Below are 72,089 nucleotides of genomic sequence, written 5' to 3' on the forward strand. Positions count from 1 at the left end.
CTCGTCACCAAAACTGAAAATATCAGCAAAATATACTTTGAAAGGTAAAGTAGAATGTTTACTACAGCACTAAGGAGTTACAATCGTCACATGAATAAGACTAAGATAGATATTAATGATTTACTGAAAACATGCGATATTTTCTGTTTACGTAAATGGGTCTAAATATGGAATACTTGTAATAATCTATTTACAAAACTTACAAATATAACAACATCCCCGGTCATATCCAAAACATTGTACGTGGCACCATAATTCACACATAAAACACATTACTCATTGCTCTCCATGATTATCTTGTGAGAATTTTCCACCGCAAGAGACATTCGGCATCAGGACTATTGGGATAACTTCATCGTCTGGCTGAGAAAAGTCTAAAGACGAGTCTTCGAAATTGACTTTTCTCCTGCTGCTAAAGAGTATTCTTATATGGTGAAGATGTCAGAACTGCAACTAGTTCTGGTTTTCTTCCGATGCTGCCCAACTGCTTTCTAGGATTTCGAAGTGGTATTACTTCCTCAGGACTAGTCAGGCATTTCATTTTAGACCTCTTCTGCCATATTCTTAGCGTTAGTCTTCGTGAAGAACTAATATTTTTTTCCATTAGCAATAAATATTCCACTAATTTAAATTAGCGGATTTTCCAACTCTATAGGTAATACAGTTATGCGTCCAAGTATTGTTTTGGCAACTTCCTAAAGTATAAAGTGCGGATTTTAATTTACAAACCTAAATAGAGTAGATCTGGGAACATAATAATATTTGGCCTGTTTCAGGTGTACCATTTACTTACTTTTGACCTAGAAGATGGCTGCTTGCCCATTGTTTCTGATGACACTCTTTCTTTTTGGATGAAGGAATGTATGTATGATACAAAATAAAAAGGAAAAATAAAATAAAATAGTGAGAGATACAATTATGGAATACTATTCCATATTTATCACCCCATTGGTATTCCATATTTGTATCCTTGCCTCCTTGGAATGTCACATGATGTAGCAATGTGCAAAACACTTCAACTGTTTTCTACTTTGTACGAAAATGATCGTTGACATTTGTCGAAATTCAAAATACAAAGTGACAACAATTGAAATTCATTAAGAATAAAATTTACTCCACTGAAAACTTACCTACAGAAAACTCAGTAACAAGAAAAAAGTATCAACAGCTGTATCACACTGGTTCTTTCGTCTAACACCTTCTACTCAGCTGTGGCGTAATATCCGTAACTCTATAACAGTCTGCACCTATCACCCCTACGCGGTAGCACCATATATCCGCTATAGGTCGGTATTCCATATTAGTAGTACTATTCCATATTTGTATACTTTACTCTATTGTGAGGTGGAGGGGTGGGAGTGTCATGGTGAAAAATAACGATGCTCTGCTACCACTATGAACCACCAGTAGAAGGAAAAGGCAAGGACGAAAATAGCTGTAGAAACGCTTGATTGTACTGACTTTGCCCCCTTTTTCGGGCCCCAGATGAGGCACCCCTATCCCACCTCTGGGGCATATAACTGGTATTTTGAGACTTGAATGTCAGTTTTGATAGCATCTGGCAGATATAAATCCAAAAATATGTTTACTTTAACATAACTAAAATTCATGAACAATTTTGGTATTTTTTGTAATTTTCAGTGAAATTTTGAAACTTTGAGGCAATAGTTCTCACAGAAGATATTATCTGATTTGAAAAAAAATCTATACCTGTTATGTCCATGTGGGTGGGTCACTTTTGCCAGGTATTACATTTCGTTCCGAAAAAAAAGTGGCAAAACGACCCACCCTATTGTACACCCACACACACGCGCGCAAAAGTGCATTTTCCAATTTTCATATCCTCTAACGTTAGACAAACAAGAATATTGTTAAGGTTGGCTGGTTGGAAACTACATAAGGCATCTTACAAGCAAACTAGTTTGTTCGAAAGATGTCAGTGTAGCAAACAGCAAAAAATAAAAAAAAATATCCATGGCTCTGAACGAGAAAAAATTCGGAGATGACACCGTTTGTAACAACAGAGGGATTGACATCATGAGAAAGTAACAAAGAAATCTTATTTATCCTTAGACATACCAAAGAAAAATCAATGTTGGACAAACATTTATTTTATTCACAGGTTACAGTATTTAATAAAATCTCCGAATGTTGAACATATTCGTTTCGATGTTACCTTCATTTTTCTTAGTTACCAGTTTTAATATTTCTACTAAAACGTTACGAAAAATATCACGTCTTGCTAGATTATTTGACTTTCATTTTTATTTTGACGGAACATTGTTATCAACAATCATAATATTTTTTTATATTTTTAAAGGTATTATTATTATTATGTATTATTTACACATTAAAGCTAACTAGAAAACTTTCCTATGTAATGTTATTGGATTCCAGGATGTATTATAATTACTGAAGATTTGTTAGTTTAAGTATTGCTACATCCGGGTTTCGAATATATGAAGATAACAAAACATGTGTCATCGACGTTAAACCACAACCGATAATTCTAAATTTAAAAAATTACTTGTCCTCCTAGGATAAAACCCAACGTCCTTCAGATTACGGGTCGAACGTCTTCATCGCTGAACCGCAATTCCCACGCTGTAACAGTTTCGTCGTTGGGGCATTTACATTAGGTTTCTTTGTTTCCGCTCACAAATCCCTACATTATGATTCTTCGTTTCGAAAAGTCTTTCGTGTATATTTAATGATGATATAAGTCAATAATGTTTAGTACAGTTTATATTAATTACTCGTGCTATTCCTAAACTTCTGATTAACAGTTTTGTTTTAATTCCGTTCCAATCTACAGATATGACAGATTACATTATAATTTTCTGCATTTGGTTTCAAAGCATTACCTATTACTTGGTCGGATACTTATGTCCAACACGACTCAGAACGTCGACTTCTGGCACTGGTGCCAATCTAGGTGGAGATGAAGGGGGCATGTTTCCTCCAATCTTGGAACCAGGGGGACTATCCCGCCAATAGTCAGATTTGAAATGTGTTTTGGGGAGAAATATGATTATTTTTGTCCGATTGTCACAAAGGAACATGAGATGAAATTGACGTCCCACATAATAAGCCACAAACCTGCCTGCCTTCCAACGTTAAAGACAGCCCTGATACTCTACAACATTGTTTTTCAACTCGATAAAAGAAATGAACATCGCTTAAAAACGTTATCGGAAAGATCTTAAACGTCTTCTCAATGTTGAAGACAGATTTTCACCGCTCAAGGTATATCCGCAAAACAAATCTTTGTGACAGATAGTAATTTATTACATTAACACACAAGACGCTTCTCTTAAATTACTTTCTTCTTAATTCAAACTTATTTTTCTGTTCCTTCTCTCTCCGTCTATAATCTGATGAACATGACGCTGAAGTTAGGAGAGTTCAGCAGTAGTCCAAAAATTGTCCACGATCTATAAGCAGTGCTCTAGAAACCTGAAGGTCATGAGTTTAAATCAATTCTACATCAATACAACAATTTTAATTTGTTCTTGCAAGTTGTATGAAATTTTCTTCTGATTTTCAGTAAAATAAATTGTAAATAACGATTTTATTCATACATGTTACTTGAATATTTTGTTAAACATAATGCAATTAGGAAGTGGATACATTTTGTATGGACTGGTTGTTCCTAACATCGATTCCAAGAAGGGTTAAACAATGTAGAACCGCGACAAAAATTTTTGTGACATATAGTAGTGTATTATATTACCACACAAGGTGTTTCATTTAGATTTCAGCGTAATTAATTGAATACCTATCAAGACGCACATGGGTAATAAACTATTAAAATATTATCAGAAACATCCATCGGTATTCATATTTGGTGCTGTTTTAGTTAAGTTTTTTGTTTATTCATCTTTACGAAATTAAAGTTCTCATTTACTTAGAATATAGCAAGAGATAATGAAAGATATATACGACTTATTACAGGAGAGAGATTAGTTTTATTTTGATATCGTATATACCTCCAATAAAAGCTGTTTTATTATTATTTCGGGATTAAATTACATAATCTCGTGTTATGTGTGCACGAAATATGATTATTTCTCAGATTTGAAACATATGAATGCTTTTTATTGTTGCAGTGGTGTTTCAAATTGAACTGACCTTTGCTGTACATCAAGTTTTTAATTTCATAAATTGTCTTTCTTTCTTTTTCTTTTCCTTTTTCTATTTCATTTTGCGAACACTCTAGACAGCAACAATATTACGTCAGATAATATTATTGTTAGCTTTGTTGTGTAAATTACACATAAGAATGGCACTTTTTTATATAAAAAAGTTGTAGAAACGACGATGGTTTTGCTGATAATAAGACATTTTTGCAAAACAAATATAAGAGTCATATCCCGTCGATCTGATATCTTTCTTTTCATAAAATTTTAGTAGAAAAATTAAAACTGAGAATTAAGAAAAGTGAAGTTAACGTTGAAACGAATAATGCAAAACATTCAAGGATTTTACTAAATACTGTAACTTGTGAAATAAAATGTTTGTTTGACCAATATTGTTTTTTTTTCTTGGTATGTCTGAAGTTATATAAGATTTATTGTAACTCTCTCATACTATCATTCGCTCTGTAGATATTAAACGGTGCATTCTAGCCGATGTTTTATTCGTTCAGAGGCATGGGCATTTTTGTATTAATTAATTAATTAATTAATTAATTTTTTCTGTTTACTACACTGACATTTTCCAAGCAAACTAGCGACTTGTAGAACGCGTTATGTAGTTCTCAACCAGCCAACGTTACTACTATACAGGACGTCTAATGTTGCAGGATATGAAATTTTGAAGTGGAAATGTACATTTGCTGGTGTACGTACATAAAATGTATGAATCAATTTGTACAAATCTTGAAGAAGCGCATACGAGTGGCAATGTACCTCAAGAAACACTCCTACGTGAATGGTACACTGTTGCATCAAATATATAACGTGTTTAAAGCAGAACCAATCTTGTAAAAGCATTTCACGAAACTAGTCAAAATGAAGCGACAAAAATAAAATATTTTGATATCGTTATCTTGTATCCTTAAACCAAAAAGTCTGGTAATATCCTACATATCGTCCAAGAGTTTATATTCAAGGCGATGAGGATATGATACCTATAAATAGTCTGACAAAAAACTGAAGAACATCCCATCACCAACATTCGTCTTCCCATAGAGTTGGGATATCATACCGTAGAAATATTTGAAATTTCTGACTATGGACAATATAATCCAATACTTAAAGGAATGTATGTTCACCGAATATATTAATACTTTTCCCAAACTAAAAACGGAATTTTCTGCAGTGCAAAGTACACGTGTCATTAAGAAAGATAAAACCAAATTTATATAAACCATTTTTGACTGTGGAGGAATTGCTTTAAATCCTAGGAAAATTGAAACGAATCTGCTCGACAAAATTTGTGAAAGTTTTCTTTAATTTTTTTGTTGTGTAAGGTAGCGTAGCGTCCCAACTTTACCTACCAGCATTATTCGCAAATCATGTATATATATATATATATATATATATATATATATATATATATATATATATATATATATATATATATATGCGCGTGTGTGTGTGAGAGAGAGAGAGAGACAGAGAAATTAACTTTTAGCAGATTTTGAAGTTCATCATATCATTCCAATCAATATTACAAAATTGCATGCCTTCTGGGACTAAAATGAACATGTACCTGTACAGAATGGGAGTGCCAATCTTGTCCTCCAGGCGATTACAATATGTCAAGAACGACTTAGATTTGTACTAGTGCTATGAAATGTTGGAAGAACGTGGTTGTACCTACGCACTGATTCTATGATATTTACACAACAGCCAGGACAAGAAACTATTGAATCAACAACCTATTTAATGTCAATGACAGATAAAATGAAGTAACGCGGTGAACGGAAAGACATTAAAACTTATGTTAGTGTTTCACACATAAATTGTTATTTTCAAGTAATTAATCTTGGCACGAACTTCACTAGCTATGTACGCAAGATAAGAGGATTCACGTTAAGCAATCAGGCATGACAACAACTTAATTTCAGTAGTTTAAGAGAAATCGCTTTAAATCAATGCCGTAGACAAGTGAGAACCACTATTCCACACAAAACATGTCGATAAGAAGAAAAATATAAGCATTATATACTCTAAACGGTATTTCAAGGATATTGGCCTCTTTAATACGGTTCCTTTATGGTTACGTAAAAAAAAAAGTAGAGCACAAAGAAGATGAAAAGAAAAAGTACTTAGTTAGATCATTTCCAGTGAAGAATAATCATACATATTTCGTCTTCATCATCACACTAAGTTCGTTCAAACCAATGACGAGGAAGTACCAATACAATACAAACTGTTTACAGAGCGAAGATAAATATTCCACCACATCTCTCTTCTACGGATAAGTTTCCATAATTTTATTTTACTCTTTCGTGCGATAAAAAATAATATATGTTAGTCAATGACAATTTGCTTTTTTCAGGAAAATATCATAATCAACATTTAGGATAATATTTTGCTTCATTTTGTCTTATTGAGTACGTCTGCAAGACTGAAAAATCATACATTCAGCTTTCTCATTTGCAAGATCTCACGTTGACAATTTTCCAAATCTTCATATTGTATGAGAAAATAAATACTTCGTAATTGATTCCCAATGATTGGAAAACAAATTTTCTATCTCTTCGTCATTTTATGTCCTACTGTTGCATTATACTTTTTTTCGGAAAATAACAACACTAATTGTTTTCTTTTTTCTAAAAAAAGACACTATTAATTTCAAAACCTTCGTTTACAAATTTTGCTTTGAACGTTTCCAGTTTGAAACGTTTAAGTTTGAATATTTAAATACTGAAAACTATTAGTTTTGAAATGTTGTTTTATACATGTTTGATTTGAAAATTGTGCTCCAAAGTTTAATTTTAAAATATTGAGTTCGACAATTGGTGTTTGAATTTATTGGTTTTTGTTTTACAATCAGGTTTAAAAATTTCTCGTTTTGAAAATTTTAAATGCAAATCATCTTTTAGTTCAATTTTTTAGTTTGTAAATTCTTGCACTCACTGAAAAAGTTAAAAGTGTAAACATTTCCTAAAGAATCGGGGCAGTTTAAATAAAAATCTGAAACAACTATAGATTACGTTTTCCATCAACTGAGCGCTTACTGAGTGAGCTGAAGTACTAAACGCTGATTCTTAAATAAATCCTTCAAACTATTAACACTGTTTCGTAATAAATCTCATGGCTATCTGGTTTGATCAGTATGATATTGCTTGTTACAATGAAACAATAAGATTTGAACAAAAGTAGTCAGAATTTAGCGACAAAAAATGTGCCTTCATAATTACATAATAATGTCACATGAAAGGGAATTGGTGCATCTATACAAATTCGTTCAAAAATTCAGAGACTAATTTTGACAAATTTATATCTATGAAAATTAACGAGATTGATGACTGGATCCTATACCTTCATATGATAGCAATTTCCAAAATTTAATGGCGAGTCTGTGTTAATTACTCCTTTCTTGGACACAACGCTGACTCACAATTTAATAAAATTTTATCAAAGAGGTAGGAAACCTCGAAAATGTTGTAGTAGTAAAAGGGAACGAGATCAGGAAACTTCATGCTCATGTTATATAACACTAGCATCTGCTCCTTAGGGTGGAACAGAACCACATAGGATTCTGTTGGAATCAAACATGTGTCTCCCCCGCGGGGCTAAACGTTACAGAGAAGAGGAGAAGACGTTGTGATTTATAAGAATAAGATTTGTAGGAAATTAACATTGTAAAGGGAATTCATTACTTTCTCCATGAAACGAAGAGCGCACGTTTACTGTTTTGCTCCTTTCTTTTCTGTTATTCTTCGGTGAACGTTGTATTTTCCACAGTCTTTTATCTTATCATCTAATGCACAAATCTTTAAAGTTTATCGTCCTTTTGGTCAAATTTTAAAGTCGTATTGTACATACCACTTTAATGTTTACTTAAAACTAATATTTAGATGGTTTATGTTAAGTTTTGTTCTCCCATTGTAACACAATAACGAATAATTACATTTCCACTATTGGGAGATCCTAGGGAAGAAAGAATTTAAATTCAAGACTTTGGGCTTAAATTCTGAACGGCACTCTAGAGTTTTATGGCCAGAAATGTACTAGGAACAGTGAGCCTCAAGTCTGTTAGAAGATAGTCGATTAACTCTGAAATAATACGTTTCTTACACAGAACATTGAATAAGAGTACTACTTAATACCTTATGTGTACATTAAACAATTGTTTATTTCTCAAAGTAAATTTTTTGAATAAATACTTTCCTATCATTAAATATAAATATATATAATTAAGGTGTATTTAAATAAATTTTACAATATATATATATATATATATATATATATATATATATATATATGCTCTTAAAGTATTGAATCTTTTGTAATAAACTATTATTAAATCCTAAAAACATTAATTTACTTGAATCAGTTAGGAATAGTATTATAATCTAAGTTGAATATAAAACAGAGCTTCATGAATAAAGGGTCTCCCCTAGTAAGATATTGAAATTGGCCCTTGATAAAAAAAATGCCGTTGTTCATTGTTGACCCAAAAGGTTACTCTTGACTTAAAACTACCTCAAAACATTTTTACCCCCACCCCCTCCCCTTACCGAATTATCGTATCATACATGCTCATTTTTTTAAGTTCGGTGAAGTGGTCGAAATATTTTGAAAGTATCACAGATTGTAGATACTACCTAGGTGTATATGTTCATTTTTCCAAAACCATTGATGCTCATTTTCTTTGTTCTTTTGTGTGTTGAAAATTTCAAAAAATTGTAAGTAAAATTTGGAGGACGGGGAAATGTAGCAGATTTTTTTGGTTAATATTTTTCTATACCCTTAGGTAAAAATTATATTTTTCAAGGCCTGAAAATGATGGCAACATTGTCAATAGCAACGAAAACTGAAAACAAACATGTTTTCCCCAGTTTTTCCACCATCTTTGGGTCCTGAAGATGAGGGCACCTTCAAACAATTCTTAGCCAGAGTTCACAATTTTCCATTCTTTTGCGTCCCTTCCCCTTCTGTCGTTCTTCGGCTGCTTCGATTGTTTCCATTTTGGAACAGAAACATCAAATAGGTCTCGTAACACTGCTTCCATTTCAACCTACTCTTGCACGACAAAGTTAGACACACATCACGTCATCTCCTCGAATCTGCCAGCGCTGGCTTCACTGGCCTCACACGGTGGCGCTCTCCGTTTCCTGCATCGGGAAACGGCGACTCGCTTCCCACAACTGACGTTTCGAATACGCACTAGAGGCAGTGAAGAAACAAGTACACCTTTTATTTCTATATTTCACCTTGAATCGAAATAACTCCACGTACATCGTTATTGTAGAGGTACTACCAATTACTTGGATGACAATCGGATATCAACCTGTAAATTTTTCAAAACATTTCGACCAACTCCACCGAAATTAAAAGATATTCAATTTTGAGCATATATAATATGATTTGGTATAATGTAATTCGGTAAGAGGGAGGGGCCTATGGGGTCAAAAAATTTTGATTTAGTTTTAAGTCAAGGGTAACCCGTTGGGTTGATAACGACGCAATTTGGATCAAGGGCCGATTTCACTATCTTACTAGGAAAGACCATTTTGTTCCTACTTTGCTTCAGAGCGAAAGACAAATTTTCAAAATAGGGTAGATAATCAAATTTGCTGGAATAACTCATTTTATATCTGGGAATCATATTCAACTTGCCTGAAATCCGAAATTTTCCCTGATACGCAGCTAAATTCTCCGTATGTAGAGTTTCTTAAAAACGAACAGCAATCACCTTCCAGCCCGTTCAATGAGCAGTTTTGAAACAGCGTATCGCATCGGCTGAAAGACAAATACACATATAAAGAGTACAATATTAGAACAAAATCTTAGTTCTATTTCTCAGTTTACAAATAGATCTGTATGGAGAATTTTTTTACTGTAAGTTCAAAAGTGTTCATTTACAGATAATTTCACTTTCATTCTTAATATAAGTTACCTGTAAGAGGTATACCACAAAAATTTGATACACACGTAAGATCTGGTACTTGCCGCATTATGTCCTAGTCATTACCTTCGAAGCACTTCTCTTTGACATTGACATACTCTTTTATGCAATCGGTTATATGGCTGTTAATAATACTGCAAGCTATTTGCTGTAAGTTGACGTAGATCTATCATTTTTGACAATTTATTCAACCGAACTAAAATATGTTTTCTACGGAAGAGTTTAGCTTTGGGAAGAATAGAATGTCGCATAGTAGCAGATCCAGCGATTAGTGGAATTTTAAATAAAACCAGACTTAGAATTGAAGTATTTATTGACAAACACAGTCATATTCGTCGGTGTGTTGTCAATCATTTTTCCAGTTTGTTTATTTTTTTCTCTCCTTTTGTGAAGTTTGTCGGGACCCACAATGTGAAAGCACTTATTTACAAGTAAGAATCCACTCATATATTATTAGGTCAACTGAAATGTACTAAGCCTTTGAAGTCAAACTAATAATGCGTCTACTGCTATTTGGAAATAAAGTATTGCACTCAAACACATACGTACAATTATGTTCGAAGATCTTCGGGCATTTTTCTTCAACAGTATAGTTTCAATGCTACAGAAATTCTTTGCTTTCTGGTCAAAAAGAATTGTGATTCGTGAAGTTTCACTGATCTCTTTTGAAAGTAACTTAAAACTATTCATGCAGAGCTACAAAGACCAAAACAAATGAAAATGCTATGACCGTTCATTATAATTTCCCAGCCAAGGCCTACCATTTTCTGAGCCATACCCTTTACAAAACCAGACGAAAATGTAATAGGTGTACCAACATACGTATCAAAGTTATTTGTACGAATTTGGTTGCTGCAGATAACACGAGTCTGTCCTTCAGACGCAACCAAGTATATCTTTACTGACCGCATTCTGCTTGCCACAATTGTTCACCACTGATCATTCCTCGTATCAACTCTTTTTGAAATGGCATCTCTAACTTCAATAGTGCGAACGTTTCATGCCTTTTTCTCAATTTCAAAGACGAAATACTAGTTACAGGTATAGGTTCCGAACAATGAATTCTGAGTTATAAAATCAAAGTCCACATACTTGAGGTTCCTTTCAGACGATGTACCTTGCAACTTTTCAGCAAAATGAACATTAATACTATCTCTTGCGCGTATTCCTTCTTACATGAGGAATGGACAATAAATGACACATCTTGCTCTTCCAATAAGAGATGTGATGAATTATTCCTTTTCAAACTGCCTTCAATAAGAGACCTCTTACCTCCGTCACGCAGATTAATTATTTCACCTTCTTTCAAACTTTGTTCACAAAGCAAGAACTTCTTCATTTCCACCTGCTCATTGCAAAGTTCACATAACACACATGTAACGAAAACTAGGACTATTATTTTAAAGTCCAATTTCATTTCCATCTGAGAATAAGCGAGCCGCAGAAGATAACGCCTTTGCTTCAACTATACGTATTCATTTTTGGTTGTTTCAACAATAGACTTATGTATGGATGGATTTGAATGGGTAGAATTTAAAATCATAAAATATTAATACAGAACAATACAAAATTAAAAACAAGAAAATGCATATTATAATAAACAATGAAGTGCTAAAGTGCTGAGGAGATTTCTTCACTTCATAGTAATGGTTGAGAGAAGAAATCAGGTGCAGTTTGAATTTGCTGAGCATATCTGGAGTGGCTTTCATCTTTGGCAAGGAAAATATGTGGCGTGTATACTATGTTGGTCAGGTTTAAATCCTTCAGAAGTTGAAGAAGTTCATTAATTGTTTGGATGATGTCTTCAGAGTATGAATTATTATCTCTTAGTTGTGAAGCTGCAATAATCCATGACATTATATACTCATGCCTTGACGTGGATGCAGCAATGGTGTCTTAGAGAGGTGCTGAAGGTGAGATTGTGCTTGCTGGTGTTGTTTTCCATTGTGCCTGTAGAATTTGTTGTATTCGCGAACATCTACAATAATTAGAAAAATAAGAGTCTTTACTGTTGGTACATTTCGCTGGTATATCTCTGGTCATCTTGTTGCAAGATATGTTCAATATGAGCGAGTGCAATTAACACACCGAAGCAGAACTTAGAACTGGCTTGGCGTAAGCCCAAATCTTTTGCATTTGAAGCATGGAAAAATTGCTTCGAGGCTGTCTCTATGAAACAAGATAGATAAATCCTTGTGTCAGGTATGGTATAACAGCGCTTTTTCCTTTCTCCATCCTCCTGGCAATCGTAATATTACATTTTCCATAAAATAATTTTTCTTACAGTTCCTACAATTTACATGTCGATTGTTTTTCTATTAAAACAAGATTCATGTTGTTACTTCTGTTATAAGTTTATAGTGGTGCATTGATATTCATATTTGTCTTAATTGAACATAAAATTTTCAGCTGTACCACAATTGCAATTGTAAGGTAGTTATAATTTGTATAAAGTGGGAAACATGTAGATTATTTCGGTGCCAGAATGTTTTTTTTTTCATATTTTTAAAAATGAAAACACTGTTTTTCAACTTTGAAAGGAGGTGGGAGAAGTAAACACATAGGAAATGGGAGGGAACCTTTTATCTATTATCTGCCTTCCTAAGGTAGTTAATAATCAGTTTTACATTTTCATTTTGTTACTGACCAGGTACAGTTTAGATTTTAAACGATACATCGGAGAAGTGCAAATGCGAAAATTTTTATACATGTCCCAAAATGTACTGTAAATATTGCATTGAAATAGTATGTAATCAAAGTTGCCTGTTTGAATCACCTATGCACTTCTTTAGATTTAATTTCGGCAGTATGATTCAGCATTCAAATCATTGCTACAGCGAATCTTTTATTCTTCTTGACATATATATATATATATATATATATATATATATATATATATATATATATATATATATATATATATATATATATATATATATATGTATATGTGTGTGTGTGTGTGAGTGAGTGCGTGTGTGTTTCTTCTTGTTATACCTACATAGAAAATTCAATTCTATGCAGCTTGAGTTGCTAACATTGAAAACGAGGGCATTTGGGATATTTAAATTTACAGATATAACAGTACTCACATATTGAATATTGATACTTTAACAAACATTCTAATATGAACGTTAATCTTTAGAGCCTGTTCAGATTGTTCATCTCACACCAAACGAAGATGTGTTACTCATCTTGATTGTGAAATGAAAAGTTAAAATTTGAACAACCATTAACTTACTTCATTACTGATCTCCTATTATTGAATCAGTAGAAGATTTGCTGAAAAGTTATATCATCAAGAAATTCATTTCATTGTGTTTTATCCACGGAAATTGATTTCATTGGGTTATCTTTGTTCTGATGTATTAATTAATCACAACAGGCGCGATTGTGCAATTATAGAGATAAAGAATATTCTCAGGCTTGTGCGTTGATAATGAAATTCATAAAGTATTTGACAAATGATAGAAACACAAATATTGATTAACTTTACATTTTATGGAATGCAATATGGCCCCAAATTAAACATGATTACTTCCAGTGTATAAGCACATTCTTAAAATATGGAACAAAACCTAACGAATTACCATGTTGATGAGAAATGCTAGAGGAAAAGGGAATATTACTGAGAATTCTATATGACCAGATCTGAAGCAAGTACAGTAATAGCATTTCATTTCACAAAAACTAGATAACTATTCATAATGCATAATTTGCGAACTAAAAACTAAATTTATTTTTTTAAAAAAATGAGCAACATAAATCTCTCGCACAAATAATAACTATCAAAATTAAGAAAAAGTAAATAAAAAATATTTGTAGACGTTGTTAATCAGATGGTTTCTACAAATCTTTCAGTCTTGTGTTTATATTGATAATACCAGATGAGCTTCCAGTTACGCTCTTGATAGTAAACATCATTATAACGGTGTACAGAAAAACTTACATAAGGTCAGAGTAGTACAACAGAAATAACAAATTAAAACAAATTTCTTATTTTAAAACAAAAGAACAAAGGTATGTAGAATATCCTCCAGAGGTAACTTTGTACATTTCCATAAGTTGGAAACCTTTCTAAAAGAACATTGTTTTTTTTTTACTTGAAGATGACCGAAATATTATGTATTTCAATTGAAAAAAGCAGCAAAGTAGTCATATGTGAAATCATATGTGAAATCATATGTGAAATTATACATCCATATGATTTCATACATACATGCAGTATGCCATATGTGAAATCATACAACGGAAATAATCAGGGAAAGAAATTTGAAAGTCTTCTGAAATATTTTTCGAAATTGTTAATACCAATTGTAAGGAAATTGTCGAATGAAATATTTCAGCATTACAAGTAAACAAGAAAAAGAATGCACAAAAGTAAAGCGACATAAATTCATAAGAACTGTCGTAATGGATACATATTCACTGAAAAGAAGATTCATAATTTTTTTGGGTAAAAGAGGAAACAAATTTCCTTCCATTGTACCAAGACACGGAGTAGTTATTATAAAAAATACCTTCAAATTTAACTGTAACGATCACTGAGACAATTCTTAGTGTAGCTCAGAACCATGTACAGTGATAAAGGCAATACACAGACGCAAACTAGGGTTAACTTTCGTCGCTCCAAGGAGAAATTTTAAATTACAGTTCGGATGTCTTATCATTATGGATCATAACTGTTAAACAAATCAAAAAATGAAATGAAATCTTTGAGTTTTACGTCCCACGCCTATTACGGTGATGATGAGTAATGAATGAAGTGGTGGAATGAAGAAAGTGGGAGGAAACGGCAGTACCCCGAGGAAACAACGCACATGGTGTTTGTCCGTCACAAAGTTCACTTGGCGGAGGCTGGGATCGAACCCCGGACTCCATCTGTTATTCAAAGAGTGCTGATGTACATACATTCACTAAAGCATATAAACTGAAGCAAAAATATTCCCGTTACTTTCGTTATTAAAAATGAATTTCGACTAGAAATAAGAAGATAAGGTATGGCAAAAATTTATCTTGTTTCTTTAAGAGTTATAAAGCTAAATTTCAAAATAAAACATAAGTTATTTGATTATTTCTAACAATAAATTATTCCTTGAAGAAAATGAAATATATAAGTTATTCCGCAAAATGAATTATATAAGTTTTTCATCCGCCAGAAAAAAGTTCGCATATACCATAACTTTCACATTTTCATTCACAAGTCAGTTTTCTTAACTAATAATCGCTTCTTTCTGCTTCCTTAACATAGCAGTGTAGTAATGGATAAGTATTTATAATTTTTGAGAAAAATACAGCAAAATAAGAAACTTAGAAGCAAAATACTTTATTCTCATGAAACCTTAGTCTGTGAAACAATTACGCGAAGAATATCCCGTTGCAACATTAGGAACATTCACTGACATGCGAAGTTATTGAACATAAATATGAACTGAACACAACTATGTATTTCTGTGTTGAATATGCAATTCACACTTCACTCACAGTTCCAATATGCAAAATCATTCAATATATTCACTTGAAATTACTGAATAGGGAGAAAATGACTATTTAATACTTCAAGTGTGACCCTGCGCTTTGAGCGATATATTAGTAATATTACAAAGTAATACTTCATAAGTTTACTAGTGCTTTTGCAATTATAGCATCGAAGGACGGTAGTTCAAATCTGCTTTAGGGAAGTTTTTTTTTCAATTATGGAAACATCTTTTTAAATATAAAGTCCTGTTTTAAAGTGCTTAAAAAAAGCAGATGAACTCTCACGTTTCAAAGCTCAATCACATTTATTCACTGTGTCATCATGTATATACGCCAACGGAAAAATGAGGAAATTTAACATTGTTATAATGGGAACAGATTTCTGATTTGAATACCAATCTTAAACCACACGTCCAAAATGACAATTGTTCATGATCCTGATACATATTGCAATACACTGTGCATATGCAGAAAGAGAGAGAGAGAGAGAGAGAGTATGTGAAGGAGATAAAAAAATATATGGGTGTATTTTTAATGACAGCCTAAAAAGTTATTGTTATTTACAATCTGGACTTTCATAAAGCTATTTGAACGTTTGAAGCTTCTTAATGTTCTCAAAGCTTCTTTTTATTGAAGCGTTTGTAATTTATGTCGCAAATATTCCGATACTTTGAACTATATGCCAAAAAAATAAGTGCATGTTTTTTACGAGGATAGTATCGTCTATTTCTTGCTTCTATTGATGGTATAAAAATAATGTTGAGTTGATTTTGAGTTTAACGTCCCTCTGAGCAGAGAGGCTATTTGAGATGATTACGTACTGACTAGCGTGAAATCCGAACCACATCAGCTCACATCGGGAACCTGGTCTCTTACTTCAAAGGTGCGTGCGCTAACCACTTAGCTACGAATGAAATCGGCATAAAAATAGAAAACCACATATTACCCCATATTACTTTTCCAACAGATTTCCGTTTTATGATCAATTAAATAGTATTTCTAGACACCGTAGCGAAAAATGTATTTGCTTTTTCATGTAATGTGCGAAAAATACAAAGAATAAAAACGATAAAAAGGAAAAACATTCAATGTAAAGTACTTTGCCTCTCTCGAATAAATCATTCAATGTATTACAAGTGCATATCTCGAGGATTTATAGTAGAATTATTAAAATTCGCCGGCTTTATAACTTGCCTTTTATTGCTCTAGTGGCTAACACGTGCGTTTGTGGGGTGCAGGCTCCCGGGCTCGATTCTTGGTGAGAAAACTTTTGGAATTTTTAAATTTTCTCAGTGTGTGTGTGTTCGTGTCCCTATCGTTCAAGGTTGCTGGAAGTAATTGTAAAACGTGTATAACCGAAAAGGAAACATACAGAAATTACTCACAAGGAAAAAGCAGATTTTGGTAAATGAAATTCGGAGACATCTTTCCGCAGGTAGTAGTGCACATTTAACGTGTCAATATTACAAACTGCTAGACCGTAATAGCAAGAAAACCAGTTTTAAAGTTCCTGACTCCCTGCATGTATCATAGGACACATTAAGTTATCAAATGGCAGAGTAAGTAGTTCTACACCTTATGCGCAAAAGGTCTCGTGGTTCGATTAATGCTAAACTCATTTTTGCTTATACCAATAAAGGAGCCGTTTGTAACTACAAGTAAATTATTAATTCACCATACGTTTATAATGCATAAAACAATACAAGTATTTAAATATAATGCATAAAACTGATGTATCAGTGTATATATTGATATCAATAGATATATTATGGTTACAACAGTAGTTGTGTAAAAAAATTTCTTGATGTTTCGCGCCCATATCTACGAACTGCGAAGTACGAGGGATATGAGAGGGAAATCTCTTTTGGTAACAATGGATATATGCTACAACCAGCGTCATCATTTCAGACTTTGCTTGAGAGGACAAGGGCATCACTGACATACGACTTTCACGTTTTGTACTAGTATATTAGTAAAAAATCGATTAAACCATATAAATTCCTCAAACTCTTGGGGGCTAATTGTCCCCTCTTGCTCCCATAAATGGTGCCTCTGGCTACAACTGTTATAGTTTTCCGTACTATTGTCTGAAATGACGCCCCTGGTTATAACATATATCCAGTATTACCAAAATGAATTTCTCTTCATCCTCCAAGTAATTCGCACACTGTCCACAAATATAGACACTAACCTCCAAGAACATATTTTACGCAACTATGATAACCATAATATACCTCAGAATATCAATATATTTGCCAAATAGATTACATTTTTTTAGTTAACAAGAAATAATACGTTTTATAACTTGTTTGAATATTTCTATTGTTTTATGCATTATAAACATATGGTAAATTAATATTTTACTTGTAGTTACTGATGACTATTTTATTGGTTAAGCAAAAATGTCTAAAATGGAAATACAACCCAGAACCTTTTGCACGTGAATTGTAGATGCTCCTAAATCTGCTATGCCGTCATTAGATAACATAATCCATCCTCTCATATATTAAACTTTCATATATGAGTCGCAAATTTTAACACTTCTTTACTTCGTTGTTTCTGACTGTTTTGCTCTCCCAGTTTGTATTATTAATACTTTGAACGTGCACTATTATTTCGCACAACATGGCCCCAAGATTCTTTCCATTATCTATTTTGCCCTTATGAGATGTGTTCGGTGAATCAATTAACTTAAGAGAAAAATGTGGGATTGGCTAGGCGTTTGTAATTTTAGTAATGATGCTTAATGGTTTGGATCGCTAGTTATATTTCGTGTATTTGGAGTGGTATTAAATACAAAATCAGATAAACTGTTAGCTTTCAAATTTTTGTCCCTTTTATTCACCATCCGTTTGTATACGAGAATGACGCTATGGAAATGCTACTACTACTAAGGTTGATATAAATTTCTAACTTAATATCAAATTAAAACCACATATCCTAAATAGGAATTCATGTTTCTGTTGTATATGTATATACTTGGTTTTCGATTAAAAATAGTTATTGTAAATTATATTTTTTTAAAATATAAAACAATACAATTAACCATACAGAAGACTACTGCTCGAAATGCAGTTAGATCGCAATTCTAAAATTTGTGATAACCATTTTGCAGTTTCGTTTTTAGTCTATATATATATATATATATATATATATATATATATATATATATATATATATATATATATATATATATCATGTATATTATCTGATACGTAAAATACAACTATTTATAAATTCAATTTAATTAGGAAGTAACACTACTTAGCTTGCGACCAGAAGAAGTGTATGAGAATATTTGTTTTAATTGAAATAGGTTTTGCATAGTTGTAGAAATATTTATCCTGCCCCCAAGGGGATAAGCATAAATGGATCATGGCAAGAGAAACCCTAGTACGTTTAGAGAGAATATATTTCTGATATGAATATCAACCTGAAACCAACCGTCTATATTATAGATAAACATACATGGGTGGATCCACGAAATTATAGGGGTTTTAGCCACTACCAAAAGGTCTCCACTCACATAAGAGCCGCGTCTCTCTTTCCCCCTATCTGTATATAGAGACCCGAAAAGTCCCGGATTGGTCAAATATCTCGTGAAATATATAGATCAGCAAAAAGGAAACAACATGTGTTAAATAGTTTTGTAAAATCTGTTCAAGGATACCAAACGCAAGCCTTTATGCCACCCCCTTCGGGAGTACTGCCCCATTTCTTATTGCATATTTGGATTCTCCATAAAAGAGAATGATTTCTTTCAGAATTGAAGACAGTTCCTTCACGGATGGCACATTAATAGACAAAGGAAGAGGAGGGAACCAAAACGTTACGAAAATGTGGATTGGCAGGCCCCAGCTGTGTGTTCATACGGTTAGCGTATTGGCCGATGGAATCAGGGGCCATGATATCTACTTCCGCACAAAGTAACAGTTTTATGTGTATTTTTACTCAAATAATAAATTCATACATTTTAACTTCGTTAAAAATAATGCACTTATACGTAATTTATTAAATTGCAAAAACATACAAATTGACACAAAAATGGTTTGTATTTGTTGCAAATAGCAATATGACCTCTAATCTTAATAACCCTATTGCTAAGTACCACTTCACAAAGCTACTTCGCTAAACAATAATCGAAATTTGTATTGTGTAACTTGAATTACTAATTGAAGCCAAAATGTATAAAATTATTATTTCAGAAAACAAAAGGCTGATCTTGCGTGCGGATATAACTAAAGACCTCTGATTCCGCAGTTCAGCACGCTAACCATATGAGCACTGACTATGGGATTGATAACAAATATTTTCATAACGTTTTCTTGCCCCTTTTTTCTGTGTTTAATCAAGCGCCATCCGTGAAGACGTCTTTAATTCTTGGTCAAATCATTGATCATTTTGTCTGGAGAACCTAAATGTGGATTCCAATTAAAAATTTTAAAGTTAGCACGGTACCCACGAAGGAGGTAGGAATAATTGTTGAGTTTGGTATAATTGCACAGCTTTTTCAAAATTATTTGACACATGTTGTTTTTGTTTTCCTAATCTGTATATTTGACGATTCCGCGCAGATAAAGACACACACACATATATATATAAAATTCTTGTTTTTTTTTCATAAAATGTAGCAAGTGTATTTCGTGATTTTGTTAATTTACAAAATGTTCCCAAATACAAAATTTCTACCTCCCCATAGGGATTTAAATTGCAATACTAAGGACCAGTGATAGTCAGGGTTTCAATATTTTTTCACATTCTATGTATAGACTCACTGCTGAAAAGGACGATAAACTCAAAAGTAACTCAACTCATATTCTGATTTAACAGTAACGATAGAAAATTTCGGATAAAAATACACGCTCTGACTGTCGTTGGTTTGAATCGAGCTTCAGGTGCTGATATTTAAAATTATGTTTTTACAATGTGTTGTAAGAAAAGGGTATACAGGTGTAGAAGTTTCAAGGCAAATATAAGACCAAGGACGTCGAATGACTTTTTTTTAAACAAAAACAAATATTAACATCTTCTTTGGTACGAGACATCTGAATTTGAATATGAAAGTAAATTCGGTTGCTGAATGTGAAAGCGGATGTGGTTTGTTCTAGAGGAAGATGTTTTACTGGGAATTTTCGAGAGGAGGAAGACCAACAGATTTAGACTTGTAGAGTTTAAACGAAGACGTCGTGGCTCAGTGGTAGAGTATCTGGTCCTTAGTTTGATGCGAGTTTGCGCCAAGTGAACTTTGTGGTGGACAAACACCGTGAGCGTGGGTTTTTGGCGAGGTTCTCCGAGTTTCTTCATTCCACCCTTTCAATCATTTCTGATAATCACCGTCTCCTTTGGCCTAGCCGGCATAACAGTGGAATGTAAATCTAAAAGATTTCATTTCAATGTAAAGTTGAACATATCTTTTAGCAGCGAGGCTATATGAAACTTGACCTACTAATAGCCAGAAATCTTGAGCCAAAAGTCACAGTACAGTATGTTATGTTAAAAACATTTCCATTGATTATGTCTTATACCTAGAGGAAGTTACAAGTTCAGTAAAATCTTGTTTTTTAACGTGTAAAAATTGCATGAAGGAAAGTAGAACAGAATAGTACATTAGATCTATCACTTACTAAATAGCTGTGTAGTGTTCATTTTAAGTCAAGCAACACATATCAAAATAAGGAGTGGCTTCTAGCTTTTAGCAAATAAAAAGTACTATTTTATGAGCGGTTGGAGCAATAAACTGCACATACTGAAAGAAACAGAATATATTGTTAGAAATAGAAGATATTCACATTCTTCAGCAAAAGTGAAAATATGCTTTGTAGCAATTGAATACCGACTACTTTGGAAAATTATAATAAATGTCTGCAGCGAGATTTCAACACGGACTCCCATGTTAGTAGTTCATGGCTTTACATCCTGAACAACGAAAATATGTGCTTGCTTTCGGCTCATATATTAATGCATTTTGGGCAGCACTTTGAAACATGAGCATGAACATTGAAGTGACATACTTAGAATGAGATTTTGAGTTTGAACTGTCACTATTGTAAGGTTGTTGGGGCAATTCTTACACCATTACTCAAATCCTATTTCATATACAACCATTACTATACATTTCATTTTCATAAACTTGCAATTCTAATAATACCGACCGTTTCTAATAATAATATATATATACATACTAGCCCTTGGCTAACTGCGGGCTCCGCGACCAGATCCTCGGCTATGCTCGGGCTACGGCCTCACATTTCTTCTCTACCGCCCTTTGCATCTACAGTGAATTTCTTCAACTTTACCTTCATATTTCCTCAATCTGCCCATCCGGGGACTTTGCCCACACACACTGATTTAATCGGTCTAGCACCTCTTGAATCCGTAAATCTTTCGTTCCTTTTCCTATTTCAACTATCTAAAAGACAAGATCTTGTAGCCCAAGAAAACGCAAATTTAAATATCACGGGAATTTCATCATCTCCCCTTTAAACCCCTAAATAATTAAATATATTTACTTTCGGCAATTTTCCTTTCGCTTATTCCTGGAAAGCTACAATCATTGTAAGTGTCATCATTCTAACGTTGCCAGATGCGCCTAAACATTTTGGGGTGTAGAAAACGTCCCATATAAATAACATAGGTAAGATTTTTCAATTCCCCATATAACCATTCTACTGTTCGAAATTTTGATTTCTGATTATTCACTTAGGTAACGCTTACAAAAACGTACACGCATATAGAATTTCAAATTTTTATTCAAATTCTAAGTACTTAAAACATGAGATTATAAGTCCAAAAAAAGCCCATTTAAATAACATGGGGAAATTCTTCATCCCCTCTGTAGACACCCTAAAAATTAAAACTATTAACTTTAGGCAATTTTCTTGTGAGTTTATCCCGAAAATTACAATAACGAAAAAATATAATAATTGTAGCCATAAAAAAGTGCTCAATAATTTGGAGGTATAAAAGGTGTTCCATATAAATAACATTGGAAAGACTTTTCAGTTCCTTGTAAAATCAATCAAATTTGCATTTTTTTATTTCTACTGATTTACTTAGGTAGTGCTAACAAAAATGTACAGGCATACCGAATTTCAAGTTTTTACTCCAATTGTAAGTATCTAAAATATGAGATTATATGTAAGAAAAGGCCTATTTAAGTAACATAGAGGATTTCTTGATTTCGTGTTTAGTCCCATAAAAGTTAAAAATATTCACTTTTGGCAATTTTCCAGTTGGTTAGTTCCGGAAAGTTTCCATTATTCCAAATTTAATCAATATATATATATATATATATATATATATATATATATATATATATGTGTGTGTGTGTGTGTGTGTGTGCGTGGGTGGGTGGGTGGGTGTGTTTTACGTAGCATTTGACACTCTTGTTATAAAGTATAAAAGAAGTAAAAAATTCGATGTAAATAAATGAGAAGCCTAAGACGTTACACAATATTGGAATTGTGATTTAATTCAATTTTAAGCAGTATACATCTATGTGATTATTCACGTTACTTTATAAAGATGTAGATTATGAATTATACTAATTTTCTCAATGAAATGAAATTAAATCTTTAAGTTCTACGTTCCACGCTTATGTCAGGTAGGTATAGGAAACGGTGTGCTGAGAAATGAATTTAAATGGGAAAGTAGAAAATGGGAAACGGGAATACACCGAGAAAATCAATGCACACAGTGTTTCTCCACCACAAATCTCACTTTGCGCAAGCTGGGATCTAACCAAGGACCCCTTACACCAGAGGTGAACATTCTACCACTAAGCCACCGCGGTCCTATAAAAAATGTAAGAATGTTTATTGACTCGACTCGAAGCAGCCATCTTTCAGCTCGGCTTAGAATATTCGATTCGAAAGTCGACTTGAATTGGGGTCGAATTTCAAGTCAAATCCAGCCAAAACGAGCCAAATCCTGTGTGTAGTTTCAAATACTTCCTTCAAATACACTGCATAGGCAATATAATACTATAAATGACACTACTACTAGTACAACGTATTGCTATTATTATTATTATTATTATTATGAATGTTATTAATATTATTCACAATTCACTATGCTTAAATTCAATGTCCATCCTCCATAGAACTAAGGCCATCTTCAAGAGCAAGGTGGCAGTTATAAAACAGAATTGAATTAAATGCAATTGCAGCAAACTGGCATCTCGGCTGATGGCATTGGAAAGAGATGGAGAAAGTTAGCTGCCAGCTCAGGCTTTTTAGAAATAGGTACCATCGCGACATCGACTCTTAGATGAAACAGCGTACCATCTTTTTCCCTATGTACAATGAATAGTATCATGAGAAAGTACTGCAACACTGAGAGAGAAAAAGTAGCTAATGTTTTACTCGCCCGACCCCTCTCTCATATTTCTCACAATTCGCTTATAAGAAAAAAAATATAGAGTGTGACTAAAACGATCAGTTATGACAAGAAAATACATTAATGTTGATAGTGTAATTTCCCCCCCAAAAATATAATAGACCTTTATGTTTCAAACAAGCAAATAAAATGCCGTATAATAGACCACGTATTGTGTCTTTTGTCGGTTTACCTAGTGAATCAAATCTAAGCGTGCGATAGCATCGCAAGTAGAACTATTGAACGTTAAACCAATCTGTATTTGAATGACAATAAGGATGTTACTTAAAGTGAAGGAAATCAATAGGTCCCAGTCCTCCCAGGGAAAGCCGCGCCAGGTCAAGAGAATTTGAAATCTGTACTTGTTGAACATTAGCCTATTACATCAAGTAGCCCCATGTTTACCATGCCGTCAGGTCCAGCAGACATAGATCCTGGAGTTATGCTTGCGAAAACGTTGTTTGGCAGCCAAGATTAAGCTCAAGTCGTTTTCCCTCACAAGCAAGTAGATGAGGGATGGGGTATATTTACAGCAGGCCAAACGGTTGTTTCTTATTCTGTCCGTGCATTCTATTTAGCATAAAGAATGTAATCTTTCTAGACTTGAGATAGTATAGTTAGGGTATAGAGTCTAGCGTAAGGAGTGGAATCTCTCTAGACTTCAGATAGTATAGTTAGAGTATAGAGTCTATCACGCAAGTAATTAGAAACAGGCAAATAATTGATAAAAGGAAAAGTGGCATTTGGTACAAATATTTCAGAAATCATTGTAAATAAAGCATAAATTCAATCATATGTGTACTAGTTATTATAATAAAGATGAAACTGACGCCATTTTAAAATAATAGGAAATAAATTCGTCTCCTCACCTCTCGTATGTAAATCAATTTCATATTCATATACAAATTATTAGGTTTCAAGAATCAACACTCGATACACCCAACACAAGTATAAAATTGTATAATACACTCACAATTTATGGTTTAAAATATCGAAAATTCCCAATTTAAAAATGCTGAATTTTTTATACATAAGAATAATGGAATATATCAAGAATACTAACATATATAAAGTGAAGTTACTATCAACATTTTCTATTTTCTTACGAAACTATGAACTCAGAATTCTTAAAGTAGAAAATCAATAAATATAAAGTTTCTAGCTTTACATATCATGATTATACTCTTTAAACTAAATGAAGCGACTGAATGAAGAAAGTGTTGATTATAAAGAGTTAATGGGATGCGAATGTATGAAGGGTCAAAATAATTGTTTTGGACAAGGTCAATAGTCTGTGGTGATAAGGTTTACTGGTCCCAACGCCCGCTCCTTCTATTATAGCGGGGATCTCCGGCGGGCAGTGTGCAAGTCTTACAAAGGATTAGGAAGAGGGAATAGTGAAAACTGATATCTGCTCAGGAAACGAAAGCAAAAATAAAGAAACTCAATTTCAAAATTCTGTTGGGGTATGCTGATATCTGCAAAATACCTTAAATAAAAAATACGCATCAAACGTAAAATGCCTTACGCTTATCCAGGATTTCCCAACCATGTCATTATTATCGATGATACATATAATAATAATATTAGAACAACACGTATAAACATATCTGAATACTAAAAATTATATTATTCGTTTACTAGTTGGCTGTCTACCTTGATCCTTCGATAAGTCAAGGAGGTAAGGACATCGTTCAAGAGTTCCGGAGGAGCAAGTATTCGCGCTAAACCCTGAAATTGTTAGAAGTTATAGGATGCTGGGCAAACATTTTTAAGACTGATCGGCCCGAATTTAGGGTTTGCAACGACTGGGCTTACAGCTCATTTACTGTCGAACCTAACCGAGAATTGAGCAAACAGCTTACCCAACGGATTCGCTCCTAGCCCTCGAAACTTTGCTCTGAATAGCTTTTAATTTACTTTTTATATTAATATAAGAGACCATGTTTCGCACTTATATAGCACTATAGGCACGATAAGTGTTTTATATTTTTAGTTTTTAAATACTTAGATACTGCCTTGATTTGCCAACATTTCCATTGTAGAAAAGATACTCCAAAGACAATTAAACCACATTTCTTTTCTGTTATTGGACTGCTGCTCTGTTCGACATATCAGTAAAAATGTTTAATCAGTATGAATTTGGGCAACAACGATACACTGAGGTTCTCTCAGGCTTCAGAGCGTAGGCGTGAAGGTTCATAAATTATCAGAAGTGAATAAAAGGTAGACCTGTCATTTGATTAGAAATATTGTAATTTTGAATAATATGGGCACATTAAAATCAAGATGATAAAATATTTCTTTGGTATCAAACCATTATTTGGCAAATTATGAAATATCTTGTCTAGAGTTTAATGATTGTTAAGATAAATTTAAAACGTAACGCATTACTTTGGTATCTACGTTTTCATATATACAGTTTATAACGCAAATCAAACAAGTTGATAGGTGTTACAAATATAATTCACACTCAAGTAATGCTATTTCTTAGCTGCCAAATAACTGATATACAGTAGGTGCCTTCTACGTGTGAGGTTAAAAGTCTATTCTTTACGAGTTTGATTGCCTCAATTTCAACGAGCAGTAGAAGCAAATTTATTGTTTCTACTGATTACTTCTCAAAGTTAAGGACATGATTTAGAGATCTTGGGTCATATTCAAAGGTGGGCCAAGTAACCTCGCTCACCTGAACAAATGAAAACTACTAAATATTGCATCAATCAATTTATTGTTCAAAATAGCTATACAAGAAATTTATACCTTACTGTACAAGAACGTAGTTTCTTCACTGCCTAACGAAGGATTTTAGCACAGATACAAGAAACCCATCAAGCCTGATATACAGTAATTTCCATAAAACGGATGCCTAACCTTTAACGAACAAACTCGATCCGTTTGATCGCGTTGAATAGCCTGTGTCGACTCTGATGGGGCGATTGGTTTAAATGTATAGATTCACGGCTTGTTGATCACAGAGACGAGCTCAAAATGACGGATCGCACGTCACGTCTACCCAGCCAAGGAGACCTCCCAACTAAATTAGCTCTTCGTGAATGTTTTCATGAGCCAAACCGAACCGAGCTGATTGTTCACCTAAGCCGAGCCGGATCGAGCTGTTCATTCAGTTCAACCGACTCTAGCCATTTGACATCACTATCCGGGTTGGGCTTGTGCTTCGGCTGAAAAGTTCGACCGTGCAGGAGTTATAGGCACACCGTTATATCCAGCCGACTCAGCAAAGATTTTCTCAATTCTGATTGGTTGAGAGAGGTCACGTGATTTTGGCCCCGCCCACGTGGGAAATTCAAATTTCCAGGTTACGTGGTATGGCGTCATCGGTCACCTTACGGGGTAAATCCCTCACTCCGGATATTTGAAATGTGTTCCTTTTACGGGTAAGATGAATAATTTGGTGCCACGATCTTGATTGGTTGATAGAGATCACGTGATCTTAGCTCCTACGATTTTTGAAATTCGGGTATCCTTTTTGATGTGTGATTTGGTACTACGATACTGATTGACTGATAAAGGTCACATGATTGTAGACCCACCATACGGTGAACAGGTTACATGGTAAAACGTCACGAGTCATCTTTGTGGGGAAATCCCTCAATCTAAATTTTTGAAATTCACTTCATTTTATGGGTAAGATGAGTGTTTTGGTACTTCGATTCAAATTTTTTAGGTTACGTGATATGACGTCATGAGATCAGGGGGTCCACCCTTAACCGGGATTTTAGAATTACGTTCCCTTTTATTGTTACTGTACTGAATTTCACCTTAAATATTATCGTTTCCTTTTATATGTAAGATTGTTCTTACCCTATATGTTTATGTATGGAGATCTTGTCCTCAAATTAGTGTGTATCTGAAAGGATACATTTATTTTTAACAATGGTGAAAGAGGGGTTCATTCTTGTCGCTTGTAGATTAACTCTAAAAATTTCGAACTAAACTTTTAAAATTTTCGAGCTAAAAATTTAAAACCAGAATTTGCAAAACTGAAAAGAAAAATCCTAAGAAATGTTTCTCCAGGAATTTTACTCAGGTCTTTCAAACCAAAGACGCGTATGATAACCATTTAGCTATGAACGAGTTCGGCTTTATTTTGGCTTGGTGGGCTTCGAACCATGGTTCCTGAAATACTTTACGATGTGTATAAGAAAATAACATTTTCGTCTTTTATTAAATTAAATGCTGATAGACTTCTTTGTGTTTTGACATAGAAGACATATGATTAAATGCAAGCGTCAGCGGATGTGTATCATATTACATTTGTTTTACTACGAACGTTTCAGCATGATTCATAAAAAAACAAAAATTGACATTCTCTTATGGAATATAAGGGAAATGAAATGTCGTCACAGTTACGAAATGTCCAAGGAGATCCAAGGAGAAGCCATTTGGTATGATGTCGTGATCAGAATTGCGATACTAGATGTTGTAATATGAATTTCATAACTACTGAGAAACGTGAATGACGTCACGATCGATTTATATACATCGTTTTGGTTCGTGATTCATGACGAAAGCAGTGTTTTGATTGGTTCGTTGTGATTTCATTTTATGAATTTTCTTGTTTCTGATTTGTTGATGATGACGTCGTTTTCATAGCGACCTTAATAAAAATCAAAATTTCCTTTTTCAAATCCTACATCGCTTTGAACTGTCACGTGAAGGTGTTCTTTTTAGAAGGGTCCTTGTTTTAAACTTTACTTCGGCGATTTTTCGTTTATTGAACTTGAGGTAAGTTCAGTGAGATTATATTTGCACACAAGATTTAATATTTGCGGGAATTATAAACTACATATGATTATCACTAATACATTGTTTTACAAATATCACGAAATATTTAAGCTATGAGAGCATTTGAAGGATTATGAAGGAATTAGTGGAATGGGAAAGTCGGAGTACCCCGAATAAACTCACGAGATCGAATCAGGAACCCCACACATTAAAAGTATCGTGTTCTCTAAAACTAAGCACGAGGAATGATACCGTTCATTATTTTGGTTTGGCGTCCATTCAGTAGTGATGGCTAGGAATATAGCTCAATGTTGAATCTGAGCGTTCACCGGGAATTGAACCATGGTTAGAGATGGGTACACTAACTACTTAGCATAGTACAGGAACTGTATGCATTACAAAATTTCTGAAACTATGCATGAGAATATTGTTCGATTCCCCTTTGAAACCATTGTCTTAGATAGCGTACCTTCAGCTTAACGTGGTATTCGAGCAACCACCGAGGATTGAACTAGGGCCTTGCACGTTAGAAGCATGTACCCTAACCGCTTAGCCAAGATGAAAAAAAAGAATGCATGAATATTTGGTTAAAAGTTTTACGCTATACAGATTTTCTTTTGACAATTACATGTGCGTAAAGTTAATATTTGATGAATCTCTTAAACTTGCAAACGCATCATTTTAAAGTCGAGGAAAGCAATGCTTACGGATAATTTGTCGTATCTGAACACTGTTGAAACATCCATTCATTTCATGCATTCTTTTTATCATTACAGAATCGTAGGTCAGTTACATACTGCTGTAATTGCCTCTAGTTCAGTTTCCAGCATGGCAACAATAAAACACACATTTCAGTAACATAATTATTTAAAACACGGTGTTAGAAAAAAACAGATTTTGCCTTTGATTTCTAATACATATGCTTTAATAATGGGATTCTGAGCGCCCCGCCGGGAATAAAACTCAGGACCTTAGCATGACTTGCTTAGATAAGAATTAGTCATGAATGTTATGATTTCCTGTTTATCAGGTGATTAAGATTTTTCTTTCTCTTTTTTTGTAGTAAATTAACGCTGCTCAATTGCTTTATTCCCATAACATATTTCTTTTACCGTAATTGTACCTGTTTGTTTTTTTCTTTTAACTTTGGCCGAATTGGCTTTTATCTTTCGTAAAGAAATCACTCTTCATTATAGACGATTTAACATTGAGAGTAGAATGATGGAAGTACAATTTAACGCACCACCCGCAGAAACCGATATCATCCAATACATGCATAATGGTTTTCAAGGGATTTTGGACCATTTATTAGCCAATGCCGATGATGAGGCGATGATTGGTTTATCGGTAATATCGCCACGAAATACCAATAAACAATTTTGGGTGAGTTTTCGTCAAGCACTAAACCTGACACTGGAAACAATGTGGGCCTCGTTCGAAAGAGTTTTACAAAGTAACAATTAATTTCTTCTTCACGAATCATTCATCGTTTATTTTCATCGTGTGGATATTCCAAGACGATACGGATAAAGATATCGTTTAGCCCTGGGAATACTACAAAATGAAGAATTGCTACGTTGGCAGCGGGGGATTGTACGCTTAAAAAATTAGGATTCAAGGTGTCTGGTGTACGCCCTTGTTCTTGCTATTGGTGTGAAGACATACAAGAATGTAGATGTGAAACGACATAAGCAATATCAACATCAATTGAATTGTGTTGTTGATCAAGAAGTGGATGCGTTATGTGCAAATACAGGAGTCAATTTGGATCATATTGCCAGTGTAAATGAAATTCGACAATTCCAGTCATACCTCAAAGAATATAAAATTACTGTGTACACCAGTTTCTTAGGCCATGACATCATGTATGAGGGGCCCAACGATGAAAATCGCACTCCCATAAAATTGATTTATTTGACTGGTCATTTTGATATTATTCAATCTTTAACTGCTTGCAACCAAGTTCTATTGTGAAGCGTGTCATAAAATACCGTAAACGTAACGAGCATGTGAAAAATTGTCCCGTAACGTGCTCAAAATACTTATAGAGACCTGCATGTGACAAGAATCAAACGCTGATATTGTACAACCACTGCAATCGTCAATGTTATGGCGAAGAATGTTTTAGTAATCATCGGAATGCAGTATATCATCAAGGGGAACCTGTATTGAAAATGGTGAAGCGATGTACTAAATGTTACAGAGTACATTATTTTGTACGAAGTGGACAGTACATTCATGACTGCAATGAGACCTTTTGTAATATTTGTAAGAAGATTGTTCCAGAATCACATCAATGTTTCATGCTTAGCGATCGACAATGTTTGAAACCTGGTGTTCCTTCACTCATGCATGCAAAGAAAGCCTTATTGGTTTTCTACGATATAGAATCCATGCAGGACGTGAATATTGGAGATACCATATTTCTACACGTTCCGAATTAATTGGTTGCACAAGTATGTTATGCATGTGTTGAAAACGATAATATCCAGCAGCCTTGCAGTACTTGTGGTCAGGGGGGCGCAGTGGCTCAGTGGTAGAGCGTTCACCTCTGGTGCTTGGGGTCCCGGGTTCGATCCCAGCCCCCGCCAAGTGAACTTTGTGGTGGACAAATACCGTGCTTGTGGGTTTTCTCGGGGCACTCCCGTTTCCTCCCACTTTCTTCATTCCACCATTTCACTCATCTCTCATTATCACCGTCTCCTTTAGCCTAACCGGCATAACCGTGGGACGTAAAACTCAAAGATTTCATTTCATTTTACTTGTGGTCAGCGCCAGCATATTTTGCAAGTAGAAGATCTAGTTTATAATTTTCTCCAATACTTGCGGAAACGTCGACCCAACATAAATAGGATTTTCTGTCTCGCTCACAACTCGAAGGGTTGCGATGGACATTCTAAAGACTATGGTAGAACAATGTGAATTGAGACCTGACGTCATATTAAATGGGACCAAAGTACTGAGTTTAACCTTGAATATTCTGACATTCATTGACTCATTTGACTTCCTGCCTATGGCATTAAGCAAATTGTCTAAAGCGTTCAACTTTCCTGCAACCAAAGGCTACTTCCCGTATTTCTTCAACACCAAAGAAAATCAATCGTATATTGGACCACTTCCAGAAACGAAGTAATTTGGTGCAAATGAAATGTCAGTCGTAGACAGGAACACGTTCATGCAGTGGTCAAATGACCATTGTAATGACATGTTTGATTTCCACAAGGAAATTATCAACTATTGTATTCAAGGTGTCAGTGTACTGCGACAAGCATGTGTTTAGTTTATGATGTCATTTGAAGCAGAATTCCCTCAAGCCCAATACCATTGGAATTCTACCGACACATGGTTATCGATGGAGAAGTTCCCAATCGATGGCTGCAATGCAATGGCTGGCCTACATTGAAAAATCGAAGGAAATCAAATATTATATGCGGATCGACAAAAAGAAGTGTTTATTGAGGGATTCCATGTTGATGGCAGGATCCCGAAACGTTAGACCAGCATGTCTATGAGAATGCAGGTTCTTTTTATCGTGGCTGTAAAGTGTGTGTTACTACCGGCCGTGAGTTGGAGTACATTGTACATAAAATGTGGGAATGCGAATTTAAACAGTTCTTGAAACAAAACCCAGCAATGACGACGTATCTCAAGAATCACCTATACATGAACCACACAACCTTAAATCCAAGAGATAGCCTTTCTCGAGGCAGGACCAATTGTGTCAAATTGTACCATCAAATCTACGAAAAAGCAGGAGAAAAAATAAAATATTTCGATATTTCTTGCTTTATCCGTTCATAAATAAAGCGCTAAATACCCCGTAGGTCACCTTAGAATTTACCTACAGGGTGTTGAAAAAATACCACCAATAAATAAAGTCAATGGCCTGATGAAAATGATGATATTGCTAATCTTTATCATGGTCTCCTTCCTTATCTATACAACAAGAAACTACTGTTTCCACTGTGTGTTGCTTGTGCCGAAGAAATGAAACCACACTCTACAGCAACATGTACGCACAACGATCAGGAACGATGCCTCGCTGGAACATGGGTATCATACGAAATACAAAAGGCAATAGAATTAGGATATCAATCGGTGAAAATCTTTGAAATTTGGGATTATGACATTGAACAATATGACCCCATCACGAAAACAGGTGGCTTGTTCACGGAATATATCAACAGGTTTTTGAAATCGAAAATGGAAACTTCTGGATGACCGAGTTCACGTGTAACCGAAGAAGACAAAATTTACGCAAAACCGTCCTGGAGCGTGAAGGTATTGATTTGGAACCAACCAAAATTGAAAATAATCCTGCAAGAAGTTTATCTAAACTCTGAGTTAACCCTTTATGGGGAAAGCTCTCACAGCTTACAAATTTTGCCAGACCGCAATTATTGATCGACCAGAATAATTTTATGAAAAACTCACTTCCTCCTACATTAAACTCCATCAAATTGTACCCATCAATGATACCATGTTGTATGCCTTCTGGGACTACAATGAACATGTGCTTGTTCAAAATCAAAACTCCAATGTCGTTTCAGGAGCGTTTACAACATATCAGGCACGCCTCGAACTGTACAAGTACCTGGAAATGTTGCAGGAACGTGTTTTATATTTTGACACGGATTCTGTGATATTTACAGAAAATCCGGGCAGCCAACCATTGGGCTGCCACGTACTTGGGATGCTTATCGGATGAGATGGATTCTCATGGACAACGAGCGTACATGAAGAGATTTGTTAGTGGAGGGAATAGAAATACAGTTTAGAAATATATAATCCAGACACCAACGTTACCAGCTACATATGCAAAATTAGAGGATTTACCTTAAACTAAGATGCTGGGCTGCAATTAAATTTCAACACGCTGAAAGAAATGATTACTAATCAATACCGTGAACAAGTCACCATTACCATCCCACATAAAATATGCAGGAACCAAGACCATACCATTTTCACTCGCAAAGAAGAAAAAAGTGCAGGATCCAGTACACAAAACATTGATTCAGAGCACTCAATTCCTACGATACGGGTCCGTACGGGTATGTTAAAAAACGGAAGCTGGAACATGAAAAAGAAGATGAAGATAAAACTTTAAATACCCAATGAGGCCGCCATTGTAGCATAGTCGTTTTTCCTTTTCCTTTTTTCCTCTTTGAACATAAAGCAGCAACACGAAAAAAAATGCAGTACCAGAAGAGTTCATAAACCAGCAACAGCATCAGTGAAAGAAATGCAGTCATCTCGTACGCAAGGAGGAAGATGGAACTAAACAGAGAGTGTTATACATTCATCTTTTACGAGTAAGTTTTATTTCTTTGTTATCAATATTTACTCGTTCTTATTGTTTCAGGAAAAAAGAAATAATAAAGTAATCAATTGCCTCTTTTATTTCTTTATAGGATACGTCTGCAAGATTCGAAGATGATGACACGTCCAAAATATTCATTAATCTAAATTCTACATTTATAGTGTTAAGAAAATCTTATGAGAAAAGCACATACTATTCGTTAAATAAGTTTAAAAAAATATGTTTTATTATTTCTTCACTCGTTTTCAAATAATGGGAAACTTGAACATTTGGTTTGAGGTTTAAGGTGGAAAATATATCCAAGATTTGATTTAAATGATTAGTTTGAAAATATTTTGTTGGAAAAATTAATTAAAGATTTTTTGTGTCCAAAATTTGGTTTTTAATTTTTAGTTCGAAAATTTTTAGTTGTTCCAGAAAAAGTTTGTTTGAAAATTTTTAATGATTTACGTCTTTAGTTCTAAACTTGCTTTTAAAAATTGGTGTAGTTCGATTTTTTGAATTTTTTTAGTTTCAATTTTTTGGTTTCGAAAAATTTTCTTTTGAACTTTTTCTTTAATTTTTTTAGTTCGAAATAATTTTGATTTGAAAATTTAGTTCGATTTTTCCATTTTTCGGCTCGAAAATGTTTGGATTGAAACCTTTTGGTTTGAAAATTTGGTTTGAATTTTTTTTTAGTTTCAAATATTGTTTAGTTCAAAAAATGTTTAGTTTTAAAATTCTCACACTCGGCGGAACCATTTCAAAAGAATCGGAGCAGTTTATTTAAGAAAAATCTGGCAACACTGTTTCCATTAATGATGCGCTTACTGACCAACAAAACGCCCAGCGTTTAAAAATCCCTTAAACTCATAACAATGTGTTATAAGAGGTCTATCAATGAATTCTACAAGCGAAAAGGATGGAGCCCTCCTTCACCACTCTTAAAATATCTTTTCAGAGACATAAGCTACTAATTCAAGGGCAGAATATCTATACGCAAACATATAATGTGGGCTGTCTCTCCATCAAGGTAAGAAAACTGGTCAGAATGCTGGATATCATCTTATCTGTCAAGAGAACGATAATGTTTAATGTAAACTTCAGTACAATGTCATGATACCAAAAATGTTTATTTAACGATGGGGTTGAACCCTCCCAGGAACTTTAAGGTACCAAAAGGAATAACCATAAAAGGAACAAAATTCTAAAATCCCGGTCAAGGGTGAATCGCCTGATGTCATGACGTCATATCACATAACACAAAAAAATTGAATTTCTTGCATGGGCTGGGGCTAAGATCATGTAATTTCTATCCTCCAATCAAAATCCAGGTACCAAAACAGTAATCTTACCCATAAAATTAAACGTATTTCAAAAATTCAGTGTGAGGGATTTACACACAAAAATGACTCATGACGTTCAACCATGTAACCTTCTCACCGTGTGGTGTGTCTAAAATCATATGATCTCTATCAACCAATCAGTATCGTAGTACCAAAGCACACATCAAAAAGGATACTCGAACTTCAAAATCCAAGGTCTAAGATCACGTGAACTCTATCAGTCAATCAGCATCTTGGTACCAAACACTCATCTTACCCGTAAAAGGGAACGAATTTCAAAAAAACTCCCAGTGCCTAAGATCACGTGACATCTGTCAGCCAATCAGAATCAGGTATCAAAGCACCCATCTTCCCCGTAAAAGGAAACGAATTTGAAAATCCCGGTCATAAAAGAGAATGAGGGATTTTCCCGCAGGGTGAATTATTACAACATACCACGTGACCTGGAAATTTGAATTTCCCGCGTCGGTAGGGCCTAAAGTCACGTGACCTCTATCAGCCAATCAGAATTCAGAATTTTTTGCTGACTCGGCTGGATGTAACGGCAGCCTACTACTGCAGGTCTCAGTTTCGATGGTAAGAACTGCAGTATATACTTACAACTATTCTATCAGGCCTAGTTTGCATGTTGTGTTACAACACATTAACACACTGAGCAAGGATATTTGATTTGTAAAAAACACAACAGTGGAAGCCTGATAAAGACACTATTATTGTCTTGAAATTTTCACGTCATTGTGTTTTTATATATTATCACATAGCCTTGCTCAGTGTGCTATTGTGTTTTAGTATATACTTATATTGGAATTCACAAAATTTGAAGCTTTCACGTTATAAAATATATTTCAGTATCGTTATCGAGACAAAGCGAGATGCGAGCAGTGTCCCCTCTCGTGAGCAAAAGTATTCCACATTACTTCTTACATTTATCATGACTTTCACCTTCCAGTCTAATCAGGCTATAATTTCAAAACGAGTTCAGAGTTCAAAAAGAGTACCCATCCCTAATTAAAACACTACCGCAGTGTGATGTGACATTGAACAATTTGTTCAAAGAAAAGTGAATAACGTCTTAGAAGAGATGAATTTTCACATGAAAATATTTCAGATTATATGTTGTTCATTTGACTTAAAAACCCATCTACATTTATCCGTTCACATTCTCAGCTTATTAAAAACTAGCAGCGTTCACCCCGCTTCGCTGGGGTCACCCCGGAACGCAATAAACTTTGTTACTTAGATAATTTTTACTTTTTCGCTTTCAAGTGATATGATAAAAACCATAGAAGATTGCAGTAAATGTTAACATTATATCGCCTGTCATTTATGTTAACCCGCCGAGTGACACGGTCATGTGGGTTGCATATAAATACGGTTAGATTTAGCTATGATGAGCTAACAAAGGATTTCTACGTTATGGACACTTGAATGGTCAATTATCTCAAGACACTGGTAATTGAAAATTAAAGTGATATGATAAAAACCATCTAGGGTCCAAATCTTAATAACCCCCCAAAAATGAAAGAAATTGGTTCAGCCGTATTAGCGTGATGAGCTAACAAAGGATTTGTACGTTCTCTTTTATATATATAGATGGTGTGTTCAAAGTTCCCCCAAGATGGGGTGATTTTGAATACTGAAGTTTACATGATGGTAACTGGTTCTGTGTATGATTTCTGTTCAAAAGATCCCACCACGTGGAAGAGATTGAACAGCCCTGCATTTAGATATTGATTTTGTTGTTCCAGAATACAAAATGACGGAATTACATAAAAAAAGTATATTTTTTACATTTGACTCTGTATTTTGTCAGGAGTAAAATGAAAGTTTAACTGATTATTTACACCTGTCTCATAAGAAAGAACCTTCAGCTCATACTCTTTCATCTGGTGTTAAAACATTTCGATTAAACCAGAAGATAAACCAGCAGACTAAGGATTTCGATGAAAAGCTAAGGAGATTAGAACAATGTAATGAAATCAAATGGGACCTTATCCAGCGTGAACTGAATCAGATGAATCAACATATAGTGGTTAAATTTGAACAGTACACGAAAAAATGGAAACGGTAGCACAAAGATTCACGGAAGTTCAAAATTCTGTAGATGTCATAGAAACAACGATAAATGCTCATGCTAATCACATCAAGTCATTGCAGGATGAAGTGAATTGTATTAAAGAGAAATGTATTCCTTAAAGTGCATTTCAAGAGGATGGATTCATGAATGTGGTGCATCCTACACCTACCGGTTGTGAACCTACTCGCCATCCCAGATCAATTCTGGAAGTTAATGAATTTTCGAGCTGTGGAGAAAGTACTGACAGAGAAAGAAGAGTGAGGCGATCATCTTGGCGGAAACATAACTCCAACAGATGTATGAAGACTAATACAGGTAAACCTTTACGATTCAGCGAAGGTAAGTCGCTTACTAAATTTAGTGGTGTACCAGAAGATATACCCGCTAGGGGATTCCTTGAAAAATTTGAAGATGAATGTGAACTCATGGGTGTAGATGAGTCTCAATTTTTAAAATTATTACCACATGTATTATTACCACCCTGTTTAACATGGTTCAAAACTATGAGGGGTAGTCTTCGTAAATATTCTGATTTCAAGAATGCTCTACTATCGAATTATGAAAATGATTTTATGATATCGAATAAATATGCCGTCTTGCGAACAAAACCTTTCAATCCAAAATTATACAGGAGCATTACGGAATTTGTAGTATACACATATAACGAGTTAAGATATCTATATCCAAATCATTCGGAATCCCGAATTATAGCTTCCATTAGAATCTTATTGCTATTCCGATTACAACAATTTTTGTTAATGTCGGCGCAGTGCATCAACTTTAACCACCTAATTATCCTTGCCCAGAATTAGCAGTACAGAACAACAATACAATACAGGATAGAGGTCAGGGTAATTCTGGACGTAATCAGACACAATATGCTTCTGTTCGTAATATAAATGTACAACCTGGAAATAATTCGAATGTACATAGTTTTAATGATAGAATGAATAGCTATAATGGTACCGGAAATCGAACGGAACCTAATCACAGAAATGAAACTAGGAATTTTAGAAACAGCAACAGAAATTTCAGTAGGAACATTAATCACCACCGATTTTCACAAAATCAATTTGCAGATGGCAGTAATTACAATCGTAGGAATCCGAATACGGAAACAGTGATTAGTCTCCAAGGATAAATTGTGGGATACAATGTAACTTAAATGAAGCTATAAGTCAACGTAATTTAAAGTAGAGTGTGCTGAAGTGGGAGGGGTTAAAGCAATGTCATCATTAAATACTTCTAATCAATTTTCTGATAGTGAAAATAATTTAAAACTTTTAGATACAAATGTCGTTTATCAATATATACCAGTTGCCAACTGTTTTTGGAGATTTGACAATGATATGGAAGTAAATCTAGGTAACACTGACAAAGATTTTGTCTTTTTAAAGACCTTCTGTACGGCGAGAATTAATATAACAGTTAATGCAATTCCTATTCATGCTTTAATTGATACAGGAGCTACCATGTCGCTTTTATCATATGGTTTTTGGTGTGAGATTACTATAGACTACTCGAACCCAAGACTACAGAGGTTGATTATACAGGTAAACACAAGAAAAGAGTGTTAGGTTGAACTCAAATAGAAATAGGCATACCAAATTTTAAAATCATGATTCCTATATTAGTTATTAACGATTTGAATGAAAAAATATTAATTGGTTTAGATTTTTAACGCAGCTGCGTACAGTACTGGATTTTGAAAATATAACCTTTACTATAAGAACATTAGATGATGCGATAATTCAAAAATTAATTCCTGCTCAGAATAGTATTGCTTCCCAGTGTCAGCCTTTTGGAAATAATGTTTTGAATATTAAATTTAATGAGCAGGAAAAATAATGTCATTAATATGATAAATGAACCATCAATGATGGAAGATGATGATTTCTTTTATAAGTGTGCAGACGAAATTTTAAATTCATTAAGGCTTGTTGATGAGGAAGTTGCTTCATCATTGAGAGACATAATCTATAAACATAAAAGAGTATTTTCACGTAAACCAGGCTGTTGTAAAGATTTTGTATATACTATCGAAGTGGATACCAAAGATCCTATTGTAACTAAACCGTATGTTATTCCATACCGTTTTAGAGGTAATGTGCGTAAGCAAATAACTGAAATGTTAGCTCAAGGAATAATACGACCTTCCCACAGTATGCATCTCAATACATTATATGTAGTGCCTAAAAAGGATGGAAAAAATCTGAGAATTATAATGGACCTCAGAAAGCTAAATTCACACATTAAGTTACAAGTGAGATATCCCCCCGTAGATGAGATCCTTGGCACATTACAAGGTAACACTGTATTTGGAAATCTGAACTTAGTCATGGCGTATAATCAAGTTTTATTAGATGAAGATTCAAAACCATATACTGCCTTTTTGTTTGAAGGTCAGCTGTACGAGTACGATCGTGTAGTATTTGGACTGATTAATGGCAGTGCGGCATTAGCATCTTGTCTGAATAAAGTACTAAAACAAGACCTACGCAATAATGTAGTATATTACACAGATGATATTTTGATTATGGGTAAAACCCCGAAAGATTATTTGAAAAATCTGGATTTAGTTCTCGAACGATGAGGAAATTTTGGTTTAACAGTAAACATTGAAAAGTCTAAATTCTTTCAGAAGTCTATAGAATTTTTGGGTTAGTTAATTGGTGCCAATGGAGTGTGCTATAGCGACTCCAAGGTACAAGCAATTCGAGATCTACCAAACCCCACGAATTTAAAAGAAACTCGGCAGGTATTAGGTCTTTTTAATTGGTTTAGGAGATCCATTCCTAAGTTTGCTGAAATTGCCAAACCTTTGTTTTCTATTACAAAGAAAGGAGTACCATGACGATGGGGAGATGCACAAGAACAAACCTTTCAACGTTTAGAAACCTGTATAATGAAAAACATCCGTTTAAACCATCCTGATTATAGTCGTCCTTTTTCTGTTCAGTGCGATCGGGCACTTACAGGCATTTCCGGTATTATCTGGCAACCTGGGATTAATACTAATGAACCATCAGTGATACATTGTGTGAGTCGAACTCTGAAAAATGCAGAAAAGGGGTATACCATCACTGAAATCGAATTATTGGCAGTGCGGTTTTCATTACAAAAATTTGCTCTTTACTTAAGTTGATGCCATTTTGCTGTTATTACTGACCATAGCTCATTATGCCATTTGAATAAAATACAGGGGTACAATAGTCGTTTGTTAAGATTGTCATTAGAAATAGTCATTAGAAAAAGTTAAACATATAAAGGGAATAGATAACGTGCCCGTGGATACATTATCCCGATTATTCCCTAGTGAAAACCATCATGTGTTATCAATAAATGTCTTCAAAATTTTACAGGAAGAAATTTCCAATATTTCCTTCGATGAATTGCAAAAATCTCAATGAGAATATGAACCATATTCTAAGATCATTCAACATCTAACTTCATGTCCGGACAAATGTGATTGCCCTCGTTCGTTCTTGGAACATTATGTATCAAATGTCGAGCAATGTTTTGGTAATGAATGATTTTAAATTTGAACATCGGATCAAAATTTGTGTTCCACCTAAATTGGTACCACACATATTGAAAGCTTATCACGATGACTTTGGACATTTCGTTTATCTGAAAGTATATTCTCTTATAAATAAATCTTCCTATCGGAAATCGTTCAGATCTCAGATTAAAAATTATGTTAATGATTGTGAAGAGTGTATGACGATCAAGCACAACTATCTTTCTATATATAAACTTATGTTGTCCATAATACCTGAACGACCACATTCATTCATTTTCATAGATTTGTACGGAATACTTCCAAGAGCTTCCACTGACGAAACTTTCCTGCTTACTGTAAGGGATATTTTCACTAGATACATAGTAGCATATCCTTTGCGAAGAGCAACTTCATCCGCGATAGCAAATCGTATTTTAAATGTATACATTCCGCATTGCGGCGCTGTTGAACATGTATTATGTGATAATGACGGGCAATTTAGGAGTCATGTGTTCTTACGTAGTATGAATAATGCAGGTATCAAAGTGCATTTTGTGAGAATATTCATCGACATCTCAGAATGTTATTTCGAGATTGTTGTCGTAATAATCATAAGGACTGGATCAAATATGTGAATGACATCACGTATTTTCTGAATTATTCGGTGTCTGATACCCTTGGAGTGGCGCCTGCCAATATTCACAATGGAACAGATCATGTGGCACCAATTGAACAACATTTTGGAATTCGACTCGACAATAACAGTGAAATAGATTGTTCCCACATGGTAAGCATGATCAATTTACGGAATATACGGAATTTTAAATCTCGAAATTTAAAAATCGAAAAGCAGCAATTGGGAAAAGTTAAAATTCAACCTAAAATTTTGGTATTTGTACGATTACAAACTCAGAGTGACGCTACATTAAAAAGGATATACAAATTTTGTGATTTGTATGCAGGACCTCATTTATGCACTAAACAACTCACTCCTAAGGTTATTTGAACTTGTGGATATAAAAACGGGAAAAACTTTAGGATTACGGAATATTGATGAAATTAAGTTATGGAATCCTACTAAAAGTACTAGAAAACGGTGGTTGGACTTAATCAGAACTTTAGTTCCTTATGAGGTAATGACTCAAGATAATATAAAGACCAATAAAGGCCAATGAACAGAGAAAATTCCTTCTTTAAAAGGAGAAAAATGAAATTCTTTTATTGGATATGTAACTCAGTTCATTGTATTTGATTTTATGTCATTTTATCGTTGAGTTTCCAATTTACATTTCTTAGAATTATATATTTTATTTGATGTTTGTTTTTCATGTCTTTTGTAAGTTCTCTGATAATTGCAAAATATAATATTAATCGCATTTATATTCCATCATATGTAACTACTTAAAAGCTTTATTGTAATACGAGGATATACTGAATTTGACAATTTACCTTTTCTCTAGGAAACATGTATTTAAGCTATTCTTGTTTTCGTGTTTTTGTGTTCTATTTGAATTTCATTCAAATAATCTAAAAATTTAAGAATAAAAATATCATAATTTTAATGTAAACGTATGAAGGTTATGACAGATATATAAAATAAATGCGACTTATTATATAGAAAGCATAATAATAAGCATGGAGTTTCTTAACTTTTCAGAGCTTACTAATTATCAAGGTGTTTATATGTTATAATTTTGTTGCCTTCTAATCCTACCAATATTTAGTATTATAAAGATCTTTGTTTGTAAATAATGTTGTTTGTACATGAAGGAATAGTTAATTAGTACCCTTAAAGAAGGTTTAATTCTTGAATAGTCTCATCGACAATAATTGTAAATCGACGTTTTTAGTATATTGATATATTGATAAATAAAAATGTATTGTTATAATATGTTATATATAAATGGAAGAGTAAGATATTTGTGTTAAAATGATATTACGTTTATACGAGGGCTATTCAAAAAGAAGGTGTTTTATAATCTTCAACCCAGCGTTCTTTCCTTCATAGCAAATCTATTACGAAAGCCCCGTCCGGACGGCATATACAACGATAACGTTGTATATAGTATTAGCAATCTGTACCAGCTTATAAAAAAGATCAGATGCTGATTATTTGAACAGTAAAAAATATAAAGAAAGGATACACAGAGATATCGACGAGGATAGTTGCTAAGGAAACAGAATAAATGTATGTTTAAGTGTGCGGACATCTTGTTAAGTATGTAAAAAGTGGATTATTTACGCTTCTCATGATTGAATATTAAAATCAGTTAAGAAAATGGTAAACTGTGTGAACTATTTCAGATTAGTTGGGTAAGAACCAGGGTACAATCTGAATGAACGTAGTAGCGTGTAATGGATTTTTTGGAAGTAGAATACTTAGTTTAACTAATCCTTCTACTTCTTCAAAGGTAAGAATATTTGAATCTCCAGGCAGATAGATAGTAGGATGGCTAATTGGAAATTTCTTAGTCTTACAGATATGCGGATACAACCATATAACATCTTTGATTTGAATTGTTTCTCCTTCAGATTCTTGTGCTTTATGATACACGCATATGGCATTCACACGTCTTCCATAAAAAGCGTCACGAGGATTTAATGGTGTTTTGTTTGTATAGGATGATTACTAACATACTTCTTTATCTCTTCATTTCCTGCCAATTGCTTTTTAAATTCACAGCCGCATATTTCATGCACTTCACAGCCAAAATCTTTTAATTTTTGACTTTTCTTCTTTGTTGCTTCATATCGAAATTCCATGGTATCTGTAGCATTGTTATAGATGAGTTTATCTCTGTCGTTAGGGTAAGAGTAGATACATCCATATGTGAAATCGCCCTCATATTCCCACAGGTGTATTCTTCCTGTATTGGGATCTGTCCATACACCATCTACTTTCATTGATGCAATTCATTTTTCCTTACTACGTGCAGCATTGGTAATTTGTATGTTTCTTGTTTTTCTTTGTATGTTTTTCCCAAGCTATCCATTGTACTGCTTCAATTGATTGGACATCTCTCCATCGATACCCGTTCTTTGGTATGATACCAATCGTATTTTCCTTTGAGAAATTTCTACGATTCACCAAATTACATGCACTGGCGATTGTAATGCATTCAAGTAAGGAATTTACATTTGTTTCAGATTCAAATGTATTCATAAAGGAAATACATCCTTGACGTAATACTTCAACATCCTGTAGACAATATTTGATGAGTTCTTTCATTCTAAAGGTATCGTTTCGATGTTCTGTACACCATTGGAGAAATTTGCGTCTTTCGTCTACTTTCATGGTATCTGCTGCATAATATCTAATGTTTGGAAGTGTACGTTCATATCTTTGGTTCTCACGTCGATTGAAAAAGTGTGGGAAATTTCCTTTGCACGATTGAAGACCAAATTCACCACTTAATTTACTTAAGGGCATAGGAAGAAAGCTTAGTGAATCAATGAATGTTACGTTCCCTATTTTAAGAGAGAGAATTTTTGCTCCATTCATGATTACTTCTGGAGTCCTATTCATCTTCTCAACCATGGTCTTAATGATTAAATGTGCATCATAGCCCATAGAATTATGGCCCACACATGTTACTGATTTAATGTTTGGACGTCACTGTTGAAGATGTTTTAGAAAGTCTTCTATTACATTTTCTCCATCAAATATATTTTCTTGTTTTCCACAAACGATACAATTATTTTTGATGTCGTTGTCTTCATAACAACGGTAACATGTATGCTGACTAACTAAGACATTTGGTATATGCTCATATATGTTTGCGTCCTCCTCTTCTATTTTCGTGTCTTGTGTACATTCAATATCATAAAACAGTAATAGCTTTCTTTTCCAAATTTTTTCATTCGCTTTTTTGATTTTCTTCTTTCATTCACTTTCATGTAACATTCATGATTGGGTGGTACTATAGCGTAGCAAATGTTGCAATAAGTTTCTGCACATACGTGAGAACCTTTTTCTTTTACTATATAAATTTTCAAACACTGGGCACCACATTTTACAGTTGAACACAAAGGCTTTCAATTTTGATACGGCGCTGACTTGTGATAATCATAGCATGACTGACCATAAAATTCTCGATTACAATCATTGGAAGTAATATGGATTTCTTTAAAGTCACATGGTGACTTCTGATGACAACGATAACATACAGCTGTATAAAGTTTCAAATGTTCATGCTTTTTTTTTCATATTTCTTATGACAACTTTCGCAATAAAACTTACAGCTAAAACATGCTGTGAAGCATTCAATGACGTTGTAATGATTATCTACTAAGAGTAAGTTTAAGGGTGTTCTTTCATTATCACTTGGTGGTGTTTTAAACATAACATCACTTCCTGAGAAGCCTCTATAGACTGTAATTTTATAATCCTTTAAGTATTCCTGAAATCTACGAATTTCAGGAATTCCACCACCATGACTGAGATGTACATCAGCAGATTGACATAGGTCTTCTGCTTCTTTTTCAATTATATATTTATATTGTTTTACATATCTTCTGTATTCGGCTTGATTTCTTCCCTTGTATTTTTGAACCCAATGGCAACGACGATTGCATGTGCTAAACACCTTCTACCTTTCTCCTTAATTGTAACAATACCACGTTTTGCCTTTACATATTTCTCGGTATTCGTAATATGTTGTTCCAATCCACCTTGTCCTCTCGGCATGCATACATGATGAAAATTCACGGTGCAATCCTCATTTTTAAGAAAAGCCGCATTACTTTGCAGTACTTTATCATACTTGTCCATAGAACTCCTACTGAGAGATTTCTTGCTTCTGTGAACTATAACAACTATAACCAAAATGGATGATGTCCTTCTCTCTCATTTGTGATTTTTAATTCCCACGTAATCATGCCGGTCCACATTACGTAGCAAATAATCTATTAAGGCTTATAAACTTGTTTCAATTGCAGTAAAAGGATTTTCACCTGCACGCACGGGGGCTACGCGGAATCTTAACATTGTACCCTCCATATTGTACCTTCTGTATTGTCTTCTACGTTCTTCTTTTATAGGAAATCTAATGTTTCCATCATTACGTCTGTTATTTCCAAATTCTTATTGCACATTTGAGTTTCGTTCTCCTTGAAATACGGATAGCATCTCGTCCATTCTTTTTCTATTTCCTCTAAATCGATTTCTATTTCTGTATGTTCTGTATTAACCTCTGCTAACATTTCCATAATTGATGGATATATTACTTCTTGTTGTTGTTCTTCTTTTTCAGGATTAGGAAATAAATTGGTAATCCATTTTTCTAGCTCAGTTTCGTAAAACTCATCTTCTCTCCGTCATTGTAAGCCTCTCCTATTATTTGGGAGAACGTTAGATTTAGAAATTCTTCTTCTTCTTCTTTTCTTTCTTCAACGTCTTCTTCTTCTTCTTTTGTTTCTTCTTGTATCCATTTTTTAATTTTCGCAATAAGGTCGGATGCTATCCCTTCTTCTTCTTCTGTTATCATTCTATTACCTGCACTTTCCAATATTTCTAATAATTCTTCTTCTTCATATTCTTCTTCTTTTTCTTCTGCAATTTGAATTTCACTAGCTCATCTCTTTCTTCTTCTTCTCCGGTATTGCTGATCATCTCTTCTTTTTTTTTCTATGAGTTCTTCTTTTTGTGTACCTATCCTCATTTCGTCTTCTTCTTCCTTCCTTTCATGATGATCTTCTTCTATTCCGATTACGGCATCTATTTCCTTTAGAAGAACTTGCATCTCTTTATTTTTTGCGATTTCCTCTTCTTCTTCTATGTCATTAATAAATGCAGTAATCTCTTTTAATAACTCTTGCGTACACTTGTTTTCCATTTTTACTCCCCAGATGTATATACGTAATGCAAAAAATTCCAATATGTATATGTAAATACTGTATAGAGAACATTAGTATTATTTAAAATGGAATGTAAATAAATAAAAGTGCTTTAAAACAGCATATGAATAAATAGAAAAGGCTATATAAGTAATTAATAAAGGAATAACAATATCAGGAAGGATAAGGAAAGTCTAATACACGTATCTTTATTTCTATTCAACCTAAAATAAAAAAAAAGAATGCATCTGATTAGTTATAACCATATTCCAAATAAATATAAACAGTATATATACATAGATTTCAATTCGTTATATGGAAAAAGCAGAAGTTTCAAGGAAATATAGCATACCTTTTAAGTAGTTAAAATGAATTGTAACTTTTTTTCGTACTCCCTGGTAGTGAAACAAATGCATGTTCACAGTTTGCTTCAAGTGTGTTGTCTAATGTATAAACGTTCTGTACGTGAATTTTATACTTATTCTTTCTGAGTTTCATGAGTAATATGAATTTGACACTAATATCTTCCGTTTTACAACGTAAGGAGCATATTTGTAGGATGTTAAACTGAAATATTTCTCTCTCTCTCTCTCTCTCTCTCTCTCTTTCTCTTTCTCTTTCTCTCTCTCTTACGAGGGTATGATTTGAATGGTTACGAATGCTATCACTTAACCCAGTATGATATTTTTATTCCGTAGCAAATACGGAAACTCAATTCAAAGGGCCGTCCAACCCCCTTATATGATGTTTTATTGAGTTCAGAGTGTCATCATTGAACACAGAGGCCCCGAAAACTATGTATTTGACACTAATATCAATGATTTTAAATTATTTTTACGTGTCTTGATAGCAACCCTGGAAACCCCCAAAACAACCCCCTTAGATGGTGTACTAATGAGTTCAGAGCATCATTATTGAACACATCTCCTTTCCAATATTTCATTCATTTCTCATCATCACCTTCTCCATTAGCCTAGCCGACATAACTGTGGGACGTAAAACTTAAAAGATTTCCCATTAGCCTAATCGTCATAAGCGTGGGACGTAAAACTCAGATTTTATTTCATTGTTGTGGGGGTGGGGGTTGTGGTGTTTCTGATCTCATTTTGATAGCTTTTCATCAGGGGGTGTCGGTGGTTTAGTGGTAGAGCGTTCACCTATGATGCATGGGACCCGGGTTGAACTTCCCAAAACGCCACTTCTTTGTTTAATACCATGACCAAATTTTGATAACATTTGTCTCCTTTGTCTGACCCCCTCACCACAGATCACAGACAGACAGATATAGAATTTATTTAAAACTATCATATATTATCAATGACTAATACACACATATCTTCGTTTCGTCTTGTTCTAAGACCATAGCCAAATTTAGATACCTTTCCAGCAGGGGTCCTCGCTGGCTCAGTTGTAAAGCGTTCACTTATGGTGCATGGGGGTCCCAGGTTCAAAATCCTGTTTCCGACAAGTGAGCTTTGTTGTGGACAAACGCCATGTACGTGGAAGGTCATACGTTCAAAATCCTGTTCCAATCAAGTGAACTTTTTGGTGGACAAACACCGTGTACGTGAATTTCCTCCCACTGTCTCCTTTCCAACATTTCATTCATTTCTTATCATCACCGTCTCTATTAGCATAGCCCACATAACTGTGGAACGTAAAATTTAAAGATTTCCCATTAGCCTAATCGTCATAAGAGTGGGACGTAAAACTCAGATTTCATTTCATTGTTTCTCTCGTTCGATCTTAGCTCGGGGGTTGGGGTGTCGGTGGTTCAGTGGTAGACCGTTCCCCTCTGGTGTATGGAGGGTACAGGTTCAAAATCCTGTTCCCATCAAGTGAAGTTTGTGGTGGACAAACACCGTATACATGGAAGGTCGCAGGTTCAAAATCCTGTTCCAATCAAATGAACTTTGTGGCGGAGAAACACCGTGTACGTGAATTTCCTCCCAGTTTCTTCGGTCCAACATTTCATTCATTTCTCATAATCACCGTGTCCAATAGCATAGCCGACATAACTGCGGGACGTAAAACTCAAAGATTTCCAACCGTGGAACGTAAAAATCAAAGATTTTGAACCGTGGAACGTAAAACTCAAAGACATCCCATTAGCCTTGTTGGCATAGACGTGGGACGTAAAAGGTCATTGTTCAAAGATTTCATTTACAGACAGAAAGGCAGACAGGTATGCATGATATTATCAAAATTAAAACACATAATATACCTCTTCTTTTTATAATATTTTAACGTTAAATTATAAGTAATACGGCTTTACCAGTACATTTACTATCTGTGTTATATAAGTATCCAGACATTTCTTACCTCAGCTGATATCTAATTGCAATGCGAGTCAGAAAACATTCAAGAATTCCATGTTATCATTTTCTCAGAATTCAACGTGGAAGGAACAGAAGCATCATACATCATACAGACTCGCATCAGTGTGTTTCTTACGTTAGAATTTCATCTCATTATCAAACACAGAAACGCAAAGTAAATACACTGTCTGGAGTACATTTATAGTTAAATGAAGACCTAACATATTGTTTTATTCTTTCAGGAATAATCATAGACCGTAATATTTTTAATAATATATTTTTTACTTACCTATTTTAATAAAATCGTCTGATGATAACACTTATTCACAGCTCTAGACATACAGCAGATCAACCACGCACAATGACACACACTCAATATTACAAATATGAAGTGAAAAAACAATGGACTAACATGGACATCAATGTTACAGCATTGAACATCAATGTTTTTACGCGGAAGAGGATTCACACACACACGTTTACTCTTCTAACTCTGAATCAGAAATGTTCTCTGTGTACAAATACAAACACACGCACACGCGTGTTTCCCTTACAGAAACATGTCACAACAAGTTTGATCATGCCTTCCATAATGGAAAACACATCTCGTTACGACTTCAATACATAAGATAATATCTTTTACATCAAGACTTGGGAAAGTCATGTTTCATTTTGTTTATGCAGATATCTCTATGGGATTGTATTTCAATTCTAAATTTCGATGACGTAGTTTTCTGTGCTATGGGAATACGGTATATTGCAATATCTCATCACGGCTTTAACATAAGCAGAAAATTAATTTTGCATAATATGATCTTTAATTTCTCTACATAAGTGATTTTAATTACTTGCCATAACAGACTTCATCATGTGAATATCCATATAACACTCTTCTCATGCAATACAACTTTCTACGTTTTTAAAACATTATGATATGCTATGAGAAGCTTCCGCTATTAGAATATGATCAATCACTGGAATCCATTCGCAGGAGGTTTGGGGGACGAGTGTATGGGTATGTGTTTCGTTATGAGACTCATATATCGTTTCTTGTCCCACGTTTTTAAAAAAAATCGTGAAATATAATATTTACCTTAGCAACTAAGTCCAAATTCGTACAATCTGCTGAGAAGCTTTGATCATTTGAATATCACGTCTTCAGTTCATAACCTACAGGCATTTCGTGGGAATAGGACCAAGGGGCTAAGCAACATGATTTTGCATGGGTATGTGTTTCGTTATGAGACTCATATATTGTTTCTAATCCCACGTTTTTAAAAAATCATGAAATATAATATTTACCTTAGAAACTAAGACCAATTTCATACAATCTGCTGAGAAGCTTCGATCATTTGAATGTCATGCCTTCAGTTCATAACATACAGGCATTTCGTGGGAATAGGACCAAGGGGCTAAATCGCTTATGCTCTTTGGCTTTGCAAGAGGAGCAGATGGTGGCGGGGTACAAATAACTAAACAATATAAGATGAGGAGACGAAAAACGGCATGTTTCATCTTGCGATTTACATCTGTGGTAGGCGTCCAAGAGTATACTTCCTTATTCTAGCATAGCAACATACTGGTTTAGGCCGGTTTAGGGCCAAAATTTTCCCACGCGTATGAACAGGGGCATATCTACTACTACATTTACGTATCAGCCGAACTCCAAAGAAAAACGAATGTTTAGAGAAGAGACTAAGATACACGGAGAAAAAATACTCTTGCTTCTAAATAAATACGCAGGGTTGCAGACCAATATATGAAATCACTAGAATAATACAGAAAATTACATTTTTAAAGGGGCTGTATTTTGTAATGACATAAAGTGGGGGCTTCATAAGTTTTTTTGCTGAATACTATTGTATGCAAAGAGTCTGTACAGATATTCACACCTATGGTACTACTTGCATCGTGGATTTATGGGGGTCCGAAAGTCGAAGTTTGTGATTTTGATGCCATGTTTGGGGCGTAATATCTCAGCAGGGCAAAGAGCTAAAAAACTGCTGCTTAGGTCACAAAGTAATTCTGTATTTGAAAAAAAAAACTATTGGAAACAAATCATGACTGATATCGCATGGAGAAACCTGTGAGAACACGGGAAAAGCGTGAAAAAAATCAGGCGCTTGACGATCTTCATACCCTAGAAAAATTAAAATAATTTGACATGTTCCATGTTAGATCTCAAAACCTACGCAAGGTTCAGCAATTAGGCCCGTTTTGTTTGTGCTCACTTGTGCAGAAGCTCGTGAGTGGGGTTTCTTTCATCTTTCTAGCTCCATGATCATTCTCACGTCAAGATGACAATTTATCTTGTTCATCCACTATAAGGGATAAACCAAAAGGGAGAGAGAAGAGAGACTTTGCATGAAGACATTATAGGACGGGGGATATGTTTGTATGTATTAAACAGAATCAACAAGCAGTGTTGCCAACCCAATATGAAGTTATATTTTTTCAAATAGCACTACGTCAGATTATTTCATATTTCAAATCAACGTGTCTGAAATAAACTTAAAATACCGCTTTTGTTAGTCAGTGTTGCAATCTAATGATGTTATATTATCACTAACATCCAAAGTTCAGAAGCTTCTAACTCAAATATAGTATAGTGGAGATGACATCAAAAGTACTTTAGTGTTGGATACCATGGTCATGGTATGAATTGTTTCGAAAGAGTAGGAACAAAGTTACTATGTTTGAAGATTTATTTTTTAGTATGCATTTATTCCGAAAAAAAGCTGAGACATATCATATCTAGTTACTTGTCTGGCTTGTAATTGATGTGTAAATTATTTTGCCGTTTACAGCACTTCGATATCTCAAACCGTTCCGGTGATATGATAAATATTGATGAAGTTTGCAACACGTGCTGTAATCACGAGAAATTGTTGTAATTACAACTACTAAAATCGATTGTATAATGCCATAGAAGAGAAGGGAAAACCATTTTAAATATTTCACACAGATACGACATTTTCAACATAATAAGATAGGCATGTGTAACACAACCTTGTGAACTCATTACCTTCCGTAACTGGGATTAGATTCCAATGATATTTTGAAGATACATTAACTTCCTTAATACTGCTGTCGACGATGGGTGTTGTGGGGGCAAGGGGGAGCTAATCTCCTTAACATATAGACGAGGCAATGATGATGGAAGTATAAAGATGGAAGAAGCGCCAGTCATAGCGTTTTGCACAACAGAACACAAACAAAAGCGGGCGTAATTAATGAACCTTGCGTAGTTTTTGAGATCTAGCATGAAACATGTCAAAGTATTTAAATTCTAACAGGCTACGATCATCGTCACGAGCGTGCTTTTTTCGTTTTTTTACCTCTCCTCACTTTTTCTCTATCCGATATCAGTAATGATTTTTTTTTGCAATAGTTTATTTACATACAGAATTACTTTGTGGTCTGAGCAGCAGTTTTTAGTGTCTTGCCCTCCAGAGATATTACGCCCCAAATTGGCATGAAAATCACAAAATTAACCTTTCGGACCCCCATAAATCTATGATGTCAGTAGTATCATAGATGTCGATATTTCTTCGGACTCTTTATATGCAATAGTATTCAGCACAAAACTTATGAAGCCCCCACTTTATGCCATTGATAATACAGCCCGTTTAAATGTGTAATTTTCTGTACTTTTCTAGTGATTTCGTATATTTTTGGAACCCTGCATATTTATTTAGAAGCAAGAGTTTCCGTGTACCTTAGTCTCTCCTCGTTTCACCATTGGTTTTCTTTTGAGTTCGTCTGATACGTACGTCCTGAACAACTATAGTATTTGTAAACACTTGCAAATGCAAAATATGGCACTCCACCGACAACAAAAATGACCGCTATTCAGAAAGACTTGTACTTACGACAACGTGAACGGTGCAATTGGCCTTTTCATACACAAAATTTATCACACTCCAATTTCTATAATTTTCGGAGATGGTGGAATAACCATTTTTTCCATCTTTGAACCACTTCAGATCGATTGAGTCATCTTTACTTTAACAAGTTAATTTCTATTGTCACTTCAAAACTTGGAATGAAGCTTGAAATGCACAACTAGCATAGTATAATGCATTGTTACTTACAGGTTGCAATACACCTGAGAAACAGCCACCTTCTAACCGAATATGGTAATCAAAATATTCACTAATAGTTTCTGAACATTGCCTAAGTAAATAGTTTTACGAAACCTCACAATTTTATAGATTCCTTTTGTTACTACTTGTTTCAGCAGAATCTATCATTCTACTAGGTGTATAACATAGTTCCTTCTATTCTGTAATAATGGATTTTGATGTAAAAAACGTTAACTTCTTAGTTCTTTGCCTCTTCTCTGCAAGCATATTCTCATATATACACAAAGAAAATTCAAAATCATCTGAACACATTGATTTGTAAAAAGAACCGATTAACTTTGAGAAACAGTTTGAATACTTCCAAATTAAAATTAAATATAATGTATGAATTGCAGACTTACATTGAGGTCCAGTTAATTTTCTGAAAAAAACACGCTGAGATTGCTACACCAAAGTCATCTGTAACGAATGGCTGGGAATCAACTTCGTAAGTAACAGAGTTTCCATAATAAGTTTTCCCCAAGTCAATAGCCACACATACGGAAAATGCAAGTGCTGCAAACCACAATATGAACCAAACAATTCTGGAAATAAAGAGAATATTTTTACACATTTAAGTAACCCACAACACCGAATATGGGTATATTTCATTTTATAGCAAAAACGTATAAAAAAACTAACCTTCTTCATAAAGAAAGAGCACAATTGTATGTGGAATATTAGGAAACCAAGAATATTAGTTAACCACAATTGTAATTTAGGTAACCAAGAAAGTTCTTTCGCTTTCTGTGCAGGACTATATTTAATTGGAACTCACGCTGTGAGTTGAATGCAAATCGAGATAAGGTGAAGGTCAGTTATTAGTGCGTAGATATCAATCATACTACCTACTTTAGCATTTCTGTTACGCCGTGAAGTTGCGAAGGACACCTTCAACACGGGACCTCCACAGAAGCGTATAGGATGTAGGAGTTCAAACTTGGGTCAAACGCCGCTAGTGCATCGTGGTGAAAGATACGCCCATGTACAATATGAAGATCTTGAGGCAGCGATTGATTCGAATAGTGGGCAGGCATGTGAGGAATTAGAACTACAATTCTGTGTGAATGGAGAAACTATTCGGTGACAACTCCATTAACTTAGGAGGCGCTACGAATTGGCTCGATAGTTCCCACATGATTCGGCTATGGGCAAGAAAGCAAGAGATGTATGTGTTTCTTTGCTGTCTCCTCTCAAGAAGTAGTTATTTCTGGACAGGATGATGGCATGTGATGAGAAGTGGGTCTGATACGAAGCTCTATGACGCCGTCATCATTGGTTAACATTAAATGAAGAGGTTCAAAAACCGCCGAAACCATCACTAAACTAGAAGAAGGTCCTCCTGTGTGTTTAATGGATTGCTCGCAGCATCGTGCATATAGGTAACTGCTACCAGCTGGTCAGAGCATCAACACAACAGCGTACTGTCAGCAGTTGAGCCGCGTTCAAGGAAAACTCAAATCTCTGGAACCAGTACTTCTGAGTCACAAAGGGGTCCTCCAGTTACAGGACAACGCTAGGCCACACAAGGTAGAATGACCCGAGAAATCATTCTCTGCCTTCGATGGAAAACACTATTCTATCCAAGAAAATCCCCGAGCATTGCATAGTCCGATTATCACCTGTTCCATTCCTTGGACAATCATCTTAGATTACGCCAGTTCAAATTCCTATTCGAGATGCAAAATGAAGGTGATGCCTTCTTCGCTTTACGGCCCATCAAATTCTACTGCAGTGGAAACCATGGCTTTCGAGAATGTTAGCAGAAGGTCTTCGATGCTGATGGGGACTACTTTTGATCCTTCATGTAGGTCTAAGGTGACATATAGATACTAGAAAGTGGTGAATGAAAAAACGACAGAATCTTCTTGGTTACATTTATACCTAGTGTTGAGCCAGGTGATCGTTATGGGCAGAGGTGACCTAGCCACTCCTACCAAGGTGGGTAAAAATTAGACTAGCACTTATTATAATTGAGCACATTCCACCAACCAGACAATTCATTGAAGTTACTTAAAAGTCATTGAACCTCATCGTCTAACATACAAGGTCTCAAAGCGTTCCGGTATAGTATATAATGCAATACATTGAAAGTATTTCAGGGAATGTCCACCTGAGATGCTTATGAAAGTGCCAGAACTCAAAAAGTGGAAGAGAGGGAGAAAGAGAATGGGGAAAATGTAGAAACTAACGAAAACTGAAAGTGAGAAAAATATCAAATAACATTTATTTCCCTTGTCCACTGATCTTAATAGTATCTCTCCGTTTATCAAATTTTAATCACTTGTGCTCGCCAAAGGTATTGAAAATACATTAAGCAAAAATTAGTTATGTTCATTCTGGTTGTAGCGGAGATACAAGAAACTATTTATCATTTCTTAAAAATGCGGTCAATCGAAATAATTCCGTGAGACATTGGACTTTTCTAAGTGACGTTTTGTGTAAAAATCTGACAAATTTCGATTATTTTTAGGAAACTAGATTAAAATCACAAATTATATATGGAATTCTCTAAGTGTGAGAAAATGTTTCAATTCATGAGTAATATGAAACCTAGAAACTTTTTCAGTAAAATGAAAACGTTTAGCGCTAACAATCAACTGTCGTCAATTTAAAACAGTGACGGTATGCCTGAAGAAGTTGTCTTGGGGAAGCACGGTTAATCTATTATGATGGTTCCAAGACACCTAGAGAAACACAGAAAAATTGAATTAATTTCATAGCATAAAACCACTAACCCAAAGTTATCATTGCCAAAACCAATTATCTGGAAAAACCATTAACCCAAATTTTGTCAAGACGTATTCAGGCATCACAGATTGATCGTATCCCGGCGGAAGTTCTTCATAATAAATTAATTAATTACGGATTTTTCCTGATTCCGGTATAAGTTTCCTATAGACATCAGTACTGTACTTACCATATTTACTATTGTGATCTCAATTTTGAAATCTGAACCATTGTTGTTGATTTATTCAAGTGTTTTGAATAGGGAAATCGGAGAGAGCCTACCAGATTCCGTATGTATGTGAGGCTGTGAACGATTTTTGCATTCACACGTGTTCGTCCATAACTTCCGGCAAATTTAATTACTTTCACGCCAGCTGAAACCACATATCTGGTGAAAATTTAGTCTACGCCAGAGAATTAAACATATTCACTCAGGCGGTGAATTACCGAAGATACCAACTTGTTTTGAGTAATGTATGTCTTTTCTATCAACATGAACTTAGAAGATCGGAAATCTATGAAGTCGTGAACACAGTTCAGATTGCTGTCAGCTTCTGCAGTTGGCTGTAAGGACTCTCTGATAAATTAAGAGAATAAATTCACATTCATTTGAATCGGCTGTATCCTGAGTTCAACAACACAGAGACATTAAATTTCAATGGTATCACATGTCCTCAAAGTCACACAGCACTCAGAAGTATATTTAACAAAAAGTAAGAAGACAAGTAATTTCCTTGCACGCCAGAAATATGGGTCAATGTTGAAATCAAATTATTGAGTGATCCAAATGCATGAAGTGGCCTAGACTTAGAAGGTTCCTCTATTCTGATGGGGTGCTTGGTTCAATCATAGCATGCGTAAAGTGAGCTTCGTGCTGGCCAGAAAACACATGAAGGGTTTCCCCCTTTTCCGTCCACTTTCTTCATTCCAGCATTTAATTCTCCTTCATCACCAGTCTCCTTTAGCTTAGCCCGTATACCTGTGGGACGTAAATCTTGAAGATGTCATTTCATTTCATTACCAAAACCCTGAAACCACTTAGCGAGAGGCACCCTTCAATGATTGTTCTCACAGTTTAGAACACTTACAAGGATATTTTAAATCCCAATATTAGAAAATTTACTCATCTCCCTGGAAAATATTAATCGAACTTGTTTTTAAATACCAAAGTGAATTATTCAAAGCTCACAAAGAAAATCATCCAATTGTCCGGCTCAGATTTCAATGAATTTTTTCTAGGTGATAGAGTACATATGTGTATTATTTGTGATATTATTTGCGATGACAAATTTTTGCCATGGTGCATGCCTTCTAGTTTTCTTTTATGATTTTTAAAAGTTGTGATGTGGTTATTAGAGATTACTGCAGAAGTCCCTTACTAACCTTTGTAAACGGAACGTTAATGAAAGAACAACCATGTAGATACATATAAGGCCTAGGGGGAAGTTGTATGGTAGGTATGGACATGACGGCAGCCATTTTGAAATATGCCATTTTGAATTAAGGTCAAGTTTTTTTTTAAAATGGGAATAGGGTAATATGATACATAATTTCGGGCTACAATTTAATCAGGCAGACAATGGTGAAGCTAGTTTTGAGATACATCCATTCGGAGAAAAGTTACAGGCATTTGGTTTTTCACTTACTACGTGCGAATATCCCTTACCTCCGTTTCTAACCCGCGTACTAAAGATAATAAGTGGATAAAAGCTTCTGTAATACATATTATAACTTGAGGGAAGTGATAGTAAGGGTAACCTTGACGGCTGCCATCTTGAAATCCGGCATTTTGAATTAAAGTGAAGTTTGAAAAATGAACACAATAGCATGTGACACCTCATTTCAATAGCAAATTTTCCCAAAAAAGCCTTTGGTACACTTATTTCTGTTCTATAGTTAACCAGTATGAATTTCGATCCATTATTCAATCCATCAAATTGGCAACCGGTAACGTCCATTATTCGATCCTTCAAATTGGCAACACTCCTAATTTTCACCGCATGTTATAAGATTCAAACTGGAACTTTGCAATTGTCATGGCTCATGTTTTCTAAATTTATTACATTTTTTAAGAGTTGTTATTTGTCAGTTCATGAACAGTGTTGAAATTAGCATCCAGCAGTCTTTCTGAATTTTGAAGACTTGCTATATACTTATTTATTTCCTATACCCGTCCTTCAAAAATCCGTTTACTGACATGAATCATCGCACAACGAAAGAACTCCAACTTTGCATTCAGGTAATACCGAACACGTAGCTTGTATAGTAGATAAGACGAAAAATTAAATAAAAATTCACTTCAAAAAGGAAATACGATTGTTGTGTAAATGAAGGGTTTTTTGCTTTATTTTATATATATTTCTTTATTCTATATTTATTTATTTATTTTCTATGGACTTTTTTAGGTACTCAGACAAAAAAGTCATTCGTTTTCATTCGATTCTTGTCGATGATTCATGTTGTAACATTTATAATCAGTATTGATCGGGAACTCAGTTAAGTTACACTTCTTTATAAACAAGTTACCTGTTTTCATATTATGGTCATGACACAAACAATGTTTTGGGAACAGTCATATTATGCATCTTTGATAATTTCTATCATTGCTCCTGTTCCTTTAAAGTTCCATTTATTAAAAATATTTTATTTTTTGTCGTTTGCGCAACCTGTATGCTACATTTCCTGATAATTTTATGCTCGTATAACACCAATTTGTTATAATTTCATTTGTATTTGTTTACGTCACATAGGTCCAAAGGTTCTTCATGTATTCTCGTTTAAAATAAACAATTACATTGCAAGTCTTGAAACTTCAGAAAGATTTGCTGGATGCTTATCCCAACACTATTCACAACATTATTAACACATTATTATTTTCGATTTTTACTTTATTCTGCAACGCATATAAGTTCTTTCTTCGGTGGGAATTTCTTCTTGCCCACTCAATTGGACAAAGAAGTCTTTCATCGCTTTTTCATACATATATTTAAAACATTGCCTTTGCTGAGAACCTTTCAGTTAGTGACAAACCATTTCAGTGTTTCTCCCTGACTTATATGCACAGTATATATCATGTAGTTGAGAGTAAGCACCCTTGTTCATTCGAAGTTTCATTGTTGTGTTCACCTTGTTTCTTTGCTTTCTGTTGTACTGTCAGCCAGAACTGAAATAACATTGTTTCTTCATCACGTACTAATTCTCTCTCTCTCTCTCCCTCTCTCTCTAGTTCAATTTCTTTCATGTGCGTTTTGATAGTTCTTCAAATTCATTTTATTTCATTTTCTTACCACAAATATTACTCTTCTCTAAGGTCGACCACTTTGTTTCCAATACTCGACCTCCCCGGTCGCCTACTGCTTCCGTTGCATTAAATTGATTATTTTGTGATCTCAAGAGCATGTTAACTTCAAACCTTTCAAGCCATATACGTTGTTAATTAATTTCTTACGAATTTTCAAAATGGTATTAGTCGACCACCCTGGTCGACTATAGAAATTGATCGTTTGAAAGAATGCAGTAGTCGACCTCCCCCTTTCTCTGTCCCAAAAGAAAGAAATTTTATTATATTCAAGTCTGAAACTGAACAACGAACCCAACACAAGCTATTTGAATATTAAAACCTGATTTAGTAACGACTATGATTGTATAAACACATTTTTCCTACCTGTTGTCAGTATTCCAAAAAATATGGTTCTTCTGTGTTTTTTCCGTCTCCTGCTATAGTCCTAAACACTTTGGCTCGATTCAGGCTAACCGTGTCAAACAAAACAATACACGTTTGCAGTGATACCAGACAATGTTTAAAGTTTTCACTAAGACATTCACTGGACTTCCCAATGGAATAGATCTAATCTTAACAATGTATTTTATTCCGAATGGTCGACTACTAACCTACGTCGACTATAGCCGATTCCACCCTATTCATTTTTCTTCTTTTTTGCTTTTAGTTTTGTTCAGACTACATGTCCACGGAAAAGGAGAAATACGCATTTCTTTTAAAACTCCTTTTTGCTTCCAGCTTTTAACTGCACAGCAAAGAGCAGAAAACATGTTTTTCTTTCTTTATTTTGATAAGATAATCGCTGCATTTTCGACCACCTGTTTATGTCGACGGATAAGACGACACACAACTGATAGGTTCCTTTTCTTTTTTTCTGTCTTTGCTCACTGCCGTATCTCATACATCGAACTATTTATCAATGTTGCAAACCTTATTAATAATTTCCTTTTAGTTTAATGTCATTATTTTTTTAGATGTTTGAGTTTAGGATTTTTAGTAAAAATGCATTCTACATACGTAAGGGAGTTGCATTTGCAAAAGCAAATTGAAATCTTGGCGAGACTTCCGTACCTCAGCTAGTGGGAAGATGTTTTGGCCTTATAATATATTTTCTTGTGTTTTAAATTTTAAATTTCTTTTTAGGATCCCTTCCCACTTTCGAAATTCGTAAATATGTTATTACATGTTGTTTACAATTAACGTTCGATTTTCTTTTTAGAATTTTTTTCAAAAAAATGTCAGATGCCCAGGATCCAAAAATTTTAGTTGTTACCTATGTATATAGTTGTATGCTTATATTTAAAATTTAGCATGTAATCCCATACGTAGGGAAATTTCATTTTAAAAGCAATTTGAAATTTTGGCAAAATTTCCGTACCTCAGCCAGTGGGAAGATATTTTGGCCTCGTATTATATTTTAATGTGTATTTTAAATTTTAAAACGCTTTTTAGAATCCCTTCCCACTTTCCAAATTCTTAAACATGTTATTATACGCATGACTCTCAGTTAATGTTTGATTTTCTTTTCGGATTTAAAAAAATGTATCGATAAGAAAAAGTTCAGTTGTTAATTATGTATACTATTGTATATTTGTAATTGAAACTTAGTAGGTAATCTCATATGTAGAATATGAAATTCTACATTTATAATCAATCTCGAATTTCTTTTTCAGTGTTACTTTAGATTTTCGTTTTCATTTTATAGTAACCCGTAACTAAGTATGTGTATTCTTAGATTAGATTTTTTCCAGAATGTTTTATTGTTTAGTCATATCCCAGTAAATATTTTAATGTTTATGAATCGTAACTATATTGTGTACTTGTATGTTAAGTTGTTGTATTTTTTTTAAAATTAATTTTCAGAAAGTTATATTTTAGTCACAGTATGTCCCAAAACTATTTGGAATTTATTAGTAAAATTGTCATTGTCATGGCGGATTTCTTAAATCAACATGGCCAAAGGTTTCGGAATATAAATCTTTAAGTTTCAGCCATAACAAACAGTATGGAGGGTTTCAGAAATCAACACGGCCAAAGGTTTTGAAACACAAATCTTCAGGTTTCAGCCATACTACCAATGACGGATGATTTTCTTCAAAAATCGACATGGCCCATTATTTATGAGGTTTCAGCCGTCTCTGAGATTCGATAAAGATTCAGAAAAATAAACTTTTTTCCTTCCAACAGCATAAAGCCATAACGATTTTGAAAATTACTTTGTTAATCATTTTATATGCTCGATGAATTTGAATTTTAATATGTCAATAACACCTTTTTAATATTTGGAGCGAAGAAGCATAAGGAAGTTTAACTGTCGTGGAGTGACATAACTGTTTTGTAGGGAATTTAATTTGGATGTTTACGGCCTACCAGAAAGTTGTAATGTCGTTGACTATATTCTTGTTTGTATTCCATGTTTTTCCTTTAATAGGTCTCATGTGTTTTGTCTTATAAAGACATATTTTACGATGCTATGAAAGCATTTGTATTTTGTGTGTTTACACATTTTTTCCAGATGGATGATGTACGTTATGTTCCAGGGAACATACGTGTATTTTACTGAATATCAGAGTTGATATTTCAGTTATGTATAGAAACGTTTTATAAGTGCCTATGGTTGCAGGCCTTTTCACGTTTCTAGTTTTGCCTCGCAGGTGTCGATGGCATATTTCGTGTGTAAGTACGTGTAGTATTACACATTTTTCACCTACGGTTCTGTTAATTCATAACGTAATCACCGTTTATTTTCACGAATGTTTGGACTAGTGAGTCAACTTCCTTAGACCTTTGAGGAACTTTGAATAACACTGTATAGTTTTCAACGCTTTACTAATAAGTTCTTTTGCAGATAGTAGCAACCTATTCTGGTAACCCTACAATGTTTACGTTTTTGGAAGTGAACAACAACCATCATTCTAGGCCTACGGTAATAATAAATTAGTTTAAGAATAAAATCATTTGTTGTATTGAGCATTATCGAACCGAAATCTCGATTTCCACATGAGGAGCAGATGGCATTATGATCTTATGGCGTGCCGAATTTTATTCATACATATCAACGAAATCACAGTCTTTTCTTTGATATGAAGAAGCATGCTTATTTCTTGGAAACACTATGAACTTCATTTTGACACTTAAGTTTATTTTTTATTTTTTGAAAAAAACGATTTTTCGTTCTTTTATGCCAAACAACACGAGGCACAGTTAAGAAAAGGACATACAGGTGAAAATCTTATTTTGTTTGTATATTGTCAGTTTATTATGTGTTTACATTTTCATTCATTTTACTTTTTCAATGATTTTCATATTTTTCAAATATATTATAGAAATATCGAAAGTTTGAAAATAATTTTAATATTTTAATACGGTCAACACGTTTGCTATTTACATATTCATTCACATTTTAATATTTTAAATATAGATATCAGTATATTTTACAAGAAGACATTTACTAATTTCCATTGCAATGTTTGATACGTCTTTAAGTCGATATTTTCTTGAATAGTTATTGACTGTATATATTTACTTCATATAATATCAAATAAAGTGATCAAAACGGAACACATAAAACATTTAACGAAAAGTATTTTTTTTAAAAAAAAAGTAAGAATTAAATAGCCTTATAAACGCTTTCTGTGCCCTTCCAGTAACAAAAAAAAGTTATCACACAGGTGTTTGAACCATACCTCGTTTCTCACACCAGTGTTAAAAAATCTCCTCTTCTCCCTTCTCATCAACTCATCGTTGGAGAACCATGGAGGATACTCAACACAGGAAGACAGCATGGTTTCAACATGTGAAGAAAGGGAAGATAAAGAAACCCAACTGCACCAATCGTTCAAGAGGATCTTACAACCTCATGGAACATTTGTATTGGATATTGCTCATGCAGGAATCTCGTCATGTTGTAGTGAGTGAACAAGTTATTTAACTATTTTAAATATCCCTTTTTCAGGAGAAAAGTTATTCAACGTTCATACACGTAAGTCTCACAGCATATGACAGCATTTCCAACCAACTGATTTCAATTTTTTAAGTAAAAAACTAATTTTATTCATATGCCATTATACGTCCAAGGGTTCTCAACCTATCTACGCGTGTACTTAACAGGTCATTCCCTTTCGGACCCCAAATCTATAGCCGCCACCAGATTATAGAAGTGCTTTTTGTGGATGCTATGTATATTTCGTAAAGACAGTGATTATTATTTTCGATTTGTACTTTATTCTGCAACGCATTTAAGTTCTTTCTTCGGTGGGAATTTCTTGCCCACTCAATTGGGCAAAGAAGTCTTTCATCGCTTTTTCATATATATATTTAAAACATTGCTTTTGGTGAGAACGTTTCAGTTAGTGACAAACCATTTCAGTGTTTCTCAGTGACATATTACATGCACAGTATATATTCTATAGTTATTGTGAACTGAATTTAGTGTTTTCTTTAATCGCTTATGGAAATATTGCAGTAGTTTAGAGAAATACGGGCCGACCGGATGTTCCAGTGACCAACGTGGCAACAATTGCGTTGCTTTGTAGTCCCTTATCTGTACTTTCTCACGCCAGAGTTATCGCCGTGTCTATTACATTGAAGGCAGTTGACTAAAATTAACATAAATTATTTTCCGTATTCTGTTTGTATGTGCGTACAGGTGAGTTAACTGAGTGATTTTTGAAATGAACTGCCAACCCTCTTTAATGGATCACTGCAGCCCGTACCTTGAGCTTTGGTGCTCAGAGAGTTTGACTACGGTATTGTACGCAGCCACCACGCACGTTGAGTCGGGAACCAAGTACGATTGTGTATTAAGGGGCAGAAGTTATTAACCGGCGGACGTTTTCTTACGGCTAGCCCCAAACTAGTGAAGTCCCAGGTCCGCAGACCTTGTGCGTAGATGTCAGATATATACGCGTCCTCCAACATCAGCATTCTAGTTTGTAGAATTTCTTGTTTAATCTCTGAAGATTCATCTTTACACTTCAGGATTGTTTGGCGCAGCAACTGGATTCATCGTGAGATTGTCCTAACGAGTTTTCTCTAGTGCTAATCCCCCAAGTGCGTCAATGATGTGAGAGAAGCATTTGCAGTGAAATCTGAATTATAATTTCATATATATATATATATATATATATATATATATATATATATATATATATATATATATATATATATATATATATATATATATATATATATATATATGTGTGTGTGTGTGTGTGTGTGTACCGTGTTATGCAAAAATGAACTAAGCGCCAAATTTTGAAAATCCACGTGAATGCGACGATTGGTTCCTGATACGCATTAGAACGTTTTGCACAATCGAAAAGAGAGGAAAACCAACACCTTTCTAAAATAAGAAACATCATTTCACTTTTGATTACGGCTATATTTATGTTAGACATCAACCTTTATACGTAATTTTCTTACAAGTATGAAAGTGGCGCTTAGTTCGTTTTCGCATGACACGCTACATATATATTTTTGCATCTACTTATGATTATGACATCAAATATGATCCGAAGCTTTCTGGCATCCAGTGGAAAGCTTGGAGTATATTAATATTTTTTTTGCATATATTGTTATTGTAGACTGTTCCCATAATGACCATCGACTTCGATTTTATACAATTTGAGAGAGAAATTTAACTTTTTATTTTGTGGTCAATTTGAAGGCATTTTATTACACTGTCATTATGAAACCCATATACATCATCTTACGAATCAATCATTATGGAAGAATTGCATGTGTATGTTGCAGCAGTGGTACCAATCTTTGAAAGTTTCATTTACAACTATTCTTTTTTCTTTTTTTAATTGATGTTCTGAGTAACTGCGCGTTCTGTGTAAATGTGCAATAAGACTCTCTCTCTCTCTCTCTCTCTCTGTTTCCAGCTACCGGCATAGGCATATGGGAACTACCAGATATACTTTCGTGTGTGCATAAGTTAGTGTATGTGCGGGGCGGGGGCGGGGGTATGAAGTATTTATTACGATCACTTAGTGGAACTTAATGTAACATTCCGCACGATAACTTTTGAACGAATGCGATTTTTTTAATTGTGTTTTTTGAAATAGATAAATAGAGTAATTATCTCGAGGGAGTTTGTTAACAGAGAGATTTAGTCAACAGAAAATGGTGCAAATGAGCCATTTCCGCTTTCAACGTTAATCACTGTAGAGCACATACTGTAATAGATAGCAACAAACGGTTTTCGGCAATCGATTAAACGTTTCAAGGACAACTCCCATATTCATTATTATCACTATAGTCAATCCGGAAGTGGTATAAATGAGTCATTTCCGGTTTTATTTTGTTAATCACTATAGAGTAAAAACGGTAAAAGATACCAGGAAGTAATTTTCAGCAATCGATAAAACGTGTCAAGGGTAACTTTCATCTTCATCATTAACATCCTAGTAAAACCGGAAGCAGTAGAAATTAACTATAATTTCCGACTTCAAATTAATATACATAGGGAGATAGGGAGAAGCTGTTTTGGGGAATCAGTTTAGCGTTGTGGGAATAAGTATCGTCTCCTCTCTTAAACTTCTAAATAAACCGGGAGTGGCAAAACCCAACTACTTCCGGTTTTAGTGTTGATCACAATAGATTAGAAACCGTAATAAATAGCGAGAAGCGGTTTTCATTAGTCAATTAAGTGTTCCAAGAATTTTCTAATTGCACTTTAATATCTCTACTCAAAAGGGAAGTGACAGAAATCTATCACTTCCAGTTTAAGCATTGAGTGTTATAGAACATATAGCGAGAAGGGAATAGAATGGAAATTTTATTAAGTGCCCAAGAGTGTGTTCCATCTCGACAGTAATCACTCTACTCAACTAGGAAGTGAAAAAAAATACTACAACTTCTGGTTTCCAAATCAATTGAGAAAATATTACATAAATATTTACTATTTTTACTATTAGGATTACGTAGTGAAACTTGTAACATCGTAATGTTTGTACATACGTCCGTCCGTTACTCCGTACGATGACACTTGGACAGATGCGAATTTTTAAATTGTTTTTGCAATAGAAAGATACAATGATCATCTCGAGGGAGTTCTTTAATAGAGAAGATTCACCAACCGGAAGTGGTAGAAATAAGTCATTTCCGGTTTTAATGTTGATCATTATAGAACAAAAACGGTAATAGATAGGGAAAAGTGGATCTTGGCAATCGATTACACGTTTCATAGCCAACTCTCATCCTCATTCTTAATAGTCTAGTAAAACCGGAAGAGGTACGAATGAGCCATCGAGAATGGACAATCGAAAAAGCGTTTCAAGATTAATCTACGTCTTTACCCTTAACACTCTAGTAAAACATGAATTGGTACAAATGAACCATTTCCGGTTTTAATGTTGATCACTAAAGAGGGAAAAGGGTAATAGATAGTAAGAGGTAGTTTTCGGCAATCGATAAATAGTTTTAAATATAACTTTCTTCTTCATAATTAACACTTTAGTGAAAAAGATGTGGCCGAAATTACCTGTAACTTCCGCTTTCAATTTAATCTATATAATGCAAAAATTATAAGTTATAGAAACTGTTTTTGGGAACTAATTTAGCGTTGTAGGAACAGGTATAATCTCTATTAAACTTCTAATCGAACCGGAAGTAGCAAAACCCAACTACTTCTGTTTTTAGTGTTGATTGCTACAGATTAGAAACTAACTAGCGATAAGCTGTTTTCTGCAAACAATTAAGTATCAAAAGGATATGTTCTATCTCGACTCTAATCTTTCTACTAAAACTTGAAGTGGTAGAAATTAATCGCTTCCGGTTATAACATTGAGCGTTATAGAATGGATAGCGAGAAGGCTTTTTTAGGTAATTCATTAAGTGCTCCAAGAGTGTATTCCATCTCAGCAGTGATCCCTGTACTCAAATCGGAAGTGAAATAAATATAGTAGAACTTCTGGTTCTCAAACCACTACACAAAATATAACATGATGCTCTTTAAGATTTTATTATTATTATTATCACGTAGTGCAACTTGTAATATCGTAAATTTAGTACGTACGTACATACATACGTCCGTTACTTCGAAAGATTTGAAAGGATAGAAAGTTTCTATTATTACTATTATTATTATTATTATTATTATTATTATTATTTTCAATAAGTAGATAGTGTGGTGATTTTCTCGAGAGAGTTCATTAATAGAGGTGATTCGACAAACAAAATGGTAGAAATGATTTTTTTAGGTTTTAACGTTGATCAATAAAAAAACAAAAACGATAATGGATAGCGAAAAGCGGTTCTGGGCAATCGATTATACATTTCAAGGGAATCTCTATTCTTATTCTTAACATTCTAGTAGAACTGGACATGGTAGAAATGAGCCATTTCCAGTTTTAACACTCATTACTATAAAACAAAACCGATAATACATAACGAGAAGATGTTTTTGGCAATGAATTAAACTTTTCAAGGATAACCTTCTCCACATTTAACAAGCTAGTAAATTCTGAAAGTAACAGAATTGAGGCATTTCCTGTTGCAACGTTGATCACTATAGAGCGAAAACGATAATAGATAGTAAGAAGCCGTTTTCGGCAATCTATAAAGCGTTCCAGGAGTAACTTTCATCTTATCATTATTATTATTATTATTATTAGTAGTAGTAGTATAATTATTATTATTATTATTATTATTATTTTATTATTGATTATTATTGATTATTATGCAAGATGGCGCCGTCTGAAGACGCATGTGGATTGTGCGACAAGCCATTTTTTGGCAAACAATTAATACTAGCGTGTAGTTTATGTGCTAAACGGTTTCATGTGAAAAACTGTCTAAAATTTGGACGTATAGAGTACGATATGTACTATGAAAAAGGTGTATCAACGTACAAATGCCAAAATTGCATAAGGAACAGGGATGACACCACAATGGTCACCCCCACAATGACGAAGAATATTAGGATGCAAATTAGCAGCCACAGCAAGAATTCAGATTCTGAAATCAGTGAGAATGAAGACTTAGATGAAAATGCAGGTACACTCTTAAGTAAAAATAACGTAAGTTGTTCCACGTGTTGTGATATAGTGAAAAATAAACTGTGTCAAGTGTTATCAATATTAAAGGACATGAATGATAAATATGATTCACTGAAAGCAGAGATCATTTCAGTTAAACAGGAAAACATAAAATTGAATGAATTAATATTGAGTGGAAATAAAATTAAAACATTCGCTGAAGTAGTGAATAATCCATCGCCAAATAAACAAAACGGTGTACAAGGTGAAAATATAAACACAACCAGCAAGGTCAATGAATCAGCTTGCAGAACACCACCAGAAGACAGAAGTGTAGGTGATAGTGAGTGGACGCTTGTTTCCAAACGCCCGAGGCGTAATATCCAAGCAAGACAGACAGAAACAAACCAAATGCATGAGTCAGGTCTACCTAACAGAAATCGTTCCAATTTAATGAAAGGAAGAATGAACACAGATAAGCTGAAGGTCAATAAGAAACCCTCTCGTGCGGTTGCTTTATTCGTTACACGGCTTGACCCAACTGTTTCTTGTAATGACGTTAGTGAGTTCGTGAAAGAAAGTGTAAATATTGAAGTTGGAAAGTGCGTAAAATTAAAAACCAAACATAATAGTTACTCTTCATTTTATGTAAGTGTACAAGAAAACGAGTTTGATACTGTATGTAATGCAAATGTATGGCCAGATGGTGTATTGTTTACTAGGTTTATGGGCCGTCTAAAAACTGAAATGGTTGTGGAATCACCTGAAAATGATTTGAACGAAAAGGAAGAAAAGTCAGGTAAATAAATTTGTCTTTCTTTGTAACTTAAACCAAAATATGAGTACCTTGCACTTATTTTATCAAAATGTAAATGGTATTAATACAAAAGAACGGTCTTTCACGGACGAAGTAAATTGTGAGGATTACGATATCTATTGTATCACAGAAACATGGCTAAAGGAAACAAATGTTCATTTTGTACAATTATCTAATAAATACAATATCATTAGGAGGGATAGGAACCTGGCATTAGAAAACAAATCTAAGGGGGGTGGATGTATGATTTTAATAAACAATAAATATTCATACTCAATGATACAAGTCCCTGACGATAGGTTAGATGTAATAGTACTAAAAATTTTAATCCCTGACCATAAACCACTTTTACTTTGTTTGCACTATTTTCCACCTACTTTACCGTTAAAGAATTTTACAAATTACTGTGACTGGTTGAGTTCTTACTTGTTAACAATAAACGGTAATTTTATAATATTAGGTGATTTTAACGCTGGAGGAATCGACTGGGAAACTGGGACTGTAACCGCTAGCAATTTTTATGTTAAGAAAAAAGCAGAAAAGGTAGTAGAATTAAGCAACCTTCTTCAATTGAATCAGCTAAATAAGTCATACGATGTCATGAATAAGGATAAAGTATTGGACCTGTTACTTACGAATATAGAAAATAGTGCAATAAATTTTAATGTTGAACCAATTACAAAAATTGATCGTTTTCACCCACCATTTGTGTACTCATGGAATATTATAAGAAATAATAACTTTCAAAAGAATACAAAACAGACCAGCAATTATGACTTTAAGAAAGCGGATTTCTTACAGATTTATTACGGAATAAAGAATATAAAAGAAATTAATGATCCTACCAACAATGTCGATAAAATGTCTGAAACCTTGTATAACAATATATATGAAGTTTTTGATTCTTACGTACCGAAGAAGCTGTATAATAATAATACAAAATATAGGGACCCGTGGATGACTAGAGATCTTAAATCATTGATAAATAAGAAAACAAAATATTTTGTAAAGGCTAGACAATCAAATAATAAAATTTGGTATAAGAGGTACTCCGACTTAAGAAAGGTGGTCAGAAAGAAATATCTAGAGGCTAGAAAAGTTTACTTCTTATCATTGGAGAACAGTATTTGTAAAGACAGTGTGTACATCTGGAGATCTTTCAAAAAATCACACAATAAACAAATACCAAAACAGATGAAGTATAATGATACATCATTGTTAGAAATTACTGACATAGCAGAATGTTTTAAAGTCGTATTTTATAATTCTTTTAATTTTGACTCCAACCAAAGTAAAAGATGTAAGGTTACGAAACTGACAGAAAATAATGATAATTATATGTCGATTTGTATTCCATCCATTACGCAAAAAGATGTAATTAAAACAATTAGTAAAATTAAAGGAAGTACTACACCTGGACCTGATAACGTTCCATATTATGTAATTAAAGGCTGTAGCAATGAAGTAGCGTCAAATTTAGTAAACATATATAACGCATCGTTAAAAACGGGAATATTTCCTTCAAAATGGAAGCAGTCATACGTAGTGCCAATATACAAACATGGTGATCAAAACGACGTTAAAAATTATAGGCCTATAAGTTTAGTAAGTGTTTTCTCTAAGATTTTTGAAATAATTGTGCACAAACATTTATATTTTAATGTAAAGAATATATTAAGTGATATGCAACATGGTTTCTATAAAGATAGATCAATTGCAACAAATCTTATCCATTTTACTGATTATACATACTTTGCACTAAAAAGTAATCTACAGGTAGATGTTATATATATCGATATGTCAAAGGCTTTTGATTCCATTGATCACAAATTACTTCTAAGTAAGTTATCAAACATTGGCCTATCATTGTCATATATTAATTGGTTTGAAAGTTACTTATCAAATAGAACTTTTAAAGTAAAGATAGGGAATGTAAAATCTAGTCAAGGTCAAATAGGGAAGGGGATACCTCAGGGATCTCCCCTGGGACCACTTCTTTTTTCTCTATTTATCAATGATTTACCAGCAAAAGTCGAATACTCAAAAATACTTTTATACGCAGATGACATAAAGCTTTTTAGAGTAGTTAATAACGAGTATGATAATTATCTGCTGCAGAAAGATTTAGATACAGTAAATCATTGGTGTGAAAATAATTTATTAATGATCAACTCTGAGAAAACTAAACATATGACATTCACTAATAAAACTCAATATTTTGTTAGCAAGTATAAAATCAATGGAGTAACAATAGACAAAGTTCAGCAAATTAAAGATCTCGGTATTTTGTATGACAGACAATTAAAATTTGCTAATCACATAAATGACGTTGTGCAATCAGCAAGGAAAAAAATAGGTTTTATATTTTATCAATGGCCTGATTTTATAAATGGTAGTTCGTATGTATACTTGTATAAGACACTTGTTAGATCTAAATTGGAATTTGGTTCAGTTGTCTGGAATAGTCTATCCAACACACTTGTTAACAAAATCGAAGCTGTACAGAAATGTTTCGTAAGGCTACTGTGTTATAAAATGAAAAAAGATTACTATGCATATGAATATAGATATTGGTTAACATTTTGGGGGCTTCAAGAACTATCGGAAAGGAGGAAAGTTACTGATAAATTATTTATTCAAATGGTGTTGGAAAATAAATATAGTAGCAAATATTGCTTAGAAAATATAGGAATAAGAGTGCCGACTTATAGTGTTAGGAATCAATCGACATTGGTTGCATTAAACTTAAAACGTGAAATACTAAGAAGGATGACAATGTCCTATAATTTAAAATGAACAAATGTTAGGAGAAATATCAGAGCATTTCTTACAAAAATTAAACTGTTTTAACTTTATGACAAGGGTTCTAGCTGCTTATCTTTATTTTATTGTTATTGTGTATATTCAGTGTATTTTTATGTTATAATCTTTTACTCAAAGAACCAGTCTTTTACGTTAAAATATGACAATAAGTGAAAGAGATTTCTGCATGTCAAGGTCAAATTTTAAGTAAGGTCGTTTCATTATTTTAAATGGTAGTTAAATGAGACTTTAATTTGCATAGTTCTTTTAATCGTATATTTTGAGGCTG

This window comes from Thermobia domestica, chromosome 5, assembly GCF_964235325.1.
Source record: "Thermobia domestica chromosome 5, izTheDome1.hap1.1, whole genome shotgun sequence".
In the NCBI taxonomy this organism is placed as follows: domain Eukaryota; kingdom Metazoa; phylum Arthropoda; class Insecta; order Zygentoma; family Lepismatidae; genus Thermobia; species Thermobia domestica.